Source organism: Nicotiana tabacum, chromosome 15, assembly GCF_000715075.1.
Source record: "Nicotiana tabacum cultivar K326 chromosome 15, ASM71507v2, whole genome shotgun sequence".
Lineage (NCBI taxonomy): Eukaryota > Viridiplantae > Streptophyta > Magnoliopsida > Solanales > Solanaceae > Nicotiana > Nicotiana tabacum.
Window position 1 is genome coordinate 7556489 of NC_134094.1, and position 72089 is coordinate 7628577.

The 72089-nt window shown below is 39.8% G+C and overlaps 1 protein-coding gene and 2 pseudogenes across 1 annotated transcript; all 3 read right to left on the minus strand.

Annotated features, from left to right (window-relative positions):
- Window positions 1-109: 109 nt before the first annotated feature.
- On the minus strand, window positions 110-4111 carry LOC107807170 (uncharacterized; annotated as a pseudogene).
- Window positions 4112-42513: 38402 nt separating this feature from the next.
- On the minus strand, window positions 42514-47451 carry LOC107807174 (uncharacterized). Its single transcript, XM_016631507.2, has 2 exons — window positions 47312-47451; window positions 42514-44336 (listed from the first exon to the last, which is right to left on the minus strand). The coding sequence occupies exon 2, from the start codon at window positions 44132-44134 to the stop codon at window positions 42764-42766; it is 1371 nt and encodes a 456-aa protein (XP_016486993.1). The 5' UTR covers window positions 44135-44336; window positions 47312-47451; the 3' UTR covers window positions 42514-42763.
- Window positions 47452-48926: 1475 nt separating this feature from the next.
- Window positions 48927-52495, minus strand: LOC107807171 (uncharacterized; annotated as a pseudogene).
- Window positions 52496-72089: the final 19594 nt, after the last annotated feature.

A 72089-nucleotide genomic window follows, 5' to 3' on the forward strand; every position in this document is an offset into this window, starting at 1 on the left:
GAGTAGCTAGCATTGTAGATGTTACATAAACCTTTCAAATTACATTAACAAAGAGGGAAAAAGACCCAACAAAAAAAAAAGAGGAAAAAAGAGCGGCGGAAGTTTGTAGACAACAGTCCATTCAGTGACTGATCTGTACAGACTGCCTGCACTCGATGAAGTCGATTTGACCTATATAAAGTTGAATAAATTTTAAAAAAATATTTCTAAGCTAGCTTCAAACTGATTGCTAAGTAAAGGGTACAGAATACCCCACCTACTGATTCAAACACCTGGATCTGCCTTAGAATACATGTTCCCTGAGCATCTACTCTACAGAAATGTGAATGTCCATGCTGAATGATGGGTATATCATGGGCCAACTGGTTTTCTATCCCAAGCCTCCCTCGCTCCAACCAAATCCGGGCGGTATCTCTTAGCTAACACTTCTACTTGTACAGCAAATGACTTACTTTCATGTTGACTTAGCTGACGAACCATTTGGTTCCATCTTTTTCGACACAACTCTCCACTCATGTGGTCAAGAAGATTGTCCCAATCCACGTCCTCTATGCAGCTTGCATCCAGTTCAAAAAGGGCATCAATTAGGCGATAGTCATCAGTATCTGCCCATTCACCTGCAGCCACCATCGGTGATGTTAATTGTCTGTACCATTTGTTGCAGCAATTTAGAGCAATCCTGGTGGACAATTTGTCACTAATTTCACTCCAGCAAATATTATCCCGTAACATCCCATGCTTAGATTTCTTCTCTTCAAAAAGCTTCAGTTGCAGATTAGCGTTCACCAATTCAAACAAATTTTGGATCTCCTCCTGAGCCCAATTTCCTTTTTTGAGATTGTCCAGTTTTATCCTATGCCATGCATTTCCCACATGTACCCTATCTTTCCCAAGTTCATCAGCCAAGATCTTCCACTTGGGCCCATGTTCTCCATAGAACTTTCGTACCATCTCATACTTTTCTTCAGTCCATTTACCCTTCTCACCCATTCTAAACAAACGTTGTGCACGTTTATAAACTGCTATATAAGGCCTGTATGGTATAGCCTTCCCTATCTTTTTCCAGCAGCCCCTTAATTCAGGAATAAATTTAGAGTCCAACACTTTTTGCAACCCGTCTCCACCCAAGTTATGTACCTCGATGTATCTATAAACAGCATCTTTGACAATTTCATCTTCTTCTTTTGTGAACCATTTGCCGCACAGTAATTTTTCTTGGTTAATTCCATGCTTCTCATCACTTGGATCATCGGATGGAGAAAAAACCTGAACATCACCTGAAAATCTCTCTTTTTTCACTCTTTCCATGTGTAAGATCTTTACAATTGTGTCCTTTTGTCTTTTTCCTCTTTCTGATGTTAGCATCATCTATTTTGCTATTTTCTATCTCTTCTATGGTTGAAACATCACCTTGATTGACTCCAGACGCAATATCTACCTGTCCATCCTCTTTGTTCCTCTTTTCCTTTTTCCTTTTCTTCCTCTTCTCCTCGGCTATAACATTTCCACCAGAGCCCTCGCTGAGTGTCTCAACCACCTCACTGTCATGTGTATCACTTGCACTTTTATGAGCAATTGTTTTGGTGTCTACAAGTGCATCATGCATTGTATTCCGCTCATTCTTCAATGTATTTTTCTTCTTCACAACATTTTTAACAGCATTCTCACACCTGTCTTTACTGGACTTCTAAGGCTGTTTTCCAGCACCTCTTTCTTTCTTTCTCTTGAGATCACGATCTTCACTTCCTGTGGGTTCTTTAGTTTCCATCTTTGCCTTATCTCTTTCTTTCTTGGTCCCTACAGAAGCGAGCTTCTCTTTCTTGAAACTTAAATCAAGCTCAACAGCTTTAACAACACCCTGTCACTCCTGAATCAGTGGTGCTAGAATTCTTTTGCAATGCACCAAAAATGGTTTCTCTGCAGAAGGAAGAGAGAGAAAAAAGTATGGCTAGGAGACTGAGCATACTACAACCCCTTGATGAGATTACCAGAACCCATTTATATACTTATATTCATATTATCTAATTCACTTGTAAGTAAAAATAACACTCAGTAATCTACTAAATTAAAGACCGAAGTCCTCAATTTTGGAATCTCTGTTTTAAGTATCAAGTTGCACAGAGGAGTCAATTGTATTTCAAACATAAAGCAAACCGCAAAATAAACATTAAATCTCACATCTGTATAATGAAATACTATTTCAGCTCCCATATTATGGTTGCTAATTAAATGGCATGGCTACTCGACTAACGCATGGCACTAAAACTCCAAAGTATAAGGAAAATATAACACATCTTGAAGGGCAAATAGAATTACCTAGTCAATTCTAAGCACCAAGGTAAATCCTTCCTGCTAAAAATCAGTCACTAACATTGAGACCTTCTGTATTTGTGGTTAAGTTTCTATCAAACTACTTTTTAGTGACAGTGATGCTCGGGCCAGCTAGAGCCCACCTCGACTATTTCATTGGGTACTTGCTATCTCCCACCAGTACAAATATCAGGTAATTCTACCTGCTTAGGTGTCACACATCCTTTTTCCGAGGAATCGGGGAGTTTTTCTAATTAAAGTGACATTAATCGAAATAGGATTATTTATTTAATTAGAGTCGCCACTTGGAATATTTGTTATGGTGTCCCAAGCCACCGGTTTATTTTAAAATCCCAAATCGAGGAAATTGACTCTTATTTATGGTCTGCGTACACAGAAGACCGAGTAAGAAATTATGTTAACCCGGGAGAAGGTGTTAGGCATTCCCGGATTCTGTAGTTTTAGCACGGTCGCTTCAATTATACATGGCTTAATTGTTAATTACGTGTTTTAGAACCTATGTACGTTTTGCCTTTTACCGCTTTTAAATTATGGTGTTATGGAACAATCTTGAAACGAACCACGTATGTAAATCCGTTTTGTTCGGGCATCAAAATCATGTCACGCGTACGTGTACATAATTAATAACACTTTATTAATTTTAAGATTGTTTGGTCAAGGTCGCACGAACGCGTACCTCGAATTATTTTGGGAATCATAATTATGTCACGCGAACGTGTACATAATCACGATAGTAAAATTAAAATGCGTCTAAATCATTCTACGAGTATTCATAAGTTAATTATTTTCTAAACTAGTTTGAGATTCGTTGTGCAAGGCCAAAGAGATTATGGATCATGCTTTGTAAAAGAAACTGTATGTTGAATAACTAAGTAATTTCAAATGTCTCATGTGTACGAGAATCTGTTGGCCAATTTATTAGAGTCCACACGACAACCACCGCTCAGCTTTATGAATTTGGCATGTAGGATGGTAAACAATGAGATAATTTCAAACAAGTGTGTTCGAATCCAAAGGAAAACACATGATAGCAAAGTTACAGTATTTAAAATTACTAGCATTGGTGGGCTAGGATAAAAAAATAAGGTTGGGCTCGAATGAAGCCTTAGTCCCATGTGACTTTAGGCTTGCGTCTGAATAGTGGCAGGCCCACTCAGCCCTTAATAGAGTTGAAACATTACTCTTATTACAGTTATAGCCACTGGTTGTAAACAACAGCTATTCTAAATTGAAAGGATTTAATGCTAATTTCAAACATCTCAAAATCAACTACAATAGTCATTCTTACATTTATGCTGGTGTTCATATCTTGAATTAACCAAATTTCAGCATCTACTTTAATTACACTACGTGACAAATGCATTCATGTCCATAATCATATTACAGTCCATACATGAGAGTTTAACAAATTATGCCAGATTTCATAGAGAATAGGGGCTGTCATTTCAAAGGAAAATGTGAGTACATAGATGTTGAACTTACCAGTTCAAAGCTGAGAAAACACTAGGGAACAGACGAAATAAAGGTCAGAAATGGCCTCAACTAGAGCTCAGCAATGATTCCAACAGCTAACAGCAGAATTGCAGACCAAATCGGCTTGCCAAAAACCCAGAAATAATAAAGAAATTCTCTAGAATCAAGCAGAAACAGATGCAACTTCTCCACAGCCTTTTTAAAAGGAAAATCAGTGAATTCAGATGAGGGTGAGGTGAGAATGAGCTTGTGTGAATTGTGATAGAGAGAAAAGAAAGAGAGGGGCGGCGGTGAGGGGGTCCGTTCATCTGATTAAGGGGAGGATTTTTGTAGTTTTAGCTAAGAGAGGAGGGTAAACGACGTAGTTTTTCCACATACTACGTCGTTGTATTGTTTAGGCCTTAAGGCACTTGGACCGGGTAGAAAATGGACTGGGGCGGGTGATGCAGGATGCAGGCATTGGGCTGCTGAAGATTGGCCCAAATCGCTCAAGACTTGGTAGCCCATCCCCTTAACTTTGTTAAAATTCACATTTTGGCCAATTAATCAAATGACTTTTATTTTAATCATGCTTTTGACCTATGATTAATTCCTAAATGCAATTAATGAAAGATAAAATATTTTTTGATGAATTTTATGATTTAAAATATTTCTAAATATGCATGCATGAACAATGCGAATAAATGCAAAACAAATAAAAAAAACTCCTAACATTCTAAAAAGCAACTAAAATTATTTTTGAATTATTTTTAGGAGTAATTTCCTATATGGGGCAAACGTTAGGTGCTCACATTAGACAGATGAGATGTAATCACCAGAGTGTCAAAGCAAATTAAGATAAACCACAACAATCAAAATCTTACTAAATTTTTGCAAGTTTAACTTCCTTAAAGAGATAATTCGAACAAAAATAAACTTCATAGGAAACAAATAAAAAAAAATCCTAGCATTCTAAAAAGCAACTAAAATTATTTTTGAATTATTTTTAGGAGTAATTTCCTATGTGGGGCAAACGTTAGGTGCTCACATTAGACAGATGAGATGTAATCACCAGAGTGTCAAAGCAAATTAAGATAAACCACAACAATCAAAATCTTACTAAATTTTTGCAAGTTTAACTTCCTTAAAGAGATAATTCGAACAAAAATAAACTTCATCATTCTATTGATCATGGGCGAAGCTACACTCTAGCTTCGTCAGAAAATCACACTGCGTATATAGGTAAAATATTAAGTTTTAAAGGTATACAATATATTGAACACTCTTTGTTGGAAACTTTTTTTTACGTTTTTCAAGTTAGAACAGCCTTGGGAATACTAGCTTCGCCGGTGCTATTGATCACTTTATAATAAAATATCCATAAGATCTAACACCTACGACATTTGATTTTTTTTTCCTTTTGAAGATGGCATTCCAACTTTGTAACCAACATAGCATTTAAAAAGACCATCTTTATTCCTCACCAGAGCAAACTGCAACTCACAGCAATACTATATTACAGTTAAAAACTTAAACTCTCTTTCTAAACCTAAAAATTCACCAAACGTAGGTGGCATTAGTTCTACATCACTTCTTGCAAAGAGTGGAAAATAAAATATTGAAAAACTTTATTCATTTCAAAGGTTAAAAAGGTCATCTTTAAAAATTAGTCAGGATAAGAACTCCAATATTTGCATAATAGCAAGTGAAACAAACACCAAAAATCACCTGTTCAAATGAAAATCTACGAAAGCTAAATATTGTAGTCAAACTTGATGGATTTGACCTCTAAAATATTACTATTGAATTATGCCATTTGACTGTGCACGAATTTTTAAAAAACTTTGGAAATTAATGGTCTAAAACAAATCACAAATATTTGTTTGGCTAAAAATTCTGGATAAAATGAGAAGTTTAAAGTTAGATCATTATTTTGGGACGTAGTAAATATCAAATAACATTACATAAATTGATATGGAGGGGTAATATACAATGTATGAAAAATATTGGGTTCAACTGAGTACTAAACATGAATTTATCATAATCGAAACAAACTAAAGGGAAAAAAACGAAAAAAAATACAGATACGTACAAACCATAACAGATTGACAGATGTGGGGAGAGGATATGAATTGGAAAAATTTACCTGAGACGGCAAGAGGAGGCCGGAGGTGTAGCCGGAAGGACATAATAGATTGAAAAATAGGCTACGCTAATAACACAGAAATAAATCATGTGTAATGAAACAATAAAGAAGAATATTGCAAAGAAAGAGAGAGAATTCTTATTGATTTGGATGAATTACAATGGAATAGAACCCCTCTATTTATAGGGGAAAAGTAAGTTAGCCAGTGTGTGCGGGTGAAATCGAGCTCATGGTACATCCCGACCTTCGACAAAATAAGTCAGGCTCGAGACATGGCGGCAAGGGATCGAAATCGAGCCAAAGTCCCACTGGGCCAGAACCTGGGGGCATGACGCCTTCCTTCGAGAATGTCGAGGCCATGGTCCCAGAATCGATCCTGACCTCGAACGACTTCGAAGAACATTGTCAGACAATCCCGCATAGCCAATAGAAAGCCAAAATATCCGTGACCGGACGAATATCACAGCGGGGATCTCGGCACGTATCGATAAGGAACCGACAATCAGAAGATTTTTTACCTTTTATATAGTTGTACCTAAAGTAGGACTCCCCTATTATATAAAGAGGATCTGATAATTCGTGAAGGACATTGTAACATGCACTCAAAATCTATATATTATTATTTTCTTTGTCTTTAGCTCTTGTTCTTTTTCATATGTACCGGTCGTGGTGAGCCCGGCTCGAGAGTGGCTATTTCACTAAGGCTGAAACTATCCAACTCGTGTGGTTTGAATTTATTTTATCTTTGTTTATTCAATAGTAACTTAATTTATCGCTTTGTATCAAGTTAATCCACGTATCCTTAAAACCACTTACAAATTTAATTGTTATCCGATTTGAGGATAAAACAGTTTGGCGCTCACCGTAGGGCTAACGACAATAGCGACAATTTGATACAAATTCTCGTAACACACCCTATTTTACAATTGTTCTTTGAAGTGTTTTCAATTCCAAGTCAAAGTCGAAATGTCAAACCCCCTCTAAACATAGATGCCGAGTCCAGCCACCATGGCGAGAGCAACAATGTAGCACCCGGTAACGAGGTGCCCCCAGTCGATCTCGGCAGAGTTCCCGTCGATGACCCTATCGACACCAGTTCGCATGTGGCCATCAATACAAATTTGCCTACCAGTCCTGAGAACAGTGTGTGCCAGGAAGTCCGATCGATTTCCCAGAATAAACACAACAGTGAAAATGATGGGATGAATTTATGGGTGTTCTTCGAAATATTACATGTTCAATAGGCAGTGATAGGCCAGTTACAAAAATAAAGCTGAGCGCCGAGCAGGGTTGAGCCCGAGCCATCCCCGGAAATCACCCGCAGAATGAACCGATCACGGAAAGGCCGAATGAAAATGAATCGGAGATCAACCCCGAGATCATAAAAATGCTCGAAGAATTGATAAAACGGATAGAATCGGGGGAGAAGGAAATTGAAGCAAATGACAAAAAGGTGGAAACCTACAATTCCAAGGTCGACCAAATCCAAGGAGCACCTCCAATATTGAAGGGCCTAGATTCCAAGAAGTTTATTCAAAAACCTTTTCCTCTGAGCGCAGCCCTGAAGCCGATCCCAAATAAGTTATGCATGCCCGGGATTCCTAAGTACAACGGAACGACCGACCCAAATGAGCATGTGACTTCCTATACATGCGCCATCAAATGGAACGACTTGGAGGATGATGAGATCGAGTTTGTCCTGCTGAAAAATTTCAGGGAAACTCTATCCAAGGGAGCTATGATGTGGTATGACAACCTACCTCCTAATTCTATTGACTTATTTGTTATGCTTGCAGATTCCTTTGTAAAAGCACACGCCAAGGCAATCAAGGTCGAAACTAGGAAGTCATACCTTTTCAAAGTGAAACATATGGATAATGAAATGCTCAGGGAATTCATGTCCCGGTTTCAAATGGAACAGATGGACTTGCCTTCGGTCACGGACTACTGGGCCGTTCAAGCCTTCACCCAAGGACTCAATGCTCGAAGCTCGTTGCCTTCACAACAGTTGAAACAAAATCCGGTGGAGTACCCGGGTGTTACTTGGGCCAATGTGCATAATCGGTATCAATCAAATATCAGGGTCGAAGATGATCAATTCGGGGGCCCTTCCGGGTCTTTTGACCCCGTCAGAGCCGTCGACAAAGTTAGTAGAGACGTTGATCCTGAACCGAGGTCGAACATGGATCAGTAGCAGACATACAATAAAGACAAAGAGGTGGCCGAGTTGGGTGAAAACCCATAAAAAGTGAAAGAATGAGTGATCGGGGTCAAAGCAATCGGGGACTCATAAGAAAAAATAGTTTCGACAGGCACATTGAGCATAAGGAGGTGCCAAGGCTATCGGATTGCAACTTTAAAGTCGATGCCGCCACCATCGTATCCCCCATCGGACGCATCAAAGATACCAAATGACCTCGACCTCTACATTCTTATCCAGCCCAAAGGGATCCTAACCTAATGTGCAAATAACATGGCACTCACGGCCACAAAACAAAAGATTGCCTATAATTAAGAGAGGAAGTAGCCCGATTATTCAAAAACGGACACTTCCGAGAGTTCCTGAGCGATCGAGCCAAGAACTACTTCAGGAACAGATATTCTAGTAAACAGATTGAGCAGGAGGACCCTCAGTACGTCATTAACATGATCATCAGTGGGGTCGGCATTCCCTAGGGGCCGATGCTAAAGCGCGCCAAAGTATCAATCACACGAGAAAAATGGACTCGAAATTACATGTCGGAGGGAACCTTGTCCTTCAACGACGAAGATGATGAGGGGATCGTACAGCCCCACAAAGATCCACTAGTAATATCATTACTTATAAATAGATCTTGAGTTAAGTGTGTGTTAATTGATCTAGGTAGCTTGGCCAACATCATCAAATCGAGGGTCATAGAACAGCTCGGCCTACAAGATCAGACCGTGCCTACTGTCCGAGTCCTAAACGGGTTCAACATGGCATGTGAGACCACTAAAGGGGAGATAACACTACCGGTGAACACCGCCAGAACCGTTCAGGAAACAAAGTTTTATGTGATTGAAGGGGACATGAGGTACAATGCTTTGTTAGGAAGACCATGGATTCATAACACGAGGGCGGTACCCTTGACTCTGCACCAGGTGTTGAAGTTCCCGATGCCGGGAGGAATAAAAATAGTTTATGGAGAACACCCGACCACAAAAGAGATGTTCGTGGTTGATGAGGTGGTCCCTATATCCACACTTTCGACACCAAAGGAGGTGGGTCCGGTCACCAATGGAGAAACCAAATAGCAACTACTGACACCGACTCCATCCCAATTAGAGAAGCAGGAGATAGGTGAGGACGATGACTACTGGGTTACCAGGTCTTTCATAGCTCCCGACAATTCCGATACTACCAAATCAACGGTTGAGGAACTGGAGCAAGTCGTACTGATCGAACACTTACCTGATCGAAAGGTATATCTGGGCACGAGGTTGAATCCTGAGCTCAGGAAAAAACTCATTCAATTTTTTATAGCTAACGAAGATTATTTTTCTTGGTCTCACCTTGATATGACAGGGATCCCGCCGGAAATTACCTCTCACAGGCTAAGTCTGGTCCCGAAGTTACACCCGGTCAAGCATACGATGAGACCCTAGTCCGAGGTCAAACATGTTTTCATCAAGGCTGAGGTATCTAAACTTCTTAAAATAGGGTCCATCCTGGAGCTTAAATCCCTAGACTGGTTAGCAAACGTAGTAGTAGTCCCAAAAAAGGGAACAACTTAAGAATGTGTGTGGACTATAAAGACTTGAATAAAGCGTGTCCCAAGGACTCTTTCCCTTTTCCTAACATCGATCGCATGATCGATGCAACGGCCGACCACGAGATCCTCAGTTTTCTCGACGTTTATTCCACGTACAACCAAATTCGGATAGACTCGGGTGATCAGGAAAAAACTTCCTTCATCACCAAGTACGACACCTACTGCTATAACGTGATGCCGTACGGACTAAAAAATGTTGGCGACGCTTACCAATGCCTAGTAAATTTGATGTTCGAAAAATAAATAGGAAAATCAATGGAGGTTTACATTGACGATATGTTGGTTAAGTCCCTGCGAGCAGAGAACCATTTGAAATATTTGTAGAAAACCTTCGGCATATTGAAGAAATACAATATGAAGCTGAACCCGGAGAAATGTGCATTCAGAGTCGGGTCCGATAAATTCCTCAGATTCATGGTATCCAACCTGGGAATTGAGATCAACCCCGATAAGATCAAGGTCGTCGAAGATATCACTGTTGTGGACAAAGTGAAGGCCGGACAAAGGTTAACCGGATGCATAGCCGCCTTGGGATGATTTATTTCGAGGTCTTTCGACAAGAGCCACCGGTTCTTCTCACTGTTGAAGAAAAAAGTAACTTCTCATGGACCCTGGATTGTCAACGAGCCTTGGAGGAGCTCAAGTGATATCTAACGAGCCCACCACTGCTTCACACACCGAAGACAGACAAACAACTATACCTGTACTTGGCAGTATCAGAGATAGCGATAAGTGGAGTCCTAGTCCAGGAAGAGAAAGGTAGGAAATTTCCAATTTACTACGTTAGCAGGACTTTAGGTGAGGCCGAAACTAGATACCCTCACCTAGAAAAATTGGCGCTCGCCTTGCTAAGCGCCTCTAGGAAGCTGAAACTGTACTTTCAATGTCACCCCATATGTGTCGTAACCACTTACCCATTAAGGAACGTAATGCATAAACCGAAGCTCTCGGGACGGTTGGCCAAACAGCCCGCAGAGATCAACGGGTACGATATCAAATATCGGCCTTGGACTGCTATTAAATGTCAAATTTTGGCAGACTTTGTAGCCGACTTTACGCCGGCCCTAATACCCGAGGTCAAAAGAGAGTTGTTGTTAAACTCGGGCACTTCTTCGGGAGTCTTGACCCTCTTTACGGATGGCACCTCGAACGCAAATAGGTCTGTACTTGGAATTCTATTGAAGCCACCTGCAGGTAATGTAGTTAAACAATCTATTAGGATTGTAAAATTAACTAACAATGAGGCCGAGTATGAGGCCATGATTACAGGTCTCAAACTAGCTAAAAGCTTGTGGGCAGAGGTGATCGAAGCTAAGTGCGACTCCCTCTTTGTGGTGAACCAAGTTAATGTGACGTTCGAAGTCAGAGAGAAACGAATGCAAAGATACCTAGATAAATTGCAGGTAATGTTACATCAGTGAGGTCGATGCCCTTGCTAAGTTGGAATCGTCGGTCAATGACAATGAGTTCAACTCAGGGAGATCGTACTACTCATGAGATCGGTAGTGGAAGAAGGTCACGCTGAGATAAACTCAACAAGCCTAACTTGGAATTAGAGAAACAAATATATAGAATATCTGAAGATCGGAAAACTGCCCTCGGACTCTAAGAAATCGAGGACTCTGCGTACGAAGGCGGCCCGGTTCAGCTTGTCCGAAGATGGTACATTATTCCAGAGAACATTCAAGGACCCACTCACAATATGTCTAGGACCAGGAGACACCGAGTATGTTCTGAGAAAAATCCATGAAGGCACCTGCAGAAATCATTCGGGCATCGAATCATTAGTTCAAACAATAATCAGAGCCAACTACTATTGGATCGACATGGAAAAAGGTGCGAAGGAGTTCGTACAAAAAATATGATGGATGTCAAAGGCATGCTCTAATGATTCATCTGCCCAGGGAGCTACTACATTTGGTCTTGTCATGAAATGGGGGATGGACATCGTCGACCCCCTTCCATAGGCACCCGGTAAGGCTCAATTTATATTGTTTATGACTGACTATATTTCTAAATGGGTGGAATCCCAGGCATTTGAGAAAGTCAAGGAGAAGGAAGTCCTTGATTTCATCTAGTACCACATAATATGTCGGTTCGGAATGCCGACCGAGATCGTGTGTGACAATGGGAAGCAATTCATTAGCAGTAAAGTAAGCAAGTTTCTCGAAGATCATACGATCAAAAGAATTCCGTCAACACCCTATCACCCTAGTGGGAACGGGCAAGCAGAGTCCACGAACAAAACCATACTCCAAAACATCAAAAATAGATTGACCGACGCTAAAGGAAAATGGAAAGAAATCTTGCCCGAAGTCTTATAGGCATACCGTACGACCTCGAAGTCCAGTACCGGGGCTACCCCATTCTCGTTGGTTTACGGTATCGAAACTCTAATACCGGTCGAAGTTGAAGAACCGAGTCTCAGGTTCTGATATGCAATCAAAAAATCAAACAACGAGGCCATGCATACGAGCCTGGAACTGTTAGATGAAAGGTGCGGAGTAGCCCTCGCCCAGTTGGCCGCACAAAAATAACGGATCAAGAGGTATTACAATCGAAGAGCCAACATTCGACAGTTCAATGTCGGGAACTTAGTGTTAAGAAATGTCACATTAAACACTCGGAACCCGAACGAAGGGAAGCTAGGGCCGAACTGAGAAGGTCTGTATCAAATTATCGAGATCACCAGAAAAGGGTCGTACAAACTAGGAGAAATGAACGGTGAGCGACTACCGAACAACTGGAATATAACTCACTTGAAACGATATTACTAATAAGGTACGACCCCATTTACTTCTTTTATTTATTTACATTTTGGACTAATACTTGCAGGTGACCGTCAAAGAACGATATAATGTTTTAGGCCTGAAAGCACGCGTTGCACTATTTTTCCCTTGAACCTGTTTTGTCCCAAATGGGTTTCCTGACAAGGTTTCTAACGAGGCAACAGTGGATCGTGCTAACTAAGAATTGAAGACCATTTTTGAACCAATGTCAAGGATCACATCAACAATATCTGAGGCTTCTCTATGATTGGCCTCGAACACTGGGGGGCATCACTCTCGGATAATGATTTTGGCAAGGAAGGAAACTTTGTGCTCGAATAGTCTAGGCTCGATCGATAGGATTTACTATAAGGACTCAACAGTCAAATGAATCGTGCCCACATACACCGCCCGAGCCCGGACACAAAGCTTGAACACATGTGTAACTTTGTATATTACTCACAAAAATGAAAGGAAGTTTCTACCTTGTGGATAAATATTTTGTCCCTTGAAAATGTTTTCTTTCTTATATTTGATCCCCTAAAGACATCGAGCCCAAGGGCCACCTCACATGGGGAATTCCGCCCAAGGAAGGTTCGGACGACCCGGGATAATGAAGCCCGGGGGCACAAAGCTTATTAGGTAGTGCCTGAACTTTTAAGGCTACAGCCAATCCCATTCGGGGACGGTTGTCTCGGTTAAGACCGGACGACTCAGGGTAACAATCCTACTAGGAAACACCCAAACTAGAAAGGCTACAGCCGCCTTAGAATGGGGCGAAGATGTTCGAGATCCGTAACCAAAACATAAGGCCTTCAAATTTTCTAAACCAGTTCAAAAGGCTACCATCGGCAAATTGTAATCTAAAATATTCTTAGTACTTTGGGAAAAGCTTCTGGTCATACCAAGCCCCCCACAAGTCTTAAGCAAAATAATATCGAGAGCAAGGCCTGTTCGAACCTCTGAACAAGACTTTATTATTACGTGCTAAGGCATTCGATATCTTTACAAGCATAAAGAAAAGTGCAAAAGGAAACAAGCTTAAAATTTGTCGAAAGGAAAAAGGGCCTTTATATATATATATATATATATATATATATATATATATATATATATATATATATATATATATATATATATATATATAAAGATCTTTACAAAGGCCAAACGACCTCGACAAAAAAGTACAAAGGTACAAAAATAAGGAAAACTTTATAAGGCACCTAAACGGCTTGGTCTCCACCGGAGCCCGCCTCATCACCGGGGCTATCGGAGTCTTCTCCGCCGCCGAATTTGCCTGAATCTTCGGAGTCATCTTCATCCTCGGGATACGCCAATTTCTTGGCCTCGGCCTCGAACCCCTTAGCACTTTCGACCTCGGGCAACAAATCAAAACCCCGAGCATGAATTTCCTTGAGGGGCTCCCTTCGGGACTGCCACTTCTCGTATTTGACAATATCTTTCAGGTGTTCCTGGGCTGCCTCGACATTGGATTTATATTGGTCCACCATCTCATCGGCATTGGCTTTAGTTACTTCAACCACCGACTTGGCCACTTTAAGCTCTTTGGCAAGGGCCTCTCGATCGGCAACAGCCTAGCTTAGCTTAGACTGGAGCTCCTTAGCTTTTTAGGACTGTGCCTACATCTTCTCCCTCGTCACTCTAAGTTGGGCCTCCATCGAGGTCAACTACTCCCTGGCAGTCTCTTTTTTCGAGGCCAGGTGGTCCATCCTGCCTCTCAACTCTTCGTCCTCGACCTTGATCGCATCTATCTCGGCTCGAAGTTGGTCAATTCGATCAATATTTTGTTGGACATGCAGGTTCCGACCATTAGTCACCGTATCTATCTCATCATCACTAAATTCAAAGATTTTTACCTGTTCAACTAGGTCGGCGTGTTCTTTCCGAGCCGCTTCCAACTTAGCTTAAAGGCTCTTAGCCTCTCCTTCACGTTGCTCGCTTAGAAGTTTGTACGTATCTCTCTTCTCAACAAGCTCTTTGACTTCGACTTCGAGTTGGTTCAGCTCATCCCGATACCGGAGGAACGTTTTGTGGTAAAGCACTGAGGCCTACAAATATGAAGAAAAATGTTAGTATTATCAATGAATTAGTTCAAGTATCAAAGGAGAAATTGAAATCACCAGGAGTTATCTAGGGTTACTCGGTTCAACGCCTGTTGTGCTTCATTGAATAGGTAGGGCACATCTACCTTGTTCATTTTGGCTTGGTAATGATAACTGGCCACCCCTACGGGGGCGGAAAGAACCCAGGCATCCTCCGGAATAGTGATGTTAATGGACCACTTCAGATCAGGATCCACACTCGAGGCAGGGAACCACTTGATCATTTTCGGGCTTGAGATAGGCCTGCCTACCTACCCCGAGGATGGACTTTTCCTTGGTACCTCTAAGTTACCTAATCCGGTGACGTCCTCCGTGGTGGTGGAATTTGCGACATCAAAAAGCAGCGGAGGGGGTCGTCTGCTTTGTGGGCCCCTTATTAGGGCGCTCTTTCACCATTTGTGCCTTGTTTTACAAGGAATCGGTAAATGAGGGTGACTCGGTGATGTCTATCATGCCAAATGCCTCCTTCGAGGCACTGCCCGCATCTCGGGAAGCCTCGGCCCCGGTCTCCTCATCGACCTCCCTAGCTTGAGGCAGATCGGCCTCACGGATTTCTGGTTTAGAGCCCCCTGATCTTCGAGCTGAGATGGCTCGCGGGACTCCAGAACAAAAGGTTCTTCTCTCTCAGACTCGTCCCTTAACCGATAGAGCAAATCTGAAGCTGGTGCTCGGGAGTTGGTGTTTCTTTTGACTTGCGCACCAGGTTTCTCTTTGTTTTCTTTTTCTCTCTACCGACTGGAGGCCTAAGTTCGACATCCTTAGATAAGCCTACAAAAAGAAGTAAAGGGAGTAAGGGATTAATGTTAAAAGGAGAATCCTAATACAACCTACTCAGGAAAAAAGTCTCGCATGGGAACGGGCCTCCCAACGGCCCTTCGAGAGTTTGCGCCACGAATGGTCTGAGTAGGGCATTTTTGAAACGATACCCTCGACCCACTACTTGAGTCGAGGGACAACATTTGGGAGTCGAGCAACAGCTGCACCACCACAAAGCACCGATAAGGAAAAGAGAAGTAAGTATAAATTCAGCATTCTAAAATAAGTTCTACTTTCGTGACGTATTCCACTTCTCGAGGAATGGCCTGCACTCAGCCGGGATCAAGTCTGAAGTCCTCACTCGGACAAAATGGCCTTGCCAAGCTCGATCCCAGTCCTCATCAATACTTGAGAACGTGGCTTTACTGGCCCGACGCACAAGCTTTATCAGTCCCCCCGGAAGATTCGGGGACTGTATAAGTATAGTAGATGATCAATGGTGAACGAGCACCCATCGATTTTGTTCACAAAAAATTGGAGGAAGATCACGATCCTCCAGAGTGATGGATGAATCTGGCCTAGGAACACGATGTACCTCTTGCAGAAATCCAAAATGACTGGGGTCTACCGGACCCAATGTAAAAGGATAAGTGTAAACACTTAGATATCCCTCGACATAGGTGGTAATGGCTTCTTCGGGGTCGGGGACCACTATGTCTTTATCGGCCCAGTTGCAGTCTTTTTGGACTGTAGGGAGGACCTATTCAGTAATCGAGCATATGTATCTCGAGACCTCCTCACACCGGCCCTGTACGGAAGAAGGCTTTTCAACCTTGAAATCGACGTTGATCGAGCATCCCCCGAGGATGGACATTTTTAGAGGGGGTTCGAGTACTGGTTTATGATAACAGGCTATAATCTCGTATTTTAGTCGCTTATTACACTCTAATTCACTGCACTTTACTTGTGTTGAGCTTTAATTGGTAGTGGTTTTGCACTTATTGTGTGTTTTATACCTTGTAGAAGTGATTTCGCATTATGTAGATATTGTGGAGCTAATTCAAGCTATTTGGAGCTTTGAATTCTGAGTAGAAGCCTAAGCAATTAATCTGAGATCACGTTCGGGGGTCGAAAATCAAGTCTGGATGTCAAAATTTTGAAAAACTCATTTCTGGAAACAATTTTCACTACCGCCCCGCGACATGCCCCGTGCGCTAGTGCAAAAAGTGGCCAGAAATCATATTTTGGCACGTTCTAGAATTTCCTACATGCGCGCCGTATGGGGCGGCGTGTCATGCGGCGAGGTAGCCCAAATATGTTTGAGTGACTTCCCAATTCCGGTAAAAAGGGTAATTCCGTCCATGGATTATTGGGGGGTGGCTTAAATACACAGGAAAATACCATTTTAGGGACTTTTGACACATTTTTGACCTAAGGAGGCTAAGGAGGATTTGGAAGAACACAAGCACAAGGATTTCATCATTCCTTCCTCACTCAAGATACGGCTTTGGATTGAATTTATGTTTTCCTATAATTTAGAACTTATCCATGTCTATGGAGTAGATCCTTTTGGGATTTTGATGGATTTGGTGTATTGATGATTATTTGTGTATTATAACTCTATCTATATTCACTTGTTCTTGTAATTGAAAGAGGCATAACTTGTGATATCTTTGCATTATATTGTTGGTTGAGTTCATAGATTCGTCTAAGTAATCGAAAGAGGCTAGTTGAATCATTGATTAAATCTAGTTAGGAGAATAATCGAAAGAGGTTTTCCTAAAGACCGATCCACTACGCATTCTTGCATATCTTTATAGTGCTTAATTCGGTTCATCTTATGAGGTTAAAACTTAATCGAGAGAGGAGTTTTTGCTGAACGTTTGAACTAATAATAGAGTGAATTCGAGAGGCTCACTTGAACAATAGAAGTGAATTATCTAGAGTTAGATCCTAGACAATTATCTTGCACTTATTCTGTGAAAAACCTATCCTCTTCCACTGATAACCTTAATTACTTATTCCTTGTTTCGATAGTCATAAGTCAATAGCTGTAGATTTTAGATTCTTAGTTAAATTTTATTATTAATTATACAAATCTCAACTGTTGATCCTCTTGAATAGCAATAAAGCTAGAAACTACGAGAATACTATTTAAATCCAATCCATGTGGACACGATATTATACTATATTATCTTTGACTAGTGAGTACAATTTAAGTGTGTGTTTTGCGCTCGTCAGTTCATCAACGGCCGCACGCGAAGTGGAAAGAGATTCTTTCTGGGGAACGATTTTGGAAGTCTTTGCCATTCTTTTAGAAGATGAAGATGGAGGAAAATATCAAAAAGATGAATAAAGAAAGAAAGAAAGTTGAAGGGTTAGACTTGTTGGCTTGAGAAGAAGATGGGTAAACATTTTTGCAAAGGACCTCGAATAACCGGGGTAAAAGTGCTAAAGAGTATTGAAATCCTAAAGGTATGGGGGTAGAAGGTTTGATGTAAAGTAAAAATGAACAAAGGAGGGGGTATTTATAGTAGTTCATCGGCGTTTCACGTCCAGGGACGGCCGACCGACGGTTGACATGCATTTAATGCCATTAGAACTTGACTGACGAGATATTTCGGATATTTTGTCGTTTCTGTCACGACGTGTCGGAGTGATAATTGGAAGCTCATGTCGTTTCTCGTCATTTACTCTCCGAAAAACGAGGACCTGGGGGGCATGATGCCTGCCCTCGAGAATATTGAGGCATTGGTCCCAGAATCGATCCTGACCTCGAACAACTTCGAAGAACATTGTCAAACAATCTAGCATAGACAACAGAAAGTCGAAATATCTGTGACCGGCCGAATATTACGGCGAGGATCTCGGCACGTATCAATAATGAATCGACAATCAGTGAATCAGAAGATTTTTTACCTTTTATAGAGTTGTACCTAAAGTGGGACTCCCCTACTATATAAAGGGAGTCTAATATGACATTGTAACACGGACTCAAAAGCAATATATTATTATTTTCTCTGTCTTTAGCTCTTGTTCTTTTTTATCTGTACCGATCGTGGTGAGCTCAGCTCGAGAGTGGCTATTTCACTAAGGCTAAAACTATCCAACTCGTGTGGTTTAAATTTATTTTATCTTTATTTATTCAATAGTAACTTAATTTACCGCTTTGTGATAAGTTGATCCGCGTATTCTTATAACCACTTACAAATTTAATTGTTATACAATTTTGAGGGTAAAACAGCCACAAAGTAACAAACCTTAGAATCTTTCTAAAATATAGACATTCACCTTAAATAAAATTCTATTTATAACACTCTCCCTTGAATGTCTATTCAACAGATAATATGCCTCGTTAAAACCTTATGTAAAATAAAACTCAATGGAAAACAATTCTAGAGAAGAAAAAAGAGTACGCATGTTTAAAAATACGCCTTTTGGTTGCCTCGTTAAAAACCTTGCAAAGAAAACCTAGTGGAACAAAAACTTATAAGGGAAAAAGAGTACAACGCATATTAACTCCCCTTGATGAGAGCATTCACATCCTTGAGCCTTCACATCCCAATCTTGTACACTATTTTATTGAAGGTTGACATTGGTAGAGATTTTGGGAACAAATCAACCATATCATCACTTGAACGAATCTGTTGCACATTAATTTCACCATTCTTTTGAAGATCATGTGTGAAAAGTAACTTTGGTGAAATGTGCTTTGTCTTATCTCCTTTTATGAATCTTCCCTTCAATTGGGCTATGTATACTACATATTCTTCATACAAAATCGTGGGTAGTTTGTCACAATTCAAACCTTATTTTTCTCAAATAAGTTGTATTATAGACCTTAGTCATACATATTCTCGACTTGCTTCATGAATAGAAATTATCCCACCATGATTTTATGAAGTAGCCACGATTGATTGCTTAATTGATTGCCAAGATATGGCAGTGCCTCCACATGTAAACACATAGCCTGTTTGAGATCGAACCTTGTGTGGGTCAGATAAATAACCAGCGTCGGCATAACCAACAAGATCGGAACTGCAATTATTTCCATAAAATAAGCCCATATCGGTAGTCCCTTTTAGATACCGAAGTATGTGTTTGATTCCATGCCAATATTTCTTTGTAGGAGTAGAGCTATATCTTGCTAAGACATTAACTGAAAAAGTTATCTCAAGCCTTGTAGTGTTAACAAGATATATTTGTGCACCAATTGCACTAAGATATGGTACTTCAGGACCAAGTAGCTCTTCATTCTTTTCTTGAGGTCGGAATGGATCCTTATTCACATCAAGTGATCAAACAACCATCGGAGTACTTAGTGGATGTTCTTTATCCATGTAAAATTATTTCAATACCTTTTCTATGTAGGTAGATTGACAAACAAAAATTCCGTTTGCCAAATGTTCAATTTGCAAACCAAGACATAATTTTGTCTTTCCAAGATCTTTCATCTCGAATTCCTTCTTTAAATAATCAATTGCCTTTTGGAGTTCTATAGGATTTCCAAAAAGGTTTATGTCATCAACATATACGTAAAGTACAACAAATTTTGATACTCTTTTCTTTATAAAAACACATGGGCAAATGACATCAATTATATAATCTTCCTTTGATAAATACTCACTAGGATGGTTATTCCACATTCGTCCCGATTGCTTTAGATCATACAAAGATCTTTGCAATTTGATTGAAAATATTTCTCGGGACATTGAATTATGTGCGTCAAGTATTTTAAATCCCTCGAAATATTTTATGTATATCTCATTATCAAGTGAGTCGTAAAGGTAGGTTGTAACGAAATCCATTAAATGCATGTCAAGTTTTTCATGGACAACAGAACTAATGAGAGTGATATGACGTATGATGTGGAGCCGGTGGCCATTTTGGATCGGCAGATTCGGAAGTTGAGGTCAAAGGATATAGCTTCAATTAAAGTGCATCGGAGAGGTTAGCCTGTAGAGGAGGCCACCTGGGAGACCGAGCGGGAGATGCGGAGCAAATATCCACACCTATTTGAGACTCCATGTATGTTTCTAGTCCCGTTCGTATACGAACGGTTGTTTAAGAGGGGGAGGATGTAACGACTCGGCTGGTCGTTTCGACAGTTATAGCCCCATTTTCCCTATTTCTGCTTTCTTTTGTGCTTTTCAGCTATATATTGATATATCGGGTTAGTTGGTTCGAGTCTAGAGTGGTTTCAGAGTGAATTGAGATACTTAGTCTCTAAAGTAGAAGCTTAAGTTGGAAAAGTCAACCGGATGTAGACTTATGTGTAAATGACCTCGAATTTGAATTTTGATGGTTCTGTTAGTTCCGTTGGGTAATTTTGGACTTGAAAGCGCGTTTGGATGAGATTTGGAGGCCCGTGGTAGAAGTAGGCTTGAATTGGCGAAAGTTAGAATTTTGGCGATTTTGGTCGGTAGTGAAAATTTTGATATCGGGGTCGGAATGGAATTCCGGAAGTTGGAATAGGTTTGTGGTGTTATTTTTGATTTTTGTGTAAAATTTGAGGTCATTCGGACATGGTTTAGCGGGTTTCGGCATCGTTGATGGAATTCGAAAGTTTAGAAGTCATTAGGCTTGAATCCGAGTGTAAATTGGTGTTTTGATGTTGTTTTGAGTGATTTGATGATTTGTCTAAGTTTGTATGATGTTGTGGGATATGTTGATATGTTTGGTTGAGGTCCCGAGGGTCTCGAGTGAGTTTCGGGTGGTTAACGAACTAATTATGGCCTTTGAGAGATAGCTGATCTGCTGGTTTTTGTTGTTGCTGGTTTCCTCTTATGCGTTCGCGAGGTAGGTCTCGCATTCGCGAAGAGTATCTGGAGATTTAGGAAGAATTGTTCTTCGCGTTCGCGAAGTAAGGGACGCATTCGCGAAGGTTTAGGAGTAGAGTGCATCGCGGACGCAAGATGAGTAACGCGTTCGCGAAGAAGAGAAGAGGCAGCTGGGGACCCCATTCATTTGGTCTACGCATTCGCGGGGGTGAGGTGGCGTTCGCGAAGAGAAAGTTCACTAAAGATTCGCGTTCGCGAGTGGTAGATCGCGTTCACGTATAAGGGATTTATGGGCAGAGGGAGTTGTGCTTTGCGAACGCGAGTGTACTTCTGCGTTTGCGAAGAAGGAAATATGGGCAGCAGTGTTAAATTTAAAAATCGAGGGTTTGAACTTTGAACCCATTTTTCATATATTGAGCTAGAGACCACGGATTTAGGCGATTTTTAAAGGGATTTTCAGGGAGTTGATTGGGGTAAGTGTTTCTCACTTGAGTTTGGTTAAATTCCTTGATTATATCTTGATTTTTGTCATCCAAATTGTGATTTGGGGTGAAAAACTAGGGGAAAATTGGAAGAGTTCTTGAGATGGAATTTTGAGGTTTTAAAGGGGCTTTTATTGTCAGATTTGAGGAAATTTAGTAGGCTTTTGGGTTTTGTGGCTTTTGTCTGATTTCGAGACGTGGGCCAGGGGCCGGGTTTGAGCAAATTTCAGGTTTTGAGTCTAATTTAGTAGTTTCCTTTTGGAATTGATTACTTTAGCATATATTAATGGTATTGTACTGTTTGTGGCTAGATTCGGGATGCTCGGAGGCCGATTCGAGGGCAAGGGCATTGCAGAGTAGAGATTTGCTCAGATTAAGGTAAGTAACGGCTGTAAATCTAGTTCTCAAGGTATGAAACCCCGAATTTTTGTGTCATGTGACTATTTGGAGGTGACACACATACTAGGTAATGGGCGTGTGTGAGTGCACCATTGGGGATTTGTGACTTGGCCCGTCCCGTAGCAACTGTAAAGTTGAACAACTTGTTGTAGCTATATGCTCTTTATGTGCTTTAGAAAGATTTACTGTAAATCACGCTAGATACCATGTCTAGGCCTTATGCCAGTATTGTTTGGACCCTTAGAGGTCGTTTCTTGCTGTCCTTTCACTGCTTTAGTTGATATCCAGTACTCAGTCATGTTCATGCATTCTTACATCATAACTTAGTATCTGTTATTTTATTTATTGCATTATGTTAATGTTGTTTGGGCTGATTTCTTTGATTTCTGAAAGCCCGAGAAACTGGAGAGGTTTATCGCTGAGTGAGGCTGATGGCCTGTTTGTGAGGTATTGTACCTTAGCACATGAGTTGTCCGTGCAGCACATGAGTTGACCGTACAAATTATAGTGCTTGGGCTGTAGGAGCCCCTCCGGAGTCTGAACACCCCCAGTGAGCGCATGTACCTACTGAGTGTGAGTGCCGAGTGCTGAGTGATTGGAAGGCATGTGCTATTGGGAGGCATGAGTGATTGTGAGGTTGGAGTGATTGTGAGGTTGGAGTGATTGGGAGGGCTGAGTGATATTTTGCCCGTGGGGCGGTATATGATTTCATCATGTGTGCTCATAGCTGCTTTGAGTCCTTGTTTGAGAACTGCTGAAAGATATTTTTATTGGTTTTATTTAAACAAGCTGATTTGACTTAAACACTGGTTTTTAAAGCATGTTGTACTTTACGGAATTTTTGTGATATGAACTATACTTGCATCTAGCTCGTCACTACTTCTCAGCCTTTATTTACTGTTGTTACTTACTGAGTTGGTGTACTCATGTTACTCCCTGCACCTTGTGTGCAAATCCAGCCATTTCTGGCCACGTTAACGGTTGTTGATATATTCAGTAGCGGATCATCGGAGATAGCAAGGTAGCTGCCTGGCGATCGCAACCCTGTTTTTCTCCTTCCTTATCTTCCCCTTAGTTGTATTGGATGTTTTTTTACCGGACTATGCTAGTGGTGATGTTATCAGATAGTTTGTAGTAGTTGCTCATGACTTAGTGACACCCCGATGTCGGGTTATCTTTTCTGCATTTTAATTTTTTATTTTGGTTTGAACTCTTTAATGAAGATTCTAGTAAAGTAAAGCTTTGACTTATCTTTTAAATGAAATATCGATGTGTTTTGGAAATGTGTCGGCTTGCCTAGTACCACGATAGGCGCCATCACGATGGGTTAGGTTTTGGGTCGTGACAAGTTTGTATTAGAGCCTAGGTTACATAGGTCTCACGAGTCATGAGCGAGTTTAGTAGAGTATTGTGGACTGGTACGGAGACGTCTGTACTTATCTTCGAGAGGCTGCAGAACCTTTAGGAAAAATTTCACATTCTTGAATTCTTGTCGTGCGAATCTGTTGATTCTAGTAACTAAACATCTATTATTTCATTCTCTCACAGATGGTGAGGACTCGTACTACCGGACAGGATGGACAACCACCAGTACCACTAGCCAGGGCCATGAGAGGTCGAGGTCGCGATAGATGCCAAGGTCGCGGTAGAGGCCGAGGTAGGGGCAGAGGTGCAGCCCGCACATCATCTGGGGCAGTACCTGCAAATCCACCAGTTATCCCAGATAAGGACCAGATTCCAGTTGTTGATGCACCAACTCAGGCACCACTTGTGCCTATTGTGATTCCAGGCCTTCAGGAGGCCCTAGCTCAAATTCTGGCAGTGTGCACCAGCCTTTCTCAGGCGGTGTCTATTCTGACCGCAATAACTACTTCTTAGGCTGGGGGAGGCACTAAGACTCCCGCCGCTCGCACATCCGAGCAGGTTGTTCAGGGACTCCAAACACCGGGGGCACCACCAGCATAACCGGTTGCATCTGCTCAGGACTATGTGGTTCCTGCTATGCCTGAGGATGATCAGCATAGGTCGGAGAGGTTTGGGAGACTCCACCTTTCAGTGGCACAGAGAGAGAGGATGTTCAGGACTTCTTGGACAGGTGTCAGAGGATACTTCGTACAGCTGGTATTCTGGAGACTTGTGGGGTCTAATTCACTACTTTTCAGTTTTCTGGGGCTGCACTTAGATGGTGGGAGACTTACGAGAGGTGTAGGCCTATTGGCGCAACACCCCTTACTTGACAGCAGTTCTCTATGGTCTTTTTGGAGAAGTTCGTGCCTCAGTCCCGCAGAGAGGATCTGCGCAGACAGTTTGAGCAGCTTTACCAAGGTGATATATCTGTGATGCAGTATGAGATATGATTCTCGTAGTTGGCCCGTCATGCTATCTGGTTGGTTCCCATAGACAGGGAGAGGATCATGAGGTTTATAGATGGTATCACTTTTCAGCTGCGGTTGCTTATAACCAGAGAGAGGGTGTCTGGTGCTACTTTTGATTAGGTTATTAACATTGCTCGACAGATTGAGATGGTTCGTGGTCAGGAAAGGATTGAGAGGGAGGCCAAGAGGCCTCGAGGACAGGGAGGATTTAGTGGTGCTCCTTATGGGGGTCAGTTACAGCACGACAGAGGTCGTCCATTCAGGCATGCTCAGCCAACCCGCCCAGTTCACCGTGGTGCATTATCGGGCCATCGTTCTCACAGTTCTCATCAGGGACACTCATCACTCAGTGCCCTCCTAGCCCAAAGTTCGTCTTATGCTCTGTCAGTTCAGGGCTCCTCCATGCCAGGTTCTTCTACCATTTATCCCGGTGCTAGGGGTTCCCTTCGGTCCCTGTCACCCACATCAGGGAGTTGTTTTGAGTGTAGGGAGTTTGGGCATATATGGAGGCAGTGTCCTCGTCGCCATGGGCGTCCATCTCAGCAGAGAAGTCAGACTTCGACTTCAGCACCAGTTACTTCACCACCCGCCCAGTCTGCTAGGGGTGGAGTACAATTAGTAGGGGTCGCCCTAGAGGGGGAGGCCGATCAGGAGGTGGTCAGGCCCATTTCTATGCCCTCCCAGCCAGACCAGATGTTATTGCTTCAGATGCTGTGATTACAAGTATTGTCTCAGTTTGCCACAGAGATGTCTCTGTATTATTTGACCCTAGTTCCACTTATTCATATGTTTTCTTGTATTTTGCTCATTTTCTAGATATACCCCATGAGTCTTTAGTTTCATCTGTTCATGTATCTACTCTTGTGGACGATACTATTATTGTGGACCGCGTATATCAGTCATGTATGGTGACTATTGGGGGTCTGGAGACCAGAGTAAATCTCTTATTTCTTAGTGATGTCTTTTGAGTTGACCAATGCCCCAGCAGCGTTCATGCATTTGATGAACAGTGTATTCCAGCCCTATTTGGACTCATTCATTATTGTATTCATTGATGACATCCTGGTGTACTCTCGTAGCCAGGAGGAGAATGCTCAGCATCTGAGGATTATATTACAGATATTGAGGGAGGAGAAGCTTTATGCAAAGTTCTCCAAGTGTGAGTTTTGGCTCGATTCAGTAGCATTCCTGGGGCACGTGGTGTCCAGTGAGGGTATTCAGGTAGATCCGAAGAAGATAGAGGCGGTGTAAAGTTGGCCTAGACCATCCTCAACCACGAAGATTAGGAGCTTCATTGGTTTGGCGGGCTATTACCGTCGCTTTGTGGATGGATTTTCATCTATTGCATCGCCCTTGACCGAATTGACCCAAAAGGGTGCTCCATTAAGGTGGTCGAATGAGTGTGAGGAGATCTTTCAGAAGCTCAAGGCTGCTTTGACCATAGCTCCAGTGTTAGTTGTGCCATCAACTTCAGGTTCTTACACTGTGTATTGTGATGCCTCGAGAGTAGGTATTGGATGTGTTCTGATGCAGGAGGGTAGGGTGATTGCCTATACCTCGTGCCAGTTAAAGATCCATGATAAGAACTATCATGTCCATGATCTTGAATTAGCAACCATTATTCACGCCTTGAAGATTTGGCGCCATTATTTATATGAGGTTCATTGTGAGATCTATACTAATCACTGGAGTCTGCAGTATCTGTTTAAGCAAAAGGATCTTAATTTGCTTCAGTGGAGATGGTTAGAGCTTCTTAAGGACTATGATATCACTATTTTGTACCATCCGGGGAAGGCCAATGTGGTACCCGATGCTTTGAGTCACCAGGTGGAGAGTTTGGAGAGTTTAGCATATCTTCCGGCAGCAGAGAGACCCTTGGTATTGGATGTTTAGGCCTTAGCGGACCAGCTTGTTAGACTGGATATTTCGGAGCCGAGTCCGGTATTGGATTGTGTGGTCTCCAAGTCTTCTCTTTATGACCGTATCAGGGAGCGTCAGTATGATGACCCCCACCTACTCGTTCTTCATGATAAGGTCTGACGAGGTGATGTTAGGGACATGACTATTGGTGATGACGGCGTGTTAAGGATGCAAGGCCGGATATGTGTGCCTAATGTAGATGGGCTTCGGGAGTTGATTCTTGAGGAGGCCCATAGCTCGCGGTATTCCATCCATCTGGGTGCCGCGAAGATGTACCAGAATTTGAGACAACACTATTGGTGAAGGCGGATGAAGAAGGATATAGTTGGGCTTGTGGCTCGGTGTCTCAACTGTCAGCAGGTTAAGTATGAGCATCAGAGACCGGGTGGCTTGCTTCAGAGGTTAGAGATCCCAGAGTGAAAGTGGGAGCGAATCACCATGGACTTCGTAGTTGGGCTCCCACGGACTTCGAGGAAGTTCGATGCTATTTGGGTGATTGTGGAACGGCTGACCAAGTCTACACACTTCATTCCAGTTGGTACTACTTACTCTTCAGAGCGGTTGGCGGAGATTTACATCCGAGAGATTGTTCGCCTGCATGGTGTCCCAGTTTCCATCATTTAAGATAGGGGCACTCAGTTTACATCGCAGTTTTGGAGGGCCGTGCAACGAGAATTGGGTACTTAGGTTGAGTTGAGCACAACTTTTCACCCTCAGACGGACGGCCAGTCCGAGTGCACTATTCAGATATTGGAGGACAAGTTGCGCGCTTGTGTCATTGACTTTGGGGTTTCATGGGATCAGTTTCTGCCGCTCGTGGAGTTTGCATATAACAACAATTATCAGTTGAGCATTTAGATGGCTCCGTACGAGGCTTTATATGGGAGGAGCTGTAGATCTCCATTAGGATGGTTTGAGCCAGGTGAGGCTAGGCTCTTGGGTACAGACTTGGTCCAGGATGCACTAGATAAGGTGAAATTAATTCAGGAGCGGCTTCGCACGGTGCAGTCTAGGCAAAAGAGCTACGTGGACAAGAAGGTTTGTGATGTGTATTTTATGGTTGGGGAAAAGGTTTTGCTGAAGGTATCACCTACGAAGGGTGTTATGAGGTTTGGGAAGAGGGGAAAGTTGATCCCCTAGTTTATTGGGCCTTTTGAGGTGCTTCAGAGGATAGGGGATGCGGCTTATAAGCTTGACTTGACACCCAGCTTGTCGAGTGTGCATCCAGTATTTCATGTTTCCAAGCTCCAGAAGTATGTTGGCGATTCGTCCCATGTTTTGGACTTCAGCACGGTTCAGTTGGAGGGTGATATGACTTATGATGTGGAGCCAGTGGCCATTTTGGATCGGCAGATTCGGAAGTTGAGGTAAAAGGATATAGCTTCAATGAAAGTGCAGTGGAGAGGTCAGCCTGTGGAGGAGGCTACCTGGGAGACCGAGCGGGAGATGCGGAGCAGATATCCATACCTATTTGAGGCTCCATGTATGTTTCTAGACCCGTTCGAGGACGAACGATTGTTTAAGAGGGGGAGGATGTAACGACCCGGCCAGTCGTTTCTAGAGTTATAGCCCCGTTTTCCTATTTCTGCTTCCTTTTATACTTTTCAGCTATATTATGATATATCAGGTTAGTTGGTTCGGGTCCGGAGTGATTTCAGAGTGAATTGAGATACTTAATCTCTAAAGTCAAAGCTTAAGTTGGAAACATCAACCGGATGTTGATTTATGTGTAAACGACCTCAAATTTGAATTTTCATGGTTTTGTTAACTTCGTTGGGTGATTTTGAAATTGGGAGAGCGTTCGGAATGAGATTTGGAGGCCCGTGGTAGAATTAGGCTTGAATTGGTGAAAGTTAGAATTTTGGAAATTTTGGTCGGTAGTGGAAATTTTGATATCAGGGTCGGAATGGAATTCCGGAAGTTGGAATAGGTTTGTGGTGTTAATTTTGACTTGTGTGTAAAATTTGAGGTCATTCGGACGTGGTTTAGCGGGTTTCTGCATCGTTGATGGAATTCGGAAGTTTAGAAGTCCTTAGGCTTGAATCCGAGCGTAAATTGGTGTTTTGATGTTGTTTTGAGTGATTTGATGATTTGATTAAGTTCGTATGATGCTGTGGGATATGTTGGTATGTTTGGTTGAAGTCCCGAGGGTCTTGAGTGAGTTTCGGATGGTTAACAAACCAATTATGGCCTTTGATAGATAGCTGATCTGTTGGTTTTTGCTGTTGCTGGTTTCATCTTACACGTTCGCGAGGTAGGTCTGGCGTTTGCAAAGAGTATCTGGAAATTTAGCGAAGTAAGGGACGCATTCGCGAAGGTTTAGGAATAGAGTGCATCGCGGATGCGAGATGAGTAAGGCGTTTGCGAAGATTATCTGGAAATTTAGCGAAGTAAAGGACGCGTTCGCGAAGGTTTAGGAATAGAGTGCATCGCGGATGCGAGATGAGTAACGCGTTCACGAAGAAGAGAAGAGGCAGTTGGGGACCCCATTCATTTGGTCTACACTTCGCGAGGATGAGGTCGCGTTCGCGAAGAGAAGGTCCAGTAAAGGTTCGCGTTCGCGTAGAAGGGATTTCTGGGAAAAGGCAGTTGTGCTTCGCGAACGCGAGTGTACTTCCGCATTCGCGAAGAAGGAAATCTAGGAAGCAGTGTTAAATTTCAAAATCGAGGGTTTGAACCCATTTTTCATATTTTGAGCTAGAGACCATGGATTTAGGTGATGTTTGAAAGTATTTTGAGGGAGTTGATTGTGGTAAGTGTTTCTCATTTGATTTTGGTTAAATTCCATGATTATATCTTGATTTTTATCATCCAAATTGTGATTTGGGGTGAAAAATGGGGGGGGAGGGGGAGTGGAAGAGTTCTTTAGATGGAATTTCTAGGTTTTAAAGGAGATTTGTTGTCGGATTTGAGTAAATTTGGTATGGTTAGACTCGTGAGTGAGTGGGCTTTCGGGTTTTGTGACTTTTGTCGGATTTTGAGACATGGGACCGAGGGCCGGGTTTGAGCCAATTTCAGGTTTTGAGTCTAATTTAGTAGTTTCTTTGTGGAATTGATTACTTTAGCATATATTAATGGTATTGTACTGCTTGTGGCTAGATTCGGGACGCTCAGAGGCCGATTCGAGAGGCAAGGGCATTACAGAGTAGAGATTTGCTCGGATTGAGGTAAGTAACGGTTGTAAATCTAGTTCTCTGGGTATGAAACCCCGGATTTTTGTGTCATGTGACTATTTGGAGGTGACGCACATGCTAGGTGACGGGCGTGCAATATTGGGCATTTATGACTTAGTCCGTCTCGTAGCAATTGTAAAGTTGAACAACCTATTGTAGCTATATGCTCTTTATGTGCTTTAGAAAGATTTACTGTAATTCATGCTAGATACCATGTCTAGGCCTTATTCCAGTATTGTTTGGACCCTTAGAGGTCATTTCTTGCTGTCCTCTCACTGCTTTAGTTGATATCCCGTACTCAGTCATGTTCATGCATTCTTACATCATAGCTCAGTCTCTGTTATTCTATTTGTTGCATCATGTTAATATAGTTTGGGTTGATTTCTTTGATTTCTGAGAGCCCGAGAGACTGGAGAGGTTTATGGCTGAGTGAGGCCGAGGGCCTATTTGTGAGGTATTGTACCTTAGCACGTGAGTTGTCCGTGCAGATTCTGATATGATATTATAGCACGTGAGTTGTCCGTGCAACACGTAAGTTGCCCGTGCAGATTATAGCGCTTGGGTTGTAGGAGCCCCTCCAGAGTCTGAACACCCCCATTGAGCGCATGTACCTACTGAGTGTGAGTGTCAAGTGACGAGTGCTGAGTGATTGGGAGGAATGAGCGATTGGGAGGCATGAGTAATTGTGAGGTTGGAGTGATTGGGAGGGCTGAGTGATGTTTTGCCTGAGGTGCGGTATATGATTTCATCATATGTGCTCATAGCTGCTTTGAGTCCTTGTTTGAGAACTGTTGAAAGATATTTTTATTGATTTTCACCTGAACTGGTTTTAAATAAGTTGATTTGACTTAAACACTGGTTTTTAAAGCATATTGTACTCTACGGAATTTTTGTGATATGAACTATACTTGCATCTAGCTCGTCACTATTTGTCAGCCTTTATTTACTGTTGCTACTTACTGAGTTGGTGTACTCACGTTACTCCCTGCACCTTGTGTGTAGATCCAGCCATTTCTGGCCACGGTAGCGGTTGTTGATATATTCAGTAGCGGATCATCGGAGATAGTAAGGTAGCTTCCTGGCGATCGCAACCCTGTTTTTCTCCTTCCTTATCTTCCCCTTAGTTGTATTGGTTGTTTTTTCCCGGACTATGCTAATCTTGATGTTATCAAACAGTTTGTAGTAGTTGCTCATGACTTAGTGACACCCCGATATCGGGCTATCTTTTCCGCATTTCTTATTTTTTATTTTGGTTTGAACTCTTTAATGAAGATTCTAGTAAATTAAAGCTTTGACTTATCTTTTAAATGAAATATCGATGTGTTTTGGATATGTGTCGGCTTTCCTAGTACCACGATAGGCGCCATCACGACGGGTTAGGTTTTGGGTCGTGACACTTCATAATCAACACATGGCCTTTGTGAAAATCCTTGTGCAACAAGGCATGCTTTTTATCTTTGTACCTCATTTTTCTCATTCCTCTTGTGTACAAAGACCCATTTATAGCCAAAAGGCTCAACACCATTAGGTGTTTGGACTACAGGCCCAAAACTTCATGTTTTGCAAGTGAATTCAACTCTGATTGGATTCTTCTTGCCATTTTGGTCAATCATGCCTTTGTCAACATTTTCTAACAGATTGAGGTTCAAGAGCCTCACTATGTTGCATAATGCTAGATGCAAAATTATATGCAAAGACATAATCCACTACTATATTTAACTGATTCAAATCTGTCTTAATATCGATTGAGTTTATTGATAGTTCTTTATTTTCTTGAGTCTCAGGCTCAATGATTTCCTCATGAATCTCAGGATTGGTTAAATTGTGGATTTGTTCATGAGACTCTTTCGTAGTGTCATCTTGATCATTAATTTTTCTTTTTCTAGGATTTCGATCCTTAGAACCCAATGATCTTCCATGTTTTAGGTGTGCTTTTGACTCATTAGCTATGACATTAGAAGATTTTCCAACATGGACATCAATACGTATTAGAACATTCTCTGTAGGGATATGTGATTTTGTTATCCTTTTCAGATCCTTAAATGTGTCTGGAATTTGATTTGCTATTTTCTGCAAATGAATAATCTTTTGCACCTCTTTTTCACAAATAGAGGCATGTGGATCAAGATTAGACAATGATGGATTTTCCCACAAAATTTCCCGTTTGGGTTCACCAATTTCTCCCCCTAATTTTGGGAAAATTGTCTCATCGAATCGACAGTCTGCAAATCGAGCAGTGAACAAATCCCCTGTTAATATTTCGAGGTAGCGAATAATGGAGGGTGATTGAAACCCAACATATATTCCTAACCTTCTTTGGGGACCCATTTTGGTACGATATACCGGTGCTACAGGCACATATACTGCACATCCAAAAATTCGTAAATGGGATATATTATGTTCATGACCCAAAACAAATTGGAATGGGGAATATTTATGATAATGTGTCGGTGTGAGACGAACTAGCATTGCTGCATGCAAAATGGCATGACCCCAAACAGAAGTGGGTAACCTCGTTTTCATAAATAACAATCTTGCTATTAATTGTAGATGTTTAATCAGAGATTATGCAAGGCCATTTTGAGTGTGAACATGAGCTACAGGATGTTGCACTTTTATCCCAATTGATAAGAAATAATCATTAAATGCTTGGATGAAAACTCAACAGCATTATCAAGTAGAATAGACTTAACTGGATTATCAAGAAATTGTGCCCGTAATCGAATTATTTGTGCCATTAATTTTGCAAACGCCAGGTTTGCGAGATGATAATAAGCACACATGAGACTATCTAGAAGATGCATCTATTAAGACCATAAAATATCTAAACGACCCACTAGGTGGATGAATAAGTCCATAAATGTCCCCTTGTATACGTTCCAAAAACGCAGGAAACTCAATCCCAACCTTTGTTAGTGATGGTCTAATAATTAACTTGCCTTGATAACAAGAAGTCCAAGAAAATTCATTATTTAAAAAAAAAAATTAATTATTTAATGGATGCCCATTTGAGTTTTCTATAATTCGTCCCATCATAATTGATCCAGGATGTCCCAATCGATCATGCCAAAGTACAAAAGTATTGGAATCAATAACCTTTTGGTTTACGATAGAATGTGCCTCAATTGCACTAATTCTTGTCCAATACATGCCACAAGATAAAGATGGCAACTTCTCAATAACTTTTTTTCTGGCCAGAGACATTCTTAGTAACGATGATATATTCAAGATTATTCTCATCTATTGTCTCAATATGATATCCATTTCGGCGGATATCTTTAAAACTCAACAAGTTCCTCTTGGACTTGGAAGGAGAACATTGCATTATCTATGATAAGTATTGTTCCCCTAGATACATTATAGTAGCTCTTCCAAAGCCTTCAATTAGGTTACTGCTACCAGAAATTGTAGTAACATCTTCCTTACACATAGTTAAATGGGAGAAATATTTCTTCTCTTTGAATATTGTACGTTTCGCAAATGAATCAATTAAACAAATATTTTTACAAATAAACTTTGATCCAAGTTTGCTTTATGAGGTATCCATATTTGCTTACCATAGTTTGACATACAAAAGAAATATGCGAATAAACATTAGTATCTTCAGAGAAAAAGGAAAAGAAACAAAGTTAAACCAGTGATTCAATAATGACTTTTAATACAATTTCGAGCAAACTTTGATTATGATATAAATAAGTACGTTGCTATATAATATTGTAATTAATTAGATGAATTTTAAATGGACATAAGAGTGTAAAAATATTTAATTGCAGCTAATATATAGTTAAATCCAACGTAAATCGTAATACTTTCATCACAAAGGACTGTGCACCTAATGACTACTGTTAGAACGAACAAAATTGTCACGACCCAATTTCACCTATAGGTCGTGATGGCGCCCAACATCACCGCTAGGCAAGCCAACTAGTGAATTAGACATACTATTCCTCTTTTAATAAGTTTCCGAGCAATTAAGCTTTCCTGATTTGCAAGATTTGAGAAAATAAAAGGTTTAAATAAATAAAACCAAAGTAGTAATTCAATACCACAATTCTACTAGTGTGTGTGCCAAGATCTGGTGTCACAAGTATATGAGCATCTAGTAGATTATACAAAATTTCATCTGTTGTTTGAAATTGAAATAGACATGATACAAATACAAAAGAGAGACACTAGGTGTTGCAGTACGGCTAAGGAAAAGCAGCTCACCACTATGCCTCGAGGTAACGGGTATGTGCGCCGGTAGGACCGCCTAATGCAGCTGGCTCATATCCTGCACAAAAAGTACAGCAAGTGTAGTATGAGTACGTAAACAACGTGTACCCAGTAAGTATCAAGTCTAATCTCGAAGAAGTAGTGACGAGAGGTCGACTTCGACACTTACTATAGATCAATAATATTCAGATAAGATCTTTAAATAAATATTGAATATATAAATAAATTCAAATCATCTCAACAAGCAGAAGCAAATAATTCTTTTACAGTTATATAATTTCCAAATAAGTCATTCCCTTTAAAAGTTGTAACCTTACAAGCCACAACAAAATATTAATGATAGCAAGTATTATTATTAAGCACGATTTATGCCGAGGTCATACAGCCCAATTCAGAGTGACGTGTATACTGCCGAGGGACGTGCGACACGATCCATAGATACATCTATCTACTGCCGAGCCATTCGGCCCGCTCCACAAGAAGAGAAGTATACTTTATAAGCATTTGACTTAACATGATTAAGGATTTATATACAAAGTAATACAAATTTCATTAACTACTTTTCACAATTTCTCTAACAAATTCTAATATAATTTAAGCATTTTAACTTAACAAGTATGGTGCAAAAATTCCAAATAGTTCATGCATTGGGTCCTAAAACTACCCGGACATAAGCATAACTAATAGTTACGTATGGACTCTCGTTACCTCGTACGTACGTAGCCCCCACAATTACAAACAAATATTTATTTACAACACCTATGGGGTAAATTTTCTCTTACAAGGTTAGATAAGAGACTTACCTCGTCTCAAAGCTCACTTCCCAGTCACAATTTCGCGCTAAAGTATCAATTTGGCACCGAAAAATCCGAAACTAGCCAAATGTTATATAATTTAATCAATACATGGTCAAAATTTCATAATTTGTCTTTTAGAGTAATTACCCAACTCAATTTGAAAAAATTCCTAAAATTCACCCGGGCCCACGTGCCCGGATTCCAAAAAATTTCCGAGGAAATCGTTACCCATAACCTTAAGAACTCAAGTATACAATTTTCATATCATTCCATAATCATCTTCATGGTAAAATTTTTATTTTTATCAAAACTTAAGTTTTTTCATCTAACCCACGATTTTCCACAATTTATATATTAAAATCTACCCATAATCTATGTATTTAACTCATAATAGGTAGAATTTATTTACCTCTAAGTTGATAAGTGAATACCCCGCTCAAGAAGCTCAGAAATTGCCCAAGGATGAAGAAAATGGGCTCAAAAATGGCTGAGCCCCGTTTTAAAAACATTATGCCCGGCACAGAAAAATCCTTCTTCGCGAACGCGATAAGGGCCTCAGGTTCGCTAAGGCAAACCTCCCAGGCCCAGAAATTTCCCTTCGAGAACGCGTCAGGGGAATCACGAACGCGAAGGCTTACTTGGCCTACCTTTCGCGAACGCGAAGGGTAAATATGCTGACCCCCCTCCAGGCCCGTTCCTTTTATGCGAACGCGAGATGGCCTTCGCGAACGCGAAGGTCTGGGATCCCCAAGCTTAGCGAATGCGACCCCCTTCCCACGAACGTTAAGGGTAACTGCCTAGCTCTCCAAATCCTTCATTGCAAACGCGAGAGTTTTACCGCATTCGCGAAGAAGGAAATCAGAACTGGAAAATTTTGGTTTTTCCAACTTAGCTCTGGGTGGTTAAAAACTCATCCGAGCCACTCGGAACCCCGTCCAAATGCACCAACAAGTCCATAAACGAAATACGGACCTGCTCGAATTCTCAAAACGCGTAAAATAACAGCGAAACTAGAAATTTCACCTCAAAACCAAATTGAATCAAAATATAAACTTCAAATTTTAAAATTGCTACGAACGCGCCGAATCATACTTAGACTACTCAGAGTGACACCAAATTTTGCGTGCAAGTCTTAAATCACCATACTGAACTATTCCTAGGCTGGGAATTCCAAACGGACCTCAATTACTCCAAAACCTACTCCAAACCAAATTTGAAGAACTTTAAACCTTCAATTAGCCAGCTTTCACTATTAAGCGCTGAAACGCTCATGGATTGTCCAAAACCCAATTCGAGCATACGCCCAAGTCCAAATTCATCATACGAACCTATTGGAACCGTCAAATCTCGATTCTGGGGTCGTTTACTCAAAATGTTGACCGAAGTCAAACTTAGCCTTTTTAAAGCCAACTAAGGAACCAAGTGTTCCGATTTCAATCTGAACCCTTCCAAATCCCGAACTAATCATCCCCGCAAGTCATAAAACAGTAAAAGCACATACGATGAGTCTTACTTAGGGGAACGGGATTCTAAAAGGTAAAACGATCGATTGGGTCGTTACATTCTTCACCTCTTAAACAAACGTTCGTCCTCGAACAGGTTTAGAATCATACCTGGAGTGCCAAACAAGTGTGGATATATTCTCTGCATGTCCTCCTCGGCCTCCCAAGTCGCTTCCTCGACTGGTTGACCCCGCTACTGAACTTTTACCCCAAAAATCTTCTTGGACCTCAACTGGAGAACCTGCCTATCAATAATGCTAGCTGGCTCTTCCTCATAACCCAAGCTCTCATCTAGCTGAACCGTGTTGAAGTCTAACACATGCGACAGGTCAGCATGATACCTCCGGAGCATAGATACACGGAATACCAGATGAACTCCCGATAGACTGGGAGGCAAGGCAAGCTCGTAAGCAACATCCCCAACTCGTCTCAATACCTCAAATGGGTCTATAAAACTTGGGCTCAACTTGCCCTTCTTCCTGAACCTCATGATTCCATTCATCGGCGAAATCCATAAATGATAAATCACGTACTTTCTGATCCGCGTAACTCTTATGTCTGGACTGTGCAGTAAGAAATCACTCCTGAATCAACTTTACCTTTTCCAAGGCATCATTCACCAAATCCCTACCATATAACTTGGCCTCGCCGAGATCAAACCATCTGATGGACGAACGACATCGCCGACCGTATAGAGCCTCAAATAGAGCCATCTCGATGTTGGATTGGTAACTGTTGTTATAAGCAAACTCGGCCAAAGGCAAGAAATGATCTCACTGCCCTCCAAAGTCAATCACACATGCTCTGAGCATCTCCTCCAAGATCTGAACTGTTTGCTCCGACTGCCCGTCGGTCTACGGGTGAAAGGCTCTGATAAGCTCTACACAGGTCAACAATTCACTCTGCACTGCTCTCCAGAAATGTGAAGTAAACTTAGGGGCCCTATATGATATGATGGAAACGGGCACACCATGCAACCGAACTATCTCCTGAATATAAATTTGTGCCAACCTCTCTGAAGTATACGTAGTCACAACCAGAATAAATTGTGCCTTGATCAACCTGTTGACAATGACCCAAACTGTATCAAATTTTTGCAAGGTCCGTTGCAACCCAACTACGAAGTCCATAGTAATGCGCTCCCATTTCCACTCCGGTATAGTCATCTGTTGAAGTAGGCCATCTGGCCTCTGGTGATCATACTTAACCTGCTGGCAATTTAGTCACCTAGCTACATACTCAATTATGTCCTTCTTCATCCGCCGCCACCAATAATGTTGCCTCAGGTCGCGATACATCTTTGTAACACCTGGATGAATAGAATACCGAGAACAGTGTGCCTTCTCTAGGATCCTTTCCCTCAGCCCATCCATATTAGAAACATATAGACGACCCTGGAGTCACAGAACACCATCTTCTCCGATAGTAGCCTCCTTGGCACCACCCCGCAGTATCGTCTCTCGGAGAACCAACAAGTGTGGATCATCAAACTGGTGAGCCTTGATCTGCTCAAATAGTGAAGGCTGGGCAACAACACGGGCAAGAACTCGGTTGGGCTCTGAAATATCCAACTCACAAGTCTGTTAGCCAAGGACTAAATGTCCAAAGCTAGAGGTCTCTCCTCTGCTGAAATGAATGCCAAACTACCCATACTTTCTACCTTTATGCTCAAGGCATCCACCACTAAATTCGCCTTGCCCGGATGATAAAGGATGGTAATATCATAATCCTTCAGTAACTCAAGCCACCTGCGCTGCCTCAAATTGAGATCACTTTGCTTGAACAAATACTGCAAGTTGTGATGATTAGTGTAAACCTCATAGGACACCCCATAAAGATAATGCCTCGAGATCTTAAGAGTGTGAACAATCGCAACCAACTCAAGTCATGCACCAGGTAATTCTTCTTGTGGGGCTTCAGCTGACATGAAGCATATGCAATAACTCGTCCCTCTTGCATCAATACATAACCCAAGCCAACGCGTGAAGCGTCGCAATACATTGTATACACCCCTGAACTGGAAGGCAACACAAACACCGATGCTGAAGTCAATGTGGTCTTGAGCTTCTGAAACCTCACCTCATAATCATCGGATCATCGGAACGGAGTACCCTTTTAGGTCAATCTAGTCAAAGGTGTTGCAATAGATGAAAAACCCTCCACAAACCGATGATAATAACCTCCTAATCTCAGTCGCTGAAGTGAGACGATGCCAATTCTGAACTGCCTGGATTTTTTTGGGATCAACCTTAATACCCTCACCTGATACAATATGCCTCAAGAATGCTATAGAGTCTACACAAAACTCACACTTGGATAACTTAGCATATAACATTTGTTTCCGCAAGGTCTAAAGCACCACTCCTCAAATGCTGCTCATGCTCCTCCATACTATGCGAGTAGATCAAAATGTCATCAATGAAGACAATGACAAATGAATAATTATGTGGCATGAACACCATGTTCATCAAATCTATAAACGTCGCCTGGGAGTTAGTCAAACCGAAGGACATCACCAAAAACTCATAATGGCCATATCTAGTCAGGGAAGCAATCTTCAGAATATCTGAATCCCATATCTTCAACTGATGGTATCTCGATCTCAAGTCGATCTTAGATAACACTCTGGCACCCTGTAACTGGTCAAACAAATCATCAATACGTGGCAACGGATACTTATTCTTAATGGTAACTTTGTTCAATTGGCGATAATCAATACACATCTGCATAATCCCATCCTTCTTCTTCACAAATAATATCGGTTCACCCCAAGGCGACACACTCGGCCTGACGAACCCATTTGCCAACAACTCCTAAAGTTGTTCCTTCAACTCTTTTGGAGCCATACGGTACGGTGGGATAGATATAGGCTGGGTACCTGGAGACAAGTCAATACAGAAATCAATATCACGATCTGGTGGCATGCCTGGAAGATCAGAAGGAAACACATCAGAGAACTCTCGGACTACGGGCAATGAATCAATCACCGGAGTCTCTGCAGTAGTGTCCCGAACATATAGGCCAGATAAGCCAAACAACCCTTCTCGACCATGTGTCGATCCTTCAGAAATGAAATAACTCGACTAGATGCACTGGCAGACGAACCCTTCCACTCCAATTTAGGCAACTCTGGCATCGCCAAGGTAACAGTCTTGGCATGGAAATCTAGGATGGCATGATATGGAGATAACCAGTCCATGCCCTTGATGATATCAAAGTCGATCATCTCAAGCAGTAGAAGATCTGTTCTAGTCTCGTCACCACAGAAAGTAACAATGCAGGACCGGTATATCCGATCCATAACAACAGAATCGCCCACAAGAGTGGACACATAAACAGGAGTGCCCAAACACTCACGAGAAACACCCAGGAAATGAGCAAACCGAGATGAAACATAGGAATACGTAGACCCTGGATCAAATAATACTGAGGCATCTCTATCGCAGACAAAAATAATACTTGTGATCACGGTATCTAAGGCCTTTGCATCTGGTCTGGCCGGAAAAGCATAGAACTTAGTTGGAGCGCCACCTGACTGACCTCCACCTGGTTGGTCTCCACCTCTAGGACGCCCCTACCCACCTGACCTGGCTGGCCTCTAGGTGGCTGGACAGCTGGTGGAACAACTGGTGTTGTAATCATAGGATGTTGACCCTGTTGCACTGCCCTACCCCGAAGCCTGGAGCAGAACCTCCGCACATGACTGTGATCTCCACACTCGAAATAACCTCTCGGTACGGTGGCCTGTTGACCTGAAGTCTGGCCGTGATGACCCGAATACCCACTGGAGGAACCCTGAATAGCTGGAGAGCAGTAGGAACTCTCTGGCTTAGCACTGAAATAAGGCCGCACTGGAACACACCGAGAAGGCGGCAATGCTGGGTATGGGGGACCGTTGGACTGACCTCTCACAAACTGACCTCTACCCCCAGCTGGAGCACCTCTGAACTCCCCAGAATATCAGAACCGCTTATCTCTCATAGCCTATTCTCGGCTACGCTGACGCACACCCTCGATCATCCGGGCTATCTCTACAACTAGCTCGTAAGAAGTCCCTATCTCAACCTCTCGGGCCATAGTGGCCTGAAGACCAGTGTGCAAACCCGCAACAAACCTCTGTACTCTCTCTACATCAGTAGGTCATAAGTGCATGGCAAGACAACTCAGAGAATCTCGCCTCATAGTCGGTCACTGACATCTAACCTTGTTGGAGCTGCTCGAACTGAAACCACAACTCTTCCCTTTGGGAGGGTGGAATATACCTATCCAGGAAGATACGGATGAACCTGTCCCAAGTCATGGGAGGAGAATCTGCTGGTCTGCCAAGAAGATAGGACTGGCACCATCTATGGGCCCTGCCTTCCAGTTGAAAAGTAGTAAAGTCTACCCCATGGGACTCCAATATCATCATGTTGTGCAGTCTGTCCCTACACCGATCAACGAAGTCCTGGGGATCCTCATGTCGCTCACCCCCAAAAAAGGAGGTTGTAGCCGATCAACGAAGTCCTGGATTGGCTTATTTTAAGTGCTTTTAAGACAAAATAACTTTTAAGTTATTTTGTAGTGTTTGGATAAAGAGCTCGTTTGGATTAGCTGATTTAAAGTAGCTGATAAACATTAGGTGCTAAAAAGCACTTCTAAGTGTTGAAACTGATTTAATAAATAAGCAGTTACATGTTTGGATATAAGTGCTGAAATTGATAATAAGTTGCTGCAATATTTGATAAAAAAAAAGTGTTGATAAGCTCTTTTTCTAGTAAAATGACTTAAATAACCTTAGAACTGTTTACACTTATAAGGGCGTAATTTATTCAAAATTTTAGATACTAGATCGATTCAAATACAAAATATTCTATTTGTCATTTTATTTTAAATACAATTGTGCTTAGATAGGATAATTTTTATGATAAATATAATTTATTTTATGATAAGCATATAATCATAAGTTATAATAATTAATAAATTGACAAAGGTTTCTTAGTAAAAAATAAACCTAAATAGGATAAAATCTTTGAAGAGAAACAAACATTGTCTTCATTACCACAACACTTAGAAAGCAATACACCAAAATTTTTATATGTCATCATTTATTACATATAGTTCAAAGATTAATACACAATCACATAGATACAAATATGCAAAAGGAATAGAGAATTTGCTTATCTTAAATAGTCAATGAGAATTACAGACTTGAAGAGGGGGGAGGGGGGTTAGGTTGTAAAAATACTTGAGGCAGCGAGTATCGATGTAATAGTTTTGTTCCAAAGAGGAATATTTTAAGGATAAAATAGTAAAAATCTTGGTCAAACTTAAAGTGCTTATAAGCTAAAAATTCATAAGCTGGGGGTGACCAGCTTTTGGCTTTTGGCTTATTTTTGACTTATAAGCACGTTTAACTTTACCAAACGCGTAGATAAGCCGCAAAGTACTTATAAGCTAGTTTGACCAGCTTACAAGCTTAGCCAAACTCAAAGTAAAAAGTGCTTTTAAGTTAAAATGACACTTGTTTAACACTTATTTTTAAGTTAAAATGACAAAAACATGCCAAAAGCCAAAAGATAGAATTCCTAATTTATAACTTAAAAGCTATTTTGGCTTAAAATTCACTCCAAATGGGCTCTAAGTTATTTAATGACCAGTCAATTCTCTTTTTCTTTCAACAAAACCCAACAGATGATTACTTGTATATTTTACGAGCCATCCGTAGTTAGTTTTATTGAGTTCTAGAAACTGAGGTGGAATGAATAAAAATTTATCCATTCTTAACTAGAAGTCTCATGTAAGAGCTTTAGGAATGAATTATTTTTAGCAGAGATCGTCTTCCCCTTTAATAGGCTTTACGCGTAACAAATTCAGATTAGTAGAAACTTCAATATAGATAACGAACCCCGAGTTGAAAACCAAAAATAAAAAAAAATAATAATAATAATAGAAACTGGCTTTGTCATTCGTTATCCCATTAACTTCTATAAATCTTTACTTGCTTTAGTTGCAACTATTTACTTACTTTAGTTGTAATTCTAATTTCTAAGACCTTACATGCAGATTAGAGGTGGTGGAGTTAAGGTGCAAATACAGCAAAGTCAAAATTGTAGGAACATTATTGTGCATTACAGGGGCAATTCTAATGAGCCTAATGCAAAGTAGCTCAAATGCTCACATACCAAAAAAAGAGGCTCAGTTTTCTTTTATCATCTCCACCAAGGGTTCAATCTATCTCATGTCAGCAATCTTAGAGTTATCAAGCAGTGTAGTTTTACAGATACAGACAGCAATAACTAAGTAATATTCTAATTACTACTAGGAAACTGCAAATTGATGAGGGACCAAAATTAGCAAGGAACAAAAGTCTCCCTAATTTCCTTGCTAACTGTTAGCAAGGATGAGACAGTATTCCTTGTTAAATTTAGCAAGGCCAGAATCTCTGCTAATAAAGGCATCACTAGTTTTTAGCGGATGGGACATTAGAAGAACAAGGAAAGAAAAGGACCCCAAAAAAAGAGGAAAAAAGAGTGGCAGAAGTTTGTAAACAACAATAGTCCATACAGTGACGAATCTAGTGTGCTACGCCTGCACTCAATGTCTTCAATTTGAACTATATATAGTTGAATGAATTTTAAAATATATACTTATGGCACGTTCAAACGGAAAATAAAGGGGTACAGGATTACCCCATTTAAAAACCTGGATCCGCCTCAGAATACATATTCCTTGAGCATCTCTCTCTATAGAAACGTCCGTGCTGACACTTCATGGAACAAGTGGTTTTCTATCCCAGGCCTCTCTTGCTCCAACCAAATCAGGACGGTATCTCTTAGCTAACACTTCTACTTGTGCAGCAAATGACTTGTTTTCATGTTGACTTATTTGACGAACCATCTGTTTCCATCTTTTTCGACATAACTCTCCATCCCTGTGGTGAAGAAGATTGTCCCAATCCACGTCCTCTATGCAGCACGGATCCAGTTCAAAAAGGGCATCAATTAGGCGATAGTCATCAGTGTTTGCCCATTCACCTGCGGCCACCATCGGTGATGTTAATTGTTTGTACCATTTAACGTAGCAACATACACTATTCCTGGTGGACAATTTGTCACTAACTTTACTCCAGCTAATATTGTCCCGTAACATCCCATGCTTAGATTTCTTCTCTTCACAGAGCTTCAGTAGCAGATCAGCGTTTACCAAATCAAACAAAGTCTGGATTTCCTCCTGAGCCCAATTTCCTTTCTTCTGATTGGCCAGTTTTATCCTATTCCATGCATTTCCCACATGACTCGAATGTCTCCCAAGTTCATCGGCCAAGACCTTCCACTTGGTTCCATGTTCTTCATGGAACTTTCGTATCATCTCATACTCTTCTTCAGTATATTTACGCTTCTCACCACTTCGAAATAATCGTTGTGCACGCTGATAAACTGCGCCATAAGGTCTGTACGGTATAGCACTCCCTATTTTTTTCCAGCAGCCCCTTACTTCAGGATGAGATATACAGTTCATAACCTTTTGCAATCCTTCTTTGCCCAAGTTATGTACCTCGATGTATCTATAAACAGCGTCTTTGACAATTTCATCTTCTTCTTTTGTGAACCATTTGCCGTACAGTAATTTTTCTTCGTTAATTTCATGCTTCTCATCACTTGGATAAACAGATGGAGGGAAAACCTGAACATCACCTGAAAATTTCACTCTTTTTTCACTCCTTTCATGTGAAAGATCTTTAGAATTGCTTCCTAATTTTTTCTTTTTCCTCTTTCTGATAGTAGCATCATCTGTTTTGTTATCTTCTATCTCTACTATGGTTGAAACATCACCTTGATTGACTCCAGTCACAATATCTACCTGTCCATCCTCTTTTTTCCTCTTCTCCTTCCTTCTCTTCCTCTTCATCTCACTATGCTGTGTCTCACTATCACTTTTATGAGCAATTGTTTTGGTGTCTACAAGTGCATCATGCATTTTCTCCCACTCATTCTTGAATGTATTTTTCTTCTTCACAATATTTTCAACAGCATCCTCGCACCTGTCTATACTGGACTTCCCAGGCTGTTTTCCACCAGCTCTTTCTTTCTTTCTCTTGATGTCACCATCTTCACTTTCTCCGGGTGCTTTAATTCCCATCTTTTCCTTATCCCTTTCTTTCCTGATAGTGATACCTACAAAAGAGAGCTTCTATTTGTTGGAAATTAAATCACGCTCAACGGCTTTAACATCACCCTTTGTCACCCCTAAACCAGTGGTGCTAGCACTCTTTTTCCTTTTCTTGGATTCTTCTCCAACTTCATGAGCATACTCTTCTTGCAATGCACCAAAAACGATTTCTCTGCAGAAGGAGAAAGAGAGAAAAAGCATGGTTAGGAGACCGAGTATACTGCTACCCCCTGATGAGATTACCATAACCCACTTAAAATATTTAAAATTTAGTTTACTTTTGTTTCGTATTATCCAATTCAATTGAAAGTAAAAGCAACACTCAATAAACTACTTACTTCAAGACCGAAGTTCTCAATTTCGGAGTTTCTGATTTTAAGTATCAAGTTGCACAGAAGAGTCAATGTTATTTCAGACACTAACCCCAAAACAAAATATTAAATCTAACATCTGTAAAAACGAAAAACTGTTTCAGTTCCCATATTACCATCACAAATTAGAATGGCTATTCAATTAAAGCATGGCGCTAAAACTCCAAAGAATAAGGAAATATATCCCACCTTTAAGTGCACATAGAATTACCTAATCAATTTTAAGCACCAAACTAAAACCCTTCATGCTAGAAATTAGTCTCTAATATGAGACCTATATTTGTGACTAAATTTCTATCAAACTACCAAAACTTAAAACTGCTATTCTCTCTGGCAGTCTCCAAAAAACCTTTAAAACAGAAAGAGTTCCAAAAAATAATTCAAGAGGAGCAGTCTGACTGTACTTATCACCCCCCAAAAAAAAGGAACAGTATGAGTGCATAATTCCATAGACTCTTGAAACCTCAATATATGTGATAGAAAGAACATATCGATCTTTTTTTCTGGTGACAGTGGTGTCCGGCCAAATTGCTCGCACCTCTACAATTCCATCGGGTAACCTTCCCCACCAACGTTTAGGCGGATGGGAAGAAATCACTTGTGTCTCAAAGCATATCTATCTGATAAACCAGAACAATCAAGATCTTGCTAAATTTCTATAAGTTTAGCTTCCTTAAAGGCAGATAAAGTCCAAACAAATAGACTTCAGCATTCTATTATTTATACTTATTTAGTGAAAAAATTTTAATACATATAAAGAGCCTACGCAAAAGTTACTGGCTTCGGATGAACCTGTAACTAAAGCACTACATCTGCCTCTGTATTGATCACTCCCCAACAAGATATCTATCAGATCTAACAACTAAGATAACTGATTTTTTTTCCTTTCAGCGATGGGAATCAAACTTTGTAACTTATATAGCATTAAAAAGACCATCTTTTTTCCTCACCAGAAGAATATGCTACAATTTCAAAACTCAAACTCTCTTTCTAAACCCAAGAAAAAGTAACCAGTCAACTTCGAGAAGCCTAAAATCCTTTATCTTTGAACATTTTGTGGACACAAACTCAAGAAAAGGGGTTGGGAGCTATGTTGTGCGGACTCTTCAAAATCCCTGGCGCACCCATGTCGACACGACATAGTTGTGGGTGTGAGATCCACACAGGATGGTCTTGCACTGACTACACAATCCTGGCAAAGAATGGTTTTTAAAAAAAAAACATAGTACTTCGTTTCAAAGTTTATGAAATCTTTGCAAAAAATGTAGGATTGAAGAGAAATTGGTATGCATAAGACCTCCAACATTTGCATAATAGGAAGATAAATAATACCCAAAAATCAACAGCTTGACAAAAAAGACTTCGAAAGCTAAATGTTGTAGTCAAATTTGTCAAACCCGAATGTTCAAATCAATGGTGAGCAGGGATGTATAGGCCAAGTGCGAGAGCTCCAACAGGGTACACACTGCCTTGTGTACGGTAAGGGCATATATGGGCTAAAGTATTAACAAAGGGCAAATGTGCTCAATTTCGTATAGTACAAGGGCATATTTGGACATTTTTCGTACTTTTAAATTAAAAGCAACAGGCAGTAAACTACTTATTTTCTTGTTAGTGGCTAGCTCCAAGATCCCATCATAACATCTTGTAATGGAGTTAGCATATTTATTTTTGTAATCATTGCATCTACTTGATGCTTTTCAATAAAGCAACTTACCTTATCAAAAAAAAAAAAAATACTCCAGACTTGAGGATTATCTAACACTAGGGATTCTCTAGTGGTTATATCACTAATATACTAAGAGTCTTCTAGTAAGCACTAATATTTTAGTTAGTACTACCTATACGGATTTTCAACTTCCATTGTTTTCTATCTTTTTCTAGATTTGCTTGGATTCCGAGATTTCTACGTCTTTTGAGTTAACATATTTTCATGTGATTTTAGGTCTATTTCCTCTTTTAGCTCGTTCAATCATCATGTATTCATTCTAAGAACTGGTGCATCTAGAAGCCTATCTAACACGTGGCAAGTGACATTCTATCATTTTATCCTCTACATGTGATTTTAAGTCTATGTCTTCCTCGTTTAGCAACTTTAATTATCATGTTTTCACATCTAAGAGGTGATGCATCTGGAGGTCTACGTAACACGTGGACCATCTCAAACGACATTCTCTCATTTTACAGGAACGATGTGGCTTTACTTAACCAAAAAATAAGGGGGGGGGGGGGGTGTTGTTGATGGTATGAGTGATTATTTCCCATTGACCCTTGAAAACCTCAATTCATATCAATTAGATACCCATCAGATCTAACACCTAATATATTTGATTTCTTTTTCCCTTCTAAAGATGGGCACCAAACTTTGTAAACAACATAGCATTAAAAAGACCATCTTTTTTCCTTACCAGAACAAGCTGCAACAAACAGCAATATTATGTTACATTTCAAGACTCAAACTCACCTTTTTTTAATTAAAAAACTCACCTTGTATACCCAGAAACAGTAACCAATCAACTTCCTGAAGCCTAAAAATTCACCAAATTTAGGAGGCATTTGTTCAACACCACTTCTTGCAAAGAGTGAATTTCTAGTTGTTTTTTAAGTTTATGAAATGTTATGCGAAAAATCTATCAATTTTTTGCAAGAACTTCGTCGAAAGGACACCTTAACATTCGGATAATAGCAAGTGAATAAAAAAAATACCTAAAAATCACCAGCTTCAAAAAAAAATTAACTTCAAAAGCTTAAAATGTTGAAGTTAAATTTGTGAAACCTGAATGTTCAAAGGCAATGGCGGGCAGCAAGGAGTCACAGGCCAAGTGCGAGAGCTTGAACAGAGGTAGATACTGCCTTGTGGACAGCCCTAAAGTTTTCTCTTTGATTCATTTTATATTTTGAGGTATCTGATTAGCAGGTAGTTTAAGGGAGAAAGAAACATTTTTTATGCATACTGAAAGTATATTCATATGAAAATATATTAGTATTCTTTTTAATAACAAACTAAAACAATAGTGACATAAACTAAACATTAGTTGCGGAACTAAGTTGTTGTTTGGACATAAGAATTGTAAACATCCGGAAAAAAAGTGAAAAAAATTTCAAGTCATAATGTTATTTAATAATTAGAGTTGTATTTCGACATAAATACAATTTTGGATTGTTTTTAAAATTTTGTGAGTGCTTTGAAGTGAAAATTTTCAAAAATTAACTTTTTACAGCTTTTTAAATTTTCGAAAAATTCTAAAATTTATCTTCAACTAAAAATTAAAAATTTCATAATCAAACACTGACTTCGAAAAATAGCGAGTTTTTTTAAAAAAGAATATACAAAAATATTTTATCTGTGTGTTTAGTTCTATATATATATATATATATATATATGTTGAATTTCCTATATAGTTAGTTGTATTCACTCACTATCTAAGTTTGCTTTTTTTAATTTCTTTTTTTGAATCCCCTTACTATAGTATGGAAACATTAACTTTTTTCAACCTCATTTGATTGTAAAATAATTGTAAATATTGGTTTGGTTCTCAACATAACGAACTTTACTATTCGCAGTACTGGTGAAAAATAAAAAATTAATTTGAAAAGTATTTCAAGTGAATATAGTTTTAATCACAAATTTTCAGTTTTTTTTTCCAACTAAACTTCATGATCAAACACAACTACTTGTAAATATTCTTCTTCACCTTAACTGCAAATACTACGACAATATACTTCTTGATCGAAGCTCTATCTCTCATTCAGCCCTTCGCAAGCTTTGAACTTATCTTTATAGCTTCTCGGGCTCTAGGCTCGACAATGTTCACAATTCATTCTTCAGCTAGTTTATTTTGCACTCTCCTAGTAATATTCATCCATCTGAACATTGGAACAAAAAAAAAAAGGCAGCCCGGACCAAGCTCTCGCTATGCGCGGGGCCAGGGCTCAAGAGAAGGGACGGATCACATGGGTCTATTGAACGTAACCTTACCCTACATTTCTGCAAGAGGTTGTTTACACGGCTTGAACCCGTGACCTCCTGGTCAGATGGCAGCAACTTTACCAGTTAGGCCAAGACTCCCCTTCATCTGAACACTGGAACAGTCACAAGAAAATGCCCTACTCCACATTCATAACAGTTACCTTTGGCAGACACACGTACACTATATCAGGGCAAGTTTATCTGGCCTCTTTAACATACAGGAGAAAACCTAGTAATTAAAACTACAGTTCTACCATGACTAGAATTACGAATTGATTATTTTATTTGATGGATTGTCAACATTGCGTTTCATCGCCAACTTTACGTACAGGGAATGAAATGGTCTTCAGGCTTTTGGATTGACATTGTGAGATCAGCGTTTGGTAGCGATATGATCCTGCCCTCGCCAACTTTACGTACAGGGAATGAAATGGTCTTCAGGCTTTTGGATTGACATTGTGAGATCAGCGTTTGGTAGCGATATGATCCTGCCCCTTCCTTCCACTTAGCAACATTATGATTCTTTGCATCATGCCATGGCAAATGACCAGATATATTTCCTGTATTAAAAATGAAACAAACAAAGGCAGTTACTACGATATTTCCTGGACACACACATATGGCCCCCTTTTGCACTAGATCAGTCTTTTTGGAGTCTTCTTTTCTAAAACTCAGTCTAAAGCAACAACTACTTATTTTTTCCCACCAGACTCCCAAGTCTTAAAATAAGTACATATTCCAAAATATGTCATAACTAATACTCAAGTTGATGAAGATGCATTCGAATATAGGAGTAGGATGTATTTAGTACATCCAGTGACGTATTTAGTGTACGTATTGTCTGCACTCAATGCCTTCAATTTGACCTATATAAAGTTGAATAATTTTTAAAATTATTGACGCTATGTTCAAACTGACTGGAAAATAAATACTGGATACCACCACCTACCGATTTAAGAACCTGGATCCGCCTCGGAATACATGTTCCTTGAGCATCTCTCTCTATAGAAACGTCCGTGCTGACACTTCATGGAACAAGTGGTTTTCTATCCCAGGCCTCTCTTGCTCCAACCAAATCAGGACGGTATCTCTTAGCTAACACTTCTACTTGTGCAGCAAATGACTTGTTTTCATGTTGACTTATTTGACGAACCATCTGTTTCAATCTTTTTCGACATAACTCTCCATCCCTGTGGTCAAGGAGAATGTCCCAATCCACGTCCTCTATGCAGCTTGCATCCAGTTCAAAAAGGGCATCAACTAGGCGATAGTCATCAGTATCTGCCCATTCACCTGCGGCCACCATCGGTGATGTTAATTGTCTGTACCATTTATTGCAGCAATGCTGAGAAATCCTGGTGGACAAATTGTCACTAATTGCATTCCAGCAAATATTATCCCGTAACATCCCATGCTTCGATTTCTTCTCTTCACAGAGCTTCAGTTGCAGATCCGCGTTTACCAAATCAAACAAAGTCTGAATTTCCTCCTGAGACCAATTTCCTTTCTTCTGATTGGCCAGTTTTATCCTATTCCATGCATTTGCCACATGAACCGGATGTTTCCCAAGTTCATTGGCCAAGACCTTCCACTTGGTTCCATGTTCTCCATGGAACTTTCGCACCATCTCATACTCTTCTTCAGTCCATTTACGCTTTTCACCCTTCGAAACAAACATTGTGCACGAGAATAAACTGCTCTATAAGGCCTGTACGGTATAGCCTTCCCTATTTCTTTCCAGCAGCCCCTTACTTCAGGATTAGATATAGGGTTCAAAACCTTTTGCAACCCTTCTTCGCCCAAGTTATATACCTCTATGTATCTATAAACAGCGTCTTTGACTATTTCATCTTCTTCTTTTGTGAACCATTTGCCGTACAGTAATTTTTCATCCTTATTTTCATGCTTCTCATCACTAGGATCACTGGTTGGAGGGGAAAACTGTACATGATCTGAAAATCGCACTCTTTTTTTACTCTTTCCATGTGCAAGATCTTTAGAATTGTGTCCTAACTTTGTCCTTTTCCTCCTTCTGATATTAGCTTCATCTATTTTGCTATCTGTTATCTCTTCTGTAGATGTAACATCACCTTGACTGACACCAGCCACGATATCTAACTGTCCATCCTTTTTTTTCCTCTTTTCCTTTTTCCTTTTCTTACTCTTCACCTCGTCTATAACATTTCCATCAGAGCCCTCGCTGAGCGTCTCAACCGCCTTGGTTTCCTGTGTTTCGCTCGCACTTTCATTAGCAACTGTTTTGATATCAAAACTAGCATCATGCATTGTCAATGTACCCTGCTCATTCTTCGACTTATTTTTCTTTTTCATCACATTTTTAACAGCATCCTCGCAACTGCCTTTACTGGATTTCCCACCGCCTCTTTCTTTCTTTCTCTTGACATCACAATCTTCACTTTTTTCGGGTGCTTTAGTTTCTATCTTTGCCTTATCCCTTTCTTTCCTGGTCCCTATAAAAGAGAGACTCTCTTCCTTGAAAATTAAATCACATGCAATAGCTTCGACATCACCCTTCGTCACTCCTAAACAATTGGTGCTAGCACTCTTTTTACTTTTCTTCAATTTCTTCTCCGACTTCACGAGCATACCAACCTTCTCATCTCCTTCGACCATGCCTCTTTTGGAAATGTTGCCTGTGTGTCTTCTTGCAATGCACCAAAAGTGGTTTGTCTGCGAAGGGAGAAAGAGAGAGAATAAAAGAATGGTTAAGACAGCGAGTACTTTTGTCATACCAATAAATACATGAAGTTTATTTTTTTTTAAAGTTTTAAGTTATATACATCGTTAGTGTAACCTGTTTTTGGAATTTCTGATTTTAAGTTTAGAGTCAAATGCATTTCAAATATAAAGCAAACCCCCAAAATAAAAATCAAATCTAACATCTATATAATGAAAAACTGGTGCAGTTCCCAAATTACCATCGCAAACTAAAATGGCTACACGATTAAAGCATGACATTAAAACTTCAAACAGTAAATCTAACATCAATAGAAAGGAAGAAGTATCTGCTATTTTGAAGAGAAAATAGAATTAAACTAATCAATATTAAGCACCAAAGTGAACCCCACCTGCTCGAAACTATTCTTTAATATATGAAACCTTATGTATTTGTGGCTACTCTTTGTAAAACTAGCATGAGAAGCCGTTTGAATAATTCCAAGCAAATGAACTTCACCGTTCTTTTGATTAACCCACGATAAGATATCCACCAGATCTAACACCTAAAAAAATTGGCTTTTTCCTATGTGAAGATGAAAATCAAATTTTGCAACTAATATAGCATCAAAAGAACCATGTTTTAAACGACCACTAACTATCAAATTAACAAACTTAAATTTACAATAAATACCATAAGAGCACCAAGCAAGGGTGGAGGCACAAGCCAAGCTATGGATTCGGCCGAATCCAGTAGCTTTTGCTCAAATAGTATATTTGGTGTTTAGAATTCATAAAATATGTGCCACTATATAAAATTTAGAACCCAGTCATTACACTTGAAATTATCGTTCAAAAATCCAGAACCCATAAGATTGAAATCTTGGCTCCGACTCTGGCACCAAGTGTGTGACTAACATCATAAAAGCTTACTATAAATACCATAAGAAACAAGATACAAATCGCAGCAAAGACAAAAAATGTAAGTAATTTCTTATCATCCGTCTAGGCTTGGAGTAGAATTCCCCCATACCCAGTTGCAGTTTTCCAGATTAACAACTAAATAAATAAAACCAGACCCAATATTTGCCTAATAGCCAGTGAAACAATTCCTAAAATCACAAGATATAACAAAATATCGAAAAGCTTAATTGTTTTTCCAAATTTGTCAAACCTGAAATTCAAATCACTGGCGGGCAACAAGAAGACGGACACTGCTTGTGACAAAATGCAAAAATCCTTTCAGATTCGAACGTAATTTGATTTGGGGGATTCTCAGCTTATTTTCGGTTTTGAAGTATGGGCCAATTGCTACAGTTAGTGGTAGAATTACCAGGCCTTCATATACAATATATTGGGCCAAATACAAAAAGACAAATTTCGGCCCATATAATTCAGGGAGTTAAATTTGTCTGCAACAAGAAAAATTAGTTTTTTTTTCTGACGGAAGAAAAAGAATTAACCTAAATAGTTGTCTCGCACGGTCGCTAAAATAAAAAAGTCAACTTATGTATAATATCTAATTTATTCTTATATAATATATGTAATTATATATAATCAGTGTATAATATATGTATATTGTTAGAAAAAAGTAAATAGTAACTCCAGCCGGTTATTTGGGTAAAAAAAAATGAAAAAGAAAATTAGTTCTCTGGGTGACTTTTTCATATGAAAAAATTGAAACATAATTTAGAAAAGGGCCTCAAAAAAGGCTATCATGCAAATTTTCGATAAAATTTCTTCTTCTTTTTTCTTCTAAAAGACAAAGGGATTAAGAAAGTCGTCATTAAGGAAAACAAGACAATATTTTCGGTTAAAGCAAATAATTTTTCCAATGAATATATTTTAAGGAGAAAATTTAGAAATTAAAAATACTCTTAGTATCGATAGAAGCTTCCGTTGAAACAATTGTAACAGTTTTTGCACCGATTAATTTTGAGTCTTTTCGTGTCCACTTTTGCCTTGAGTAGATTTTGGGAATATATTCGAGATTGTTTTTTATATTTTCAAGTTCAGAAACTTCTTCCCAATCCCAAGAAATAAATCCCTTGAACTTATTAGAAATTTGATGGCAAGCTATACTCAATTATTAGAAATTGCATAACTAAATTCAGCCTTATTTAAACTAGGCATTTTCTGTCTTGATCAAAAAAAGTAGAAAATGACAAATAAACTCTCATCAACCAATACCGTTGTCCATAAATCAAAGAGTTGTCACAATCAAAATAATAAAATGGCCATTTAAAGTCAAGTATTATTATGTGTAGCATCATAACTAACACAAATGGCCCTATTCTAACGTAACCAACTAGTGGCTATAGATGCAAAACAGATAAAAACATCAAAGTACAGTGTTCAAATGGACATTAATTGAAGATCCTAGTATAGTCTTTTATGGTTTCAACTTTTATCAACTTATTAAATGACATGATGTGCTCCTAACTGGATTTTTTTCTTTTTTTCTATTGGCTAATTTGGACATAGAAGGATTGATATTCTTACAAATGAAAGCACCTTTATCCTATTTTGCCAAACATAGGGTAAGGTTTGCAATCTTGATGTAAATGATAGTATGTAAAGAAGATGGAACTGAACCTAACATATTAATTCCTTCAACTAAGGTGAGACCCTTAACATTTTTCCTCCTTTTTTGCGCGTCCAGGATTGAAGATCTAAAGCGTGGATAACATAATATAGGATCTCAACATCGAATAAATCAAAAATGTTATGACCGAAAAAATCAGGTGTCATGCGGAAGCTAGTAAAACAAACTTTGAATGACGATAAATCAAACAACAAAAGAGAAATATATCAAAAGAGATACAAATATTTAACGTGGTTCGGACTATTGATCTACGTCCACGGGCAGAGATGAGCAATCTAATATAATAAAAGAGAGTATAAATATCGAGAGGACAACCTCACGAAGAGGCAAACACAAGTGACACACTAACATTTATTATGTAAAGTTCCCCTACAAACACAACTCTCAAACCACATATGGCTACATTGTGGATGTCATTGAATGAGAAGGAAAGATCCTCAATTTATAGAAATTCAAATATTTTCCTACAAGAAAAGAGATTAGCTAAATATGAAAGAATTATATTTTCTTTCTAAGAAAATAAAACTCAATTATGATAAACATGTTGCCCTTTCCTTCAAGAGATTGAAAAAATAAATATGGTCAGAAAATCACGACAACACCTGACAAAAATAGGGATATATTGATGTTGATGCCATATTAAAAATGTATCTTGCTCAATAATTAGTATTATGGGTACACATTTTAGCGATATTTTAACATGGAATGTAGTTAAAGATATATCGATTCACATGAACTCAATAATGTTAACTCGAACCTTGTATATATTTAAAAGATTCATTAAATTTCAAAAAATAAAGTTCGTACCTAGTAAATAAAAGATGTTATGGTATATAACTCCGAACTCTACATTATATTATATTATATATATATATAACAATTTAAAAAGAAGAAAGGTGGTAAATGTTGATTGATTTGATTTGTCAATATCACGTTTCAACACCAAATTTATATAATGGGAATTGAATGGTCTTCAGGCATTTGAGTTAAATTGTCAGATTTGAAAGTAGAAAAGGACGGACATTGAAATTGTATATTCGTTTTTAAAATAATAGTCAAAATATATATATATATCGGAGAAGGGTGAAAATGCCTCTAGACTATTAAAAAAGATCTAAAAAAAATCTTCATTCATCTATTAGGCTAAAAATACTCCTCCATCCACCTTTTTTATTCACTTATACCCTTTGATCGTTATGTCAATGCTGAATTTAAAAAATAATTATTTAAATTCTATGTGGCAACTTCTTATTGGTCAAAATATTAGAAAGACACACTCATATCTACTCGTTTTTCGGACTGACCCGCTCCAAACACTAACCTAACCCGAATAAAAAGTTCAAATAAAAAAAAGGCCCCAATTACATCTAACTCATGGATTTATGTGTGTTCATTTTCTTGATTAATCTCATGTATAGCATTATCATCGAATAAAGGTTCATGAACAAATAAGAAAAGCCTAGCATGAATGAGTCAATAATTTTCTTGACAATAATGTGGGACGGAAAACTAGGAATAGTCCAACGATTTATGATATCTTCCAAACAATCACTTTGAGATCTTTCTGTTATATGAAAATTATTAAATTAAACTCATCTTGAATATAATGCAATCAGTGTCTATCATATAAATTGAACTAGATGCCATAATAAGAAAAAGAAAACCGTGTATTAAAGTTGTGTCTAAATGTTCGCTGTAACTTCCATGGAGCTTTTGCTCCATGGAGTTTGATAGAAGTGGGGCCTCTTTTTTTAGTTGAACTTTTTGTTTGGGTCGGGTTAGTATTTGAAGCGGGTTAGTATGAAAATTTGTTAGATATGGATGGGTCTTTCTAATAAGTTAAATGTTTTAGTTTTGGCCAATAAGAAGTTGTCACTTGTAATTTAAATAATAATTATTTTTAATTTAGTATTGATTTAATAGTCAAAGGGGCATAAGTGAGCAAAAAAGGTGGATGAAGGGGTATTTTTAGCCTAATAAATGGATGAAAGGTATTTTTAAACCTTTTCCAATAGTTTAGGGCATTTTTAACCATTTTTCGTGTGTGTGTATATATATATATATACTTTTAAGGCTACTAGATATTAAGAGTTTCGGCCACGAACCACAAGTAGTATGTTATATACCAGCTTTGTTTTTTTTTTAGACCCACACAAATGTTAAGTCCACAAGTTGACGTTTCGTTAATGCAACAATTAGGTCATGAATTGTAGTGCCAAAAATACATAAAAAGTGTGACAATAATGCCTTTAAGTGAATGGAAGATGTCGTATTTTGCTGTATAAAGATTTGTGACAAACGAAAAAAGTGGTCAAATTTTCCTAAAGGCAAATTTTTGTTCCCCTTTCTTTATTTTCTCTTCTTTTCTAACTATTTAAAGTTGTGATTGTAGTATGAGCCACAAGCTTGAAATCTTGTGACATTTTACATTTTAAATTCATTTTTTTCTTTTTCTTTTCTTTTTCTTTTTCTTTTCCTTTTAAGCATCCTTTTTGTGGATCCGGTGTGAATAGAATGAAGGTACGAAGAAGAAATAATGAGTGGCATTGAGGAAAGACCCTATAAAATTTAAACCTAATTTTGGTATTATTTGATCAAGAATCCTCTATGTTATTGAAAGTAGCACACAAAATACTCCTTCCGTTTCAATTATATAAATCTATTTCCTTTTTAGTCCATATAAAAAAGAATAATTTATTTTCATATTTGAAAACAATTTACTTTTTTGCAATTATTTATAACCATACAAAATATGTGTCTCATTTTACACCATAAATTAAAAAGTCTTTTTTTCTTCTTAAATTCCGTGCCTAGTCAAATAGATTCTCATAATTTGAAAAAGATGGAGTAACATTTTTCATTGTTGAAGGGGACGGTGGAGCACGATAAAGTTGTCTATGTGTCACTTACAGGTCACGTATCCCAGTCTTGGAAGCAATCATTAATTATTGCATTAAGGAAGGATGTCTATATTACACCCCTTCGAATGCGGCACTTCCTCGGACCCTGAATACGAGATGTTTTGTATACCGAACTGCCTTTACGGTACGTGAAAGGAATTTAAGCTATTTATGACCAAGTAAAAAAATAGATTATTTCTTGTCATATTCTTCATTGAATAGCAAAAGTTTAACAAAAGTTTAATAGCATCTTATTAAAGAATAATACAACCTTAAATAATACAGATTTTCCTCACTTTACATGAAAATGCCATAAAATACGGAGAATAATGAAGATGTTAAGATCGCATTTTGTTGCGTTAGCTTCTCATCATTTGAAGCAATACTATGATTAGGTGAAATCATTTCAGCCCAAGAATCTTTTATACTAATAAGTCGCATTAAATGATGAAGTTATGATGTTGTTTTGTAATGATTAAATCTTTTTAATTATTTTTTAACCATAATAATTTCATGAATTTAAATTATATACATTAATATTTTTTTTATATTGTCAGTTCACATAATTTAAATTATTGATGGGAGTAAATTTATAATTTAACAGTGTCTCAATTAAAGTACATATTAATACAAATATTCTTCCTTTGTATCACACGTGCAACCCCCTCAAGTTGAGGTATTGAATAATTAAGGGAATCAGTATTATTAACGGGATTCTTGAAATTTTAGGGATTTGCTTAATGGTTAATCACATGTTTACCAGCTAAGCTAATCACATGGGCCAGATATGTAAGGCCCACTAATCCATGCAAAAGCTGGCCCACGACAAACTCTACTGTTCACTTTCTTGGTAACTGTTGCACATGCACGATTGCACGTGTGGGAATCCCTTGATCAAATGATAGACCACAATTGTTAGTGAAAGAAGTTTTTATATTTTATGTAATTTTTGCTCGTTATATGTATTAAATAGGTAACATGTCTTATTTTTATAATTATAAATTTCACATTTTAAGCAGAGATAGAGCTAGAATTTAAAGCTTATGAGTTCGAAATTCTATTTCTTCTAAATTACTGAGTTTTAAAATAATAATTTGTATATATTTAATTATTTTTTAAGGCAAATACATGATTGCACTAAAGTTACCGGGTTCGGCCGAACCCGCAGCCGAAAGAATAGCTCCGCCACTGATTTTAAGAAAATTTACGCGTAAATATCCTCTAGGTATCGTGATAGTCTACAAATTATTTACACTAATAATGTATAGAATATAACTCATTTTTATAACAGTGGTAATTTAGTAAGCACTAGTGGTTGAGGCACATAGAGTAAAAGGTGTTCATAAACCCCTTCGTCAAATAATTATATTATTATATAAAACTTATTCTACGTATATAGGTTAATATTACTTTTTATAAATATATATTAATCTTTTAACACCTTTTACAAAAAATTTGGAATCACCACGAGTTAGCTGACGAGCGCAAAACACACACTTAAATTATGATTGCTAGTCAAATATAATATAGTATAATTATCATCTCCATAGAGATTGAATTTAAACATTATTATCGCAGTTCGTAGCTCGATTGCTATCCAAGAGGTTCAACAATGGATATTTATATAATTAAAAATTAAAATTAAATAAGAACCTAAATTATTGACTAATGACAATCTCAACAAAGGTAAGCAAGGAAGTTATCAATGGGAGAAAATATGGGTTGATAGAATAAGTGCAAGATAATTAATCATGATCTAACTCTAGATAATTCACTTCTAATATTCAAGTGAGTCTCTCGAATTCACTTAATTATTAGTACAAATATTTAGTAGAAACTCCTCTCTCGATTAAGTTTCAACCTTACAATATGAACCAATTTAAGCTCGGTGAAGATATGCAAGAATTCGTAATGGATTGGTCTTTAGGAGAACCTCTTTCGATTATCCTCCTAACTAAGTTTAATCAAGGATTCAACTAGCCTCTTTCGATTACTTAGAAGAATCTATGAACTCAACCAACAACACAGTGCAAATATATCACAAGTTATGCCTCTTTCGATTACAAAAATAAGTGAACATAGATGCAATAATTAAATCTTCCTAAAACGATTCAAATACATAAACATAGATTTATAATCCACAAACAACCATCAATACACCAAATCCATCAAAACCCAAAAGATTTTACTCCATAAATATGGAGAAGTTCACAAATGAAATAAAAATAGAGGAAAACATAAATACAATCCAAACCATGATTTGAGTGAGAAAGGAAGAATTAAATCCTTGTGCTCTTGCTCTTGCTTCTTCTCCTAAGCTTCCCTACGTCTAAAGTATGTCAAAAGTGTGTCAAAAATAATATTTTAGGGTATTTAATCCGCCTCCAAAATAAATCCCGAACGAAACTACCCTTTCTTAGCGAAATAGGGCTTTTCCTGTAAAGGATATGCGCGACCGCGCACCTGGTCGCACACTTTGCACACCATTCTGTCCCAAGTGCGCGCCCAGTGCGCGATCGCGCACTTGGTCGCTCACCTGGGTTATATAAGTTAAGAATTTGGGAAAGTGTAAAACATAAAGGTTGTAGATCTTTTAAATAGCTTTCCAATGATATATTGTGGAGTCCAAACGGAGTTCGAGCAAAAAGGTTATGTGCATTTTATTGGACACAACACAATATTCCTGCTCGATTCTTCGTTTCATTCCACTATCATCCGTTGATCCACAAACTCGATCCCGACTTAATCCTTGGGCTTTTACTCAGACTTCAAAACTCAAAAATAGCATTAATTCATGCCACAACATCTACATAGTTTGTAATCACTCCTACAGGGCATAAAACACACAATAAGTGCAAAACACGCCTAATTAAAGCTCAACATAAGTAAAATACAGTGAATTAGAGTGCAATAAGCGACTAAAATACGGAATTATAGCCTACCATAAATACCCCACACTTAAACCACTGCTCATCCTCGAATAATCAAATTATACTTCACATAGACGTGACCTTTTTAAACAACTCTAATAACTCATCACACCAAGAATAATAAAACAGATTATGCACTATATCGTAACATCATTGCCTCAAGATTTGACTCAAGAGCACCACACATTTTTCCTGCTCACTTACTCTAACACAAAGGTCAATGACATTACCCTTCCTTCATGAATCAAGTGCCCTCACACAAGAATATAGAGTAGTTCCACAGACAATAAAGTTTAAAGACAATTACGAATTTAAGATAGGAAGAATTCGCTCACTCTCAGAAACAACATTCATGTGCCACAAAAGATGTACCATAAACTTGCCCGTAACGTACTACTCTACTAATTGAGTTCATTCTATCAAGGATCAAGTAGGGCTTTATTTGGTTGTAATGTAGGCTGCGAAACGGGTAGAATATGTTTGAACATATTAAATACATCTCCCTAAGCACTTTAATACATACAATTAGCCGTTCAAAACCCCACACTTATGCCAAACCATATCTCCACCTTTACATCAATATATGTCAACTCCCCACTTCTTTAAGCATAAATATATTAAGAGTTACCACTATCAATGATTTTTTTTTAATTTTTTTTTTAGTTCAACTGCTCTTACTTTTTCAAAACAATGCACATTTCTTCTTATTTCAATAGTTTCACTCAAAATCCAAACCAAAACACCGCACTTTAACTTTTACAAAGTTCATAACAAATTAAAGTGCCCGCGAGAGGTAAAAAGGGTTCGAATAGATTGTCAATTCAAAAAAATGGGTAAGGCTTGCAATGTGGTTGCCAAAGAAATAGGATTCCAGGCTTAAAGAGGGTGACTAAGATACATAATAATTAGGTGGGTACAACATATAATTGGCTCAACGAAGAAATGCTGATCACTTCCAAGACTGAATGAAGCTACTTTTTCGCTTTGCAAATATACAGGGCAAGTTCTAGACATCAAATGCTATGCACAGAATACGCAAAATCTCACACACACATGGCATAAGACTCACTCAGGGTCGGACTCATCAAGACACTCTAATAAAAGTGGTTAAGCAAAGTTAAGATCATACAATTTAAGCTGCTTATACAAGAGTCAAAAACAGAGTCTAAGTGTCATAACTAAAGCAATTACTATTCTTAAGGCACAATACAGTCAAGAGATATTACTTGCATTTAAAATCACAGCACAAGATTTTCTACTCCTAGAAAAACTAACTACACCCGTTTCAGACAAAACCCTTGAAAAGAACCACGACAAAAAGAAAAACCAAGAGGAAATTATTGTACTACCTAAAGAATTTTTTTTTTCGACATTAAAAATATCAATCAAAAGAAACGAAAGCACACACAAGAAACACAAACAAAAAGTTATTTACATATTTACATCCCCACCCCACTCTTTAAATTGTGGCATGTCCCCATGACACACAAATAAAAAGCAAGAGTTAAAGAAAACTCCCTTGGACTTTTTCAGTTTCCAAGAATTTGTGAACTCTACCCCTAATTCTGAATGTATTTTTCGATTTCGCTCATCGGGATTCTTTACGGATCTTATTAGGGCGAAGTCCTTTAGGGATATTTGAAAGACATGCTGTTTTCTTTCTTTCTTGGCCTCATTTTGAGCGATGGATTGTTCTTGTATGATTATCCTCAACTTATTTCTGCATTCATTCTCAAGATCAATCCCTGCATATTCATGTAAATCTCCCAAAACAAAATCCATATAATCAAGGTGAGAATAAAAAAATGAAGAAGAAAGGTCATCTGAGTATTCATCTGGTGTGTTTAAAACCATTTGTTCCTCATTCTCTTCTATTAAAACTTGTAAATATGGATTGGAGGAAGTGGATTTGGACTCTTCTTTTATTCATGCACAATCAACCAAAACCTCATCTTCAATCATCTCAAGTGAGAGAGAGTCCTTTTGCAAAGTGAAAAACTCTCTCTGTAGATGTTCATCATTTCGGGTAGGCTCATTTTCACAAGGTATCTCTTCCATGTATTCACCATCACAATGCAATGACCTTTCTGAAAGTGTACTTATTAGTTGATCCATTTGCATTGTCAGGTTGTTAAAGGCTTCAACATCATGTGTGAACCCCTCTTCCTTTTACCTCCCATCCAGCTTATTAATAAACGTATACATAAGCTCTTCTAAACTATTATTTCCCTCTTGAGGTGGTTGTCTCACTTCGCTTTCATTCCAGTCATAATAAGGATATTCATCCTGACTATAGTAAAAATTGTACCCATATGAATCCTCATACCTGTATGGACTAGAGACAAAGTGAGAGTGTTCAAAAGATGTACCATAGGAAGAATACCTACCTGCTTGACAATCAACCCATAGATGATTTCCACAGCATTTAAAACACGTAGCACACCGCTGATAATATTCAACTGCTAACTCTTCAACTATTTTCTTAGGCTAGATGTAATCCATATTCACATCATTTAGAGTTCAATAAAAGGAATATGCTCTTCAAGATTTCTTCAACAAAAACAAATCTTGAAGAGAAGTTAACCAAACAAACTAAAAATAAAAGAAAAAATTAAATTAAAAGTTAATTCCTGAATTAGCACTACAAAACATTTCAAACACTATTGATTACCAATCCCCGGCAACGACACCAAAATTTGACGAGCGCAAAACACACACTTACTGTGCTCGCTAGTCAAAGATAGTATAGTATAATTATCGTTTCCATATGGATTGGATTTAAATAGTATTATCGTAGTTCGTAGCTCGATTGTTGTCCAGGAGGATCAACAATGGAGATTTATACAATAAAGCATTAAAATTAAATAAGAACCAAAATTATTGACTAATGACAATCTCAACAAAGGTAAGCACAAAAGTTATCAATGGCAGAAAATATGGGTTGATAGGATAAGTGCAAAATAATTGTTCGGGATCTAACTCTAGATAATTCACTTCTAATGTTCAAGTGAGTCTCTCGAATTTACTTAATTATCAGTACAAATGTTTAGTAGAAGCTCTCTCGATTAAGTTTCAACCTCACAATATGAACCAATTTAAGCTCGGTGAACATATGCAATAATTCGTAACGGATTGGTCTTTAGGAGAACCTCTTTCTATTATCCTCCTAACTAGGTTTAATCAAGGATTCAACTAGCCTCTTTCGATTACTTAGGAGAATCTATGAACTCAACCAACAACATAGTGCAAATATATCACAAGTTATGCCTCTTTCGATTACAAAAACAAGTGAACATAGATACAATAATTAAATCTTCCAAAAACGATTCAAATACATAAACATAGAGTTATAATCCACAAACAACCATCAATACACAAAATCCATCAAAACCTAAAAGGTTCTACTCCATAGACATGGAGAAGTTCTTCACAAATAAAATAAAAATAGAGGAAAACATAAATACAATCCAAACCCGGATTTGAGTGAGGAAGGAATGATGAAATCCTTGTGGTCTTGCTTCTCCTAAGCTTCCCTAGGTCTAAGGTATGTAAAAAGTGTGTCAAAATGGTGTTTTTGGGGTATTTAATCTGCCCCCAAGATAAATCCCGGACAAAACTAACCTTTCTTTGAGAAATAGGGCTTTTCCCGAATAGGACATGCACGACCTCGCATCTGGTCGCGTACTTCGCACACCATTTTGCCCCAAGTGCGCGCCAAGTGCGCGTCCAGGGCACGGTCACGCACTTGGTTTGTATAAGTTGAGCATCTGGGAAAGTGTAAGACTTGAAATTTGTAGCCCTTTTAAATAACTTTCCAATGAAATATTGTGGAACCCAAACGGAGTTCTGAGCGAAAGGTTATGTACATTTTACTAGACATTGCGCAATATGCCTGCTCGATTCTTCGTTTCGTTCCACTGTCATCTGCTGAACCCCGAACTCGATTCCGACTTAATCCTTTGGTTTTTACTGAGACTTCAAAACTCAAAAATAGCATGAATTCATGCCACAACATCTACATAGCTCAGAATCACTCCTACAGGACATAAAACACACAATAAGTGCAAAACACGCCTAATTAAAGCTCAACATAAGTAAAGTGAAGTTGCTTTTGGAGGGAGGGAGTTGCTTTAGTGGTGAGCACCCTCCACTTCCAACTAAGAGGTTGTGAGTTCGAGTCATCTCAAGAGCAAAGTGGTGAGTTGTTGGAGGGAGAGTGTCGATGGTCAATCGGAAGTAGCCTGCCTACCCCAGGGTAGGGGTAAGGTCTGCGTACACACTACCCTCCCCAGACCTCAATAGTGTGATTATACTGGGTTGTTGTTATTGTATAAGTAAATTGCAGTGAATTAAAGTGCATTAAGTGTAACGACCCGGTCGGTCGTTTTGAGAATTAGAGCCTCGATCCCCTAATATCTGCTTTCCCCACATTTGTTTCTACTTTTGGGATTTGCCGGAGTGATTGGTTATGGAATTCGGGGAGTTTTGGGACACTTAGTCCCTAGTTGTGAGTTTAAGCCTTAGAAATTGGACCGTAGTCGGAACTGTGTGAAGACAGATCTGGAATGCAATTTCGTCGACTCCGTTAGCTCTGTTGAGTGATTTTGAGCTTAGTAGCACATCCGGAATGTGTTTTGGTGGTTTGTAGTAGATTTAGGCTTGAATTGGCGAAAGTTAGATTTTTGGCGATTTCGGCCGATAGTGAAAATTTTGATATCAAGCTCGGAATGGATTTCTGAAAGTGGTTGTACGTTCATAGTGTCATTTGTGACCTTTGTGTAAAATTTGAGGTAATTCGCACTAGATTTGACGCGGTTCGGTGTCGTTTGTAGAATTTAGAAAATTCTAAGTTCTTAGGCTTGAATCCGTGCTTAATTCATGATTTTTGGTGTTGTTAGATGTGGTTTGAAGGCTCGACTAAGTTCGTATGGTGTTATAGGATTGGTTGGTAGGTTTGTTTGAGGTCCCGTGGGCCTCAGGTGTGTTTCGGATGCTTAACGGAATGAATCTGGTGCTTTTGCTGGTTCTGCTGCAATCGCACCTGCGCAAGGCTGCCCGCAGGTGCGAGCAAATTGGCGCAGAAGCGGGAAAATGGAGGAGTTCTAGGGGTCGCAGATGCAAGGTGATTTTACGCATTTGCGATTCCCGCAGATACGTTAGGGGTCTTCGCAGGTGCGTAAGGTCCGCAGAAGCGGAAGAGAATTCCGCAGGCGCACCCGCACAGGTGCGAAGGCAGAGGGAGTAAGTGATTTGCGTAGATGCACACATTTTGACGCACAAGCGCACCCGCAGGTGCGAGCCCAGGCTCCGCAGGTGCGGAAATACCTGGGTAGTGGTTAAAACCGAAGGGCTTCGCGATTTTTGTCATTTTTGGACCTTGCAACTCGGTTTAGGGTGATGTTTGAGAGCATTTTTGAGCGATTTCTTGAGGTAAGTCCCTTGTACTTATTTTTTATCAATAATCATGCTTCCCCATGCTTTTTCCACCTAGTTAGTGTGTATTTAAGGTAAAAATTGGAAGTTGGAGGCTAGGGATTTGGAGGACCATTTGGTGTCAGATTTTGTAAAATTGATATGGTTAGACTCGTGAGTGAATAGGCTTTTGGATTTTGTGACTTTTACCTGATTCCGAGATGTGGGCCCATGTCGACCTTTTTGAGCGAATTTCAAAATATTTGTTAAATTATTGATTTAATTAATTAGATGAGTGTATTATGGTTGTAATTATGATATGTAATTGCTTTTGGCTAGATTTGGGCCATTCAGAGCTGGATATTCGTGGAAAGGGCATTCTTACGGATTGATTGAGCTTGACTCGAGGTAAGTGGCTTCCCTAACTTTGTGTGGGGGAAATCCCCTTAAGATTAGGAACTATTATGATATATGTGAGCACCGTTTACGTGAGGTGACGAGTACGTACACGGGCTAGTTGTGGTAAAACCGATTTTCTTACTGAGCAGCAACAAGTTTTTTCTGTTATTTTGAGTTATACCATTTTAATGAGTACTAATCTATTTTCATTCTTAATTGAGTTATTCCAATATGTGTAGCTATCATGTTTAGTCTAATACAACATGTCTACGTGTCTTAATTGTTTATGTGAATTCTGTGCAGCATGCTTAGTGAATTTTCCTGCTTCTTCCCTGAATAGTACTTAGTCTAAATTGTAAGAATTTTGTGATGTAGTTCTATTTCTATCATTCGCGCTGCATATTTATTTTGGGACTGCGGAACGGTATTCCGCGAGATCCCCATGTACTGCATATTTATTTTGGGACTACGGAACGGTATTCCGGGAGATCCCCATGTACTGCATATTTACTTTGGGACTACGGAACGGTATTCCGGGAGATCCCCTTGTCTTGCATATTTACTTTGGGACTACGGAACGGTATTCTGGGAGATCCCCCTGCACATTTACATTTGGGACTACGAGACGGTATCTCGGGAGATTCCCTGTTATGATTTCTGTGTACTGAGCTGTTACCTTCTATGATTTCATTGTTGTTAAATTTCAGCCTTTATTTTATTACGGTATTACACTCTATATTACTTTTATTATATATTTGCCAGTAGGGCCCTGACCTGACCTCGTCACTACTCAACCGAGGTTAGGCTTGGCACTTACTGGGTACCGATTGCGGTATACTCATGCTACTCTCTGCACATGTTTTTCGTGTGCAGATCCAGGTGTACCTTATCAGCCGCACTATCAGTGAGCCGGGATAGCTTTGGAGACTTCAAGGTATACCTGCCACGTCCACAGACCTCGGAGTCCCTTTCTACTCTTTCTCATGTCCATTATCTTCCGTATTTTCCTTGTTAGATTCTAATGTATAGAGACACTAGATTTTTTCTACTGTAGTTTGTAATTCACGACGTTTCGGGTTTTGGTATTTGTTGTGTATTTTTGAATAGTTTGTTAAATTTATATTTTTTCTTTCACTATTCCGCAAAAATATTAGGCTTACCTAGTTGTAGAGACTAGGTACCATCACGACATCACACGGAGGGGAAATTGGGTCGTGACAAGTTAGTATCAGAGCTCCAGGTTCATAGGTGTCGTGAGTCACAAACCGGTTTAGTAGAGTCTCGCGGATCGGTACGGAGACGTCTGTACTTATCTTCGGGAGGCTATGACACTGTTAGGAAAACTTCACTACTTTGATTCCTTGTCGTGCGAAAAGTTTGTTGACTTCAAAGATTATAAACTTTTGTATTCTATTCTCTCACAGATAGTGAGCCCGCATATATACGGATCTGATGACCAGGCACTCGCGCCCCCTGCTAGAGCTGCGAGAGGTCGGGGACAGGGTAGAGGCCGAGGACGTCCACGTGGTGCATCCAGAGCACCCGCACGAGCTGCTACAGAAGATCCCCCAATAGCTCAAGCTAGAGGGCAGACACCTGAGATATCTGTTGTTGCACCAGCCCTCAAGGAGACTCTAGCCTAGTTTTTGAGCATGTTCAGCACCTTAGCTCAGGCTGGATTGATTCCACTTGCTCCTGCCACATCTTAGGCCGGGGGAGGAGCACAGACTCCCATCGTCGGTACTCCAGAGCTGCGGGTTTAGGTCGACCATGTTCCAGAGATTGTACCAATACAGCCGGTAGCTCCAGCTCAGCCCGAGGTTAGGGCAGCAGCTTCTGAGGTAGATCAGCTCAAACTTGAGAGGTACAAGAAGTACCGCCCACCTTCTTTCAGCGGATTGGCTACAGATGATGCTCAGGGTTTTCTGGAGGAATATCATTGTATTCTCCATACTATGGGCGCAGCGGAGACGAGCGGGGTTTCTTTTACCACATTCCTGCTTAGAGGAGCTGCCTATAAGTGGTGGCGTGCTTATGAGTTGGGTAGTCTGGTTGAGGCAGCTTCACTTACATGGACTCAGTTCTCGGACATGTTTTTGAGAGAGTATGTCCCTCCGAGCCTCAAGGACTCATGGCGCACGGAGTTTGAACAACTGCGCTAGGGTGCTATGATTATGTCAGAGTATTCAGTCCGCTTTAGTGATTTGGCCCGACATGCACCTGCCTTGGTTGCCACAGTTCGAGAGAGGGTTCGACGATTTATTGAGGGACTCCACCCCAGTATCAGGATTAGTATGGCCAGGGAGTTGGCGATGGATATTTCTTATCAGCAAGTTGTGAGTATCACCAGGAGATTGGAGGGCATGCCTCCCCGGGATAGAGATGAGAGGGAGGCCAAGAGGTCTCGAGAGACTGGTTCTTATTCTGGTGCTTGTATCCCAGCAGCTCGCCATGGTAGGGGTTATGTGCGCCGCCCCATTCATTCAGCTCTTCCAGCCGCTTGTGGTGTTCCAGCTCCTTCTAGTCCCGAGGAGCCCTATTATGCACCGCTAGTTTCTAGTGTGCCTCTTACATGGGGTGTTCCTAGTGGCCAGTCCAACAGATTTGGCCCGAGCCAGTCACAGCAGTCATGCCCTCCCAGAGCCTATTTTGAGTATGGCGACACTCGCCACATAGTGAGGGATTGCTCCAGGATTAGGAGGGGTGCACCTCCACAGACTTCTTAGCCACAGCGTGCTCCACCGAGTCCTCAGGCTATGATTACAACACCAGCTGCCACCCCACCTGCTCAACCAGCTTGAGGAGAAAGTCGGGGATGTAGAGGTCGCCCTAGAGGGGAGGCCAGGCCAGATATTGTGCACTTCCTACTTGTACAAAGGTAGTTGCTTCTGATTCTGTCATTACAGATATTGTTCCAGTCTGTCATAGAGATGCGTCGGTATTATTTGACCCAGGCTCTACATATTCTTATGTGTCCTCTTATTTTTCCCCGTATTTAGGCGTATCTCGGGATTCTTTGAGTTCCCTTTTTTATGTATCTACTCATGTGGGAGATTCTCTTGTTGTGGACCACGTGTATTGGTTGTGTTTGATTGCTCTTAGTGGTTTTGAGACCAGAGCCGATTTATTATTGCTCATCATGGTGGACTTTGATATTATTTTTGGCATGGACTGGCTGTCGCCCCATTATGTTATTCTTTATTGTCACGCTAAAATCGTGACGCTGGCTAAGCCATGTTTACCGCGATTAAAGTGGAGAGGTACCTTAGAGTATACTCCCAATAGAGTTATTTCTTTTCTTAAAGCTCAACGAATGGTTGAGAAGGGGTGTGATGCGTATCTAGCTTCTGTGAGAGATGTAAATATTGATACCCCTATATTTGAGTCAGTTCCAGTAGTAAGGGGCTTTCCAGATGTGTTTCCAGTTGATCTTTCGGGCATGCCGCCCGACAGAGATATTGATTTTGGCATTGATTTGTTGCCGGGCACTCAGCCCATCTCTATTCCTCCATATCGTATGGCTCCTCCTGAATTGAAGGAGTTGAAAGAGCGGTTACAAGAATTGCTTGATAAAGGCTTCATTCGGCCCAGTGTGTCACCTTCAGGTACTCATGTCTTATTTGTGAAGGAGAGGGATGGTTATATGCGGATGTGTATTGAGTACTACCAGTTGAACAAAGTCACAGTGAAGAACAGGTATCCATTGCCTCGTATTGATGACTTATTTGATCAGTTACAGGGTTCTAGAGTGTTTTTCAAGATTTACTTACATTCAGGTTATCATCAGTTGAAGATTCGGGAGCCGGATATCTTGAAGACTGCTTTCAGGATCAGATATGGTCACTATGAGTTTCTTGTGATGTCTTTTGGGCTGACCAATGCCCCAGCAACCTTTATGCACTTGATGCACAGTCTGTTCTGTCCTTATCTTGACTCATTCGTCATTGTGTTTGTTGACGACATTCTGGTATACTCCCGGAGTTGGGAGGATCATGAGCAGCACCTGAGGACTGCACTTCAGACCTTGAGAGAAAAGAAGTTATATGCAAAATTTTCAAAGTGTGAGTTTTGGCTAGACTCAGTGGCATTCTTGGGTCATATAGTATCGAGTGAGGGGATCCAGGTGGATCCGAAGAAGATTGAAGCAGTGCAGAGTTGGCCCAGGCCATCCTCAGCTACAAAGATTCGAAGTTTTCTTGGTTTGGCGGGGTATTACCGTCGCTTTGTAGAGGGATTCTCATCTATTACAGCATTTATGATCAGGCTAAACCAGAAGGGTGCTCCATTCAAGTGGACAGAGGAATGTGAGGAGAGCTCTCAGAAGCTCAAGACAGCTTTGACTACAGCCCCAATATTGGTATTACTTACAGGTTCAGGGTCTTATACTGTATATTGTGATGCATAGCGTATTGGTCTCGGTGCGGTGTTGATGCACGACGGTAGGGTGATTGCCTACGCGTCCAGACAGCTGAAGGTGCACGAAAAGAACTATTATGTCCACGATCTTGAGTTAGCAGCTATTGTTCATGCCTTGAAGATATGGCGGCATTATTTGTACGGTGTTCCTTGTGAGATTTACATCGATCATAGGAGTTTGCAGCATCTGTTTAAGCAAAAAGATCTTAACTTACGTCAGCGGAGGTGGTTTGAGCTACTTAAGGATTATGATATCACTAATTTTTACCACCTTGGGAAGGCCAATGTGGAGGCCGATGCTTTGATTCACCGGGCAGAGAGTTTGGGGAGTTTAGCATATCTACCAGCAGTAGAGAGGCCATTGGCGTTGGATGTTCAGACCTTAGCCAGCCAGGTTGTGATATTGGATATTTCTGAGCCGAATCGAATATTGGCTTGTGTGGTCTCTCGGCCTTCTCTTTATGATCGTATCAGGGAGCGTCAGTATGATGAACCTCATCTGTTTGTCCTTATGGACACGGTCCAACACAGTGATGCTAAGAAGGTTACTATTGGAGATGATATTGCATTGAGGATGCAGGGCAGGCTTTGTGTGCCCAATGTGGATAGTTTGCGTTACTTGATTCTCCAGGAGGCTCACAGTTTGCGGTACTCTATTCATCCGGGTATCGCAAAGATGTATCAGGACTTGAAACAGCATTACTGGTGGAGGAGAATAAAGAAGAACATAGTAGAGTATGTGGCTCGATGTCTGAATTGCCAGCAGGTAAAATATGAGCATCAACGACCAGGTGGATTGCTTTAGAAGTTATAGATTCCGGAGTGGAAATGGGAGCGGGTCACTATAGATTTAGTTGTTGGACTCCCATAGACTCAACGGAGGTTTGATGCAGTTTGGTTGATTGTGGATAGGCTGACCAAGTCGGATCATTTCATTCCTGTGATGACTACCTATTCTTCCGAGCAGCTAGCTCGAATCTCTATCCGTGAGATCGTCAGGCTTCATGGTGTACCGGTATCTATAATCTCTGACTGGGGTACGCAGTTTACATCATAGTTCTGGAGAGCTGTACAATATGAGTTGGGTACTTAGGAGGAGTTGAGCACATCATTTCACCCTCAGACGGACGGGCAGTCCGAGCGCACTATTCAGATATTATAGGATATGCTCCGTGCATGTGTGATAGATTTTGGGGGTGCTTGGGACCAGTTCTTGCCACTTGTGGAGTTTGCTTACAACAATAGTTATCAGTCCAGCATTCAGATGACACTGTATGAGGCTCTGTACGGTAGGCGGTGTCGGTCCCCAGTGGGTTGGTTCGAGCCCGGCGAGGCCAGATTATTTGGTACGGACTTGGTTCAGGATTCCTTGGAGAAGCTTAAGGTGATTCAGGATAGACTTCATACGGCCCAGTCCAGATAGAAAAGTTATGCAGACCGGAAGGTTTGCGATGTTGCGTTCATGGTTGGAGAGCGAGTCTTGCTCTGGGTTTCGCCTATGAAGGGCGTTATGAGGTTTGGAAAGAAGGGCAAGCTGAGCCCAAGGTTCATTGGTCCATTTGAGGTGTTGCATCGAGTTGGGGAGGTTGCTTATGAGCTTGCCTTGCCTCCCAGTCTAGCAGGAGTTCATCCGGTATTCCACGTCTCTATGCTCTGGAAGTATCACGGCGATCCGTCTCATGTGTTGGATTTCAGCTCAGTTCAATTGGACAAGGTCTATCCTATGTTGAGGAGCCAGTGGCTATTTTAGACAAACAGTTCAGAAAGCTAGGATCAAAGAACATTACTTTCGTGAAGGTTCATTGGAGAGGATAGCCAGTCGGGGAAGCGACTTGGGAGGCCGAGCAGGATATGTGCAGCCAGTATCCTCATCTTTTCATAGTTTCAAGTATGTCTTTATACTCGTTCGAGGACGAACGATTGTTTTAAGAGGGGGGATGTAACGATTCGGATGGTCATTTTGAGAATTAGATCCCGGATCCCCTAATATCTTCTTTCCCCATATTTGTTTCTACTTTTGGGATTTTCCAGAGTGATTTGTTATGGAATTCCAGGGAGTTTTGGGACACTTAGTCCCTAGTTGTGAGTTTAAGCCTTAAATATTGGTCCGTAGTCAGAATTGTGTGAAAATGGATCCGGAATGGAATTCCGTCGACTCCGTTAGCTCCGTTGAGTGATTTTGAGCTTCGGAGCGCATCCGGAATGTGTTTTGGAGGTTCATAGTAGATTTAGGCTTGAATTGGCGA

Bases quoted from the DNA above. Each gene is read 5' to 3' on its own strand.
- LOC107807174 (XM_016631507.2), bottom strand. From the start codon at position 44,134: ATGGGAATTAAAGCACCCGGAGAAAGTGAAGATGGTGACATCAAGAGA.